Source organism: Trichosurus vulpecula, chromosome 7 (assembly GCF_011100635.1).
Source record: "Trichosurus vulpecula isolate mTriVul1 chromosome 7, mTriVul1.pri, whole genome shotgun sequence".
NCBI classification, from domain to species: Eukaryota; Metazoa; Chordata; class Mammalia; order Diprotodontia; family Phalangeridae; genus Trichosurus; species Trichosurus vulpecula.
In genome coordinates this window covers 246,062,277-246,134,022 of record NC_050579.1, presented here as the reverse complement: position 1 = coordinate 246,134,022, position 71,746 = coordinate 246,062,277, and the positions used below count along the sequence as shown (strand labels likewise).

General features: G+C 41.9%; 3 protein-coding genes across 3 annotated transcripts; all 3 read right to left on the bottom strand.

Annotated features, from left to right (window-relative positions):
• Positions 1–24,357: 24,357 nt before the first annotated feature.
• LOC118856623 (trem-like transcript 4 protein) lies at positions 24,358–40,275 on the bottom strand. Its single transcript, XM_036767024.1, has 6 exons — positions 40,127–40,275; positions 39,048–39,389; positions 37,905–38,028; positions 30,704–30,822; positions 28,836–28,894; positions 24,358–25,517 (listed from the first exon to the last, which is right to left on the bottom strand). The coding sequence occupies exons 1-6, from the start codon at positions 40,176–40,178 to the stop codon at positions 25,320–25,322; spliced, it is 894 nt and encodes a 297-aa protein (XP_036622919.1). The 5' UTR covers positions 40,179–40,275; the 3' UTR covers positions 24,358–25,319.
• Positions 40,276–43,741: 3,466 nt separating this feature from the next.
• Positions 43,742–49,045, bottom strand: LOC118858365 (trem-like transcript 4 protein). The gene is made up of 5 exons (XM_036768866.1): positions 48,967–49,045; positions 47,927–48,268; positions 46,818–46,902; positions 44,845–44,966; positions 43,742–44,320 (listed from the first exon to the last, which is right to left on the bottom strand). The coding sequence occupies exons 1-5, from the start codon at positions 49,016–49,018 to the stop codon at positions 44,268–44,270; spliced, it is 654 nt and encodes a 217-aa protein (XP_036624761.1). The 5' UTR covers positions 49,019–49,045; the 3' UTR covers positions 43,742–44,267.
• An 11,633-nt stretch (positions 49,046–60,678) lies between these two features.
• On the bottom strand, positions 60,679–67,780 carry LOC118857879 (trem-like transcript 4 protein). The gene is given in 3 exon segments (XM_036768357.1): positions 60,679–60,871; positions 66,886–67,223; positions 67,685–67,780. Coding segments are annotated over 3 exon segments (627 nt in total).
• Positions 67,781–71,746: the final 3,966 nt, after the last annotated feature.

The following is a 71,746-nucleotide window of genomic DNA, read 5'->3' as shown; positions in this document are numbered from 1 at the left end:
AAATGGGGTTGTGAAGAGTCAGACACAACTGAGAAAACTGAATAACAAAAATGGCCGGACTTTGGGGAAAAGCCACAAAAGAAGAAATAAGGGGCCAGGACCTTGGAGAATACCCACAGATGTGAAGTGGGTCATGAAGATAACCTAGCAAAGACAGTCTTGAAAAGGTAGCCAGATGAATAGGAGAACTAAGTGAGAAGTCCCATTAAAATAATAGTGGCAGTTAAAAATAATAGCTATAGTGTCTACATATATGTATATAAATATATATTACATAATTTATATAGTGCCTACTATGTGCAAGACAGTGTGCTAAGGGCCTTACTCTAGAAAGCAAGTACTGTTATTATGGTTGTCTTGCAGTTTAGGAAACTGAGACAAACAAACTTCAGAGAGAACAGAGTGTTCTGGAGAAGGAGGTGCTTATCAGAGTAAGATGTTGCTGATAGGTCAAGAAGGATGAAGATTGAGAAAATATCATGGATTTGGCAAGTTAAGAGAACATCGTTAACTGGAGGGAACAGTTGCAACGAGTGATGAGATAGCAGATAGTAAGGGGGTTGAAAATGAGTGATAGGATATAGTGCAAAAAGCACAAAGCTTTCTAGAGAAATTTTTTTCAGTAGCAAAGTTTCTCTGCTTCTCAGTTTTGCTTGGGACCTTGCAACCTCCAACTTCAAATTGGAGAGAAAAGGACATGTAGTCACTGGAGAGGCTGCTCAAACCAAGCAGAGAATGTATTTTGCCCCAGGAAACTCTTTGGAGACCAGTAGCCCAGACCCACAGACCAGGATTCATAATGTCTGGTCTGGAGATGAGAAAGTGGGATAATCATGAGCCAGAGGTTTCTCCAATTGTCAGAATATCTGTGTTTCAAAAGAGAAAAGTGAAAACAGGGCTTAGCATACGCCACAGGGGCATAGAGGGCTCAGGCTACGGCTAAAAGAAATCAGACTTCAAGCCATCATTAACCTGAAAATAGAGTAAGAAAGGCAAAAAGTGAAGTTTCCCCAGGTCCAAGGCACCCCTCAGGTCCCTGGTGCTCCTCTCTTCTCCTGTGCATGGTCACTGAGTCTGGGAAGAGGCCAGGTTAGAGTAACAGGCTGGGCTCAGCACAAATGAGACCCAAACTAACTAATGGGATGGTTTGGACATACTGGATTTCAAGGAAGGAATGATATCTGCTGGTGGCAACAGAGGTGACAGGTGTGACGGGAGGTGTCTCTGCAGTAGTTTGAGAATATTCAATGGGACTCCTTTCGGGGGGTGTAACCAGAATGGCCTTTGTTTTCTTTGCATGACTCAGCTTACCTCATTGAGCCTCTGGATGCTGTGGCTTGCTCTTCCGGGGCAGGAAGCCCAGAGAGCATGTCAGGAAGCAGAAAACTTCCTGTGTGATGAGTCATGGGGCTGGCTGAGGGGAGGTGTTAATGTCTACCCTAGGGGGAGGGACCAAGTCAAGAACTAATTGGCCCTGGTCATTCAGGCGGTGCTTGATGATGTCAAAAACTCTATAAGAGGGGAGAGGACAGCTTGAAGCTCTCTCTTTCCTCTTTCGGTTGGTGTGGGAGCAGCGGCAAGCAAGCGTGACCCTGGGCCAGCCCTTGCTCTTGGGCAGAGGGCAGACATTGGTAACTATGAATTGTATTGGGTCTGTCTGTTGATATTTGTAATTTGTTTGTATTTTGGTTTTGAGGTTCGGGATGCTGGTTTGCTTTTCCCCCGAACTAAATGAATGTTTTGAACCTCAGGGTGCTGGTTTTTTCCCCTGAAGTAAGTCAATGAATCTGTATTTGGTCTGTCTCTCGATGCTTGTCTGTATGCTCCCCTGAACTAACTGAATGCTAACTGAATGCCGGCGTTTTCCCCTGAACTAAATGAATGTTGTCTGTATGCTAACTGAATGCTGGATTAAAGTAAGCTGATCAACCCCTTCACCGTGCTTTCCTTGTTTAAGCAGATAAAAAGAACCTGTGCTGTCCCAGCAACCTCTTGGGTCCCAGCAACCTCTTGGGTCCTGGCAGCCTCCCGGGCACCTGCAGCCCCCTGGGTGCTGGCTGTGGGGGAGGGATCTTATGGCCCCACGGAAGCTGCTAGCTGGGTTGTTAAAACAGGGGGCTGTGAAAAGAACAGAGTAAGGAAACACTTGGGCCTTTATCTCATACCCTCCCATGACCCCTCTTCCCTGGAGCAGCCTAGGGCTGCTCCAACAAGGCTGCTGGCCCAAATGAGGTTATGGGCCCTCAAAAAGCATAAGCCATTATATTCATGTATGCTGTAGCCTAAACTATTATAGCATGTTATGTACCATTCATTTTCATTGTTTAGTACTCATTGTTCCTGCTTCTTACCAGGGGGCTCACTTCTGCTATCCCCAGCCACACCTATGATCTAGCCAAGCATATCCCTATGAAATACTTTTTCTATAGAGAGGTGGGTATAGCCAGTGTCCAGAATGAAGGCAATTCTAATAGTTCCCAGATGCAGTGCAATTTAGAGTCCACAAAGAATGTGTCCCACACTCATTGTTACAAATGTTTCCCCTTATTTTATAGATGGGGAAGTAATTCTTTTTTTTTTAATAGTTTATTTCTTTAACATATTTGGTTTTCAGCATTGATTTTCACAACAGTTTGAATTACAAATTTTCTCCCCATTTCTACCCTCCCCCCCACTCCAAGATGTCATATATTCTGGTTGCCCTGTTCCCCAGTCAGCCCTCCCCTCTATCACCACCCTCCCCTCTCATCCCCTTTTCCCTTCCTTTCTTGTAGGGCAAGATAAATTTCTACGCCCCATTGCCTGTGTATCTTATCTTTTAGTTGCATGCAAAAACTTTTTTTTTGTTTTTGAACATCTGTTTTTAAAACTTTGAGTTCCAAATTCTCTCCCCTCTTCCCTTCCCACCCACCCTCCATAAGAAGTCGAGCACTTCAACCTAGGCCACGCATGTATCATTATGTATAACCCTTCCACAATACTCATGTTGTGAAAGGCTAACTACATTTTGCTCCTTCCCAACCCATCCCGCTTTATTGAATTTTCTCCCTTGACCCTGTCCCCTTTCCAAAGTGTTTGTTTTGATTACCTCCACCCCCATCTGCCCTCCCCTCCATCATCCCCCCCTTTTATTTTTTTTTATCTTCCTCCCTCTTCTTTCCTGTGGGATAAGATACCCAACTGAGTATGTATGGTATTCCCTCCTCAGGCCGAATCGGATGAGAGCAAGGTTCACTCATTCCCCCCTCACCTGCCCTCTCCCCTCCTCCCACAGAACTGCTTCCTCTTCCACTATTATGCGAGATAATCCACCCCATTCTATCTCTCCCTATCTCCCTCTCTCAGTATGTTGCTCTCTCATCCCTTAATTTGATTTTATTTCTTTTAGATAAATTCCCTTCATCTTCAACTCACCTTGTGTCTGTTCTCTCTCTTTTACATATATATATATATATATATATATATATATATGTATATATGTATGTATGTATATACATATATAAAAGCACACACATATATATACCTACATACACATGCATACATATACACATAGATACATACATACATACACGTTCACTTATATATATATACATAAATATATATATATATATATATATATGCATATTCCCTTCAACTACCCTAATACTGAGGTCTCATGAATCATACACATCATCTTTCCATGTAGGAATGTAAACAAAACAGTTCAACTTTAGTAAGTCCCTTGCAATTTCCATTTCTTGATTACCTTTTCATGCTTCTCTTGATTCTTGTGTTTGAAAGTCAAATTTTCTATTCAGTTCTGGTCTTTTCACTGAGAAAGCCTGAAAGTCCTCTATTTTATTGAAAATCCATATTTTGCCTTGGAACATGATACTCAGTTTTGCTGGGTAGGTGATTCTAGGTTTTAATCCTAGCTCCATTGACCTCCGGAATATCGCATTCCAAGCCCTTCAATCTCTTAATGTAGAAGCTGCCAGATCTTGGGTTATTCTGATTGGGTTTCCACAGTACTCAAATTGTTTCTTTCTGGCTGCTTGCAGTATTTTCTCCTTGATCTGGGAGCTCTGGAATTTGGCGACAATATTCCTAGGAGATTTCTTTTTGGGATCTATTTGAGGAGGTGATCAATGGATTCTTTCAATTTCTATTTTGCCCTGTGGCTCTAGAATATCAGGGCAGTTCTCCTTGATAATTTCTTGAAAGATGATATCTAGGCTCTTTTTTTGATCATGGCTTTCAGGTAGTCCAATAATTTTAAAATTATCTCTCCTGGATCTATTTTCCAGGTCAGTGGTTTTTCCAAGGAGATATTTCACATTGTCTTCCATTTTTTCATTCCTTTGGTTCTGTTTTGTAATATCCTGATTTCTCATAAAGTCACTAGCTTCCAGTTGCTCCAATCTAATTTTTAAAGTAGTATTTTCTTCAGTGGTCTTTTGGACCTCCTTTTCCATTTGGCTAATTCTGCCTTTCAAGGCATTCTTCTCCTTATTGGCTTTTTGGAGCTCTTTTGCCATTTGAGTTAGTCTGTTTTTTAAGGTGTTGTTTTCTTCAGTGTATTTTTCAGTATTTTTTTGGGTCTCCTTCAGCAAGTCATTGACTTGTTTTTCATGGTTTTCTCGCATCCTTCTCATTTCTCTTCCCAATTTTTCCTCTACTTCTCTAACTTGCTTTTCCAACTCCTTTTTGAGCTCTTCCATGGCCTGGGACCAGTTCCTGTTTTTCCTGGAGGTTTCTGTTGTAGGCTCTTTGACTTTATTAATTTCTTCTGTCTGTATGTTTTGGTCTTCTTTGTCAGCAAAGAAAGAATGCAAAGTCTGAGACTGAATCTCGGTACGTTTTCGCTGCCTGGCCATATTCCCAGCCAACTAACTTGACCCTTGAGTTTTTCAGTGGGGTATGACTGCTTGTAGATTACAGAGTTCTGTGTTCCACGTTTGGGGGGGAGGTGCCAGCTCTGCCACACCAGCACTGCTCCTTCCTCAAGAACCACCAACCCAGACCTGACGTGAATCTTCAGCAGGCTCTTCACTCCTGCTCTGATCTGCCACTTAATTCCTCCCACCAGGTGGGCCTGGAGCCGGAAGTAACAACAGCTGTAGCTGTCCCACCTCCGCTGCCCCCGGGGCTGGAAGCCGAACCACGAACTCCTTCTACTCCTGCATCTTTTCCCACTAACCTTCTCCGAAGTCTTTGGTGTTTGTGGGTTGAGAAGTCTCGTAACTGCCGCAGCTCACTGAATCAGGGCGCTAGGGACCCTCCGCCCAGCTTCTGGTCTGGATGGTCCACGCTGCTCAGGCTGGGCTCTGCTCCACTCTGTTCCCAGCTCCCAGCTCCCCGCTCCCAGCTCCGTGCGGAACAGACCTCACCCAGAGACCATCCAGGCTGTCCTGGGCTGGAGCCCTACTTCCCTCTGCTGTTTTGTGGGTTCAGCCGTTCTATAATTGGTTCGGAACCATTTTTTATAAGTTTTTGGAAGGTCTCCGTACGGAGCTCACATTATTCCCTGCTTACCGGCCGCCATCTTGGCTCCCTGGGGAAGTAATTCTAAGACAGGTGACATAACCTCCCAGGATCACAACACAGGTGAATGTCAAATCTAAGACTTGATCCTATGTCCATGCTCTTTCTTAGAACTTGCCACTATCTCCAGCTCCCAAAACACCTATGGGGGACACACACCCCAAAACACACATACCTTGTCTCATGGGAACAAAGCTGCAGGTATAAATCAGTGAAGCACAATTTTATATGTCTATATGTGTTCGTGTAAGACCAGGAGACCCTCTGTGGGTCTGTGCCTGTATAAGCAACAAGCACATTTGGATGAATAAGTGAGAGTGCGTGGCACTGGACACCCAAGATTTAGAAGACCCAGGAAAAATGTCTGCTCTGCATGGGCATGAGACCAAAGAACAAAATGTCTCAACTTCCCCAGAGACCAGAAGAACTACTACCAAACCTGTGGTGTGCAAAGAAGTGAGAAAAGGATGGGAAAGGGAAGGGACGGGAAGCTGAAGACTGAAAGGGGATGAGCAACTTCTCCCTGGAGACCACAGGGAGGCCTAAGCTCACATCCTAGCCCTGGGTCATGTTCACACAAGGTATTTCCTAAACTCTGCTGGAACTGAAGGAGATTGGGTTGGCTCGGACTTACCTGGGGAAACCTCCAGACTGATTCTTGTGATACCATCAATATCATTGCTGACAGAGTCCTCTATTCCACACCAATAGATTCCTGAGTCCTCCACCCTCAACTCAGGCATGGTGATGGTGATGATACCAGTGTTGGTGTCATCTACCTGGGAAGCTGATGGGTCCCAATGTTTCCTTATAGAGCCTGAGTTCCAGGCAATTAGTCTCTCCCACAGCCTTCCATTCTCTTGCAATTTATACCAGGCTTTCCAGCTTTTCTCAGCTCTTTGGAGATTGTAGCTGCAACTCACTGTGGGTGCCTGCCCGTCCTCAGCTTCTTTGGTATCTGCTTATTCCTGGGAGTCTGCACAACGAAGGCCCTAGTCAAGGAAAGTTTGCACCATGGCTCACATAATGTCCCTTGTTTGGCTAAAGAATAGAAATGTGATGATGGGAAAGGTTACCCACATCCAGAGAAAGAACTATGGAGTCTGAATCAGGCCAAAGCATAATAGTTTTCCCTTTTTTTCTTGTGGTTTTTCCCTTTCGTTATATTTCTTCTTTCACAACATGGATAATGTAGAACTGTGTTTAATGTAATTGCTCATGTATCAGATTGCTTGCTGTCTTGAGGAGGGGGGAATGGAGGGAGGGAGGGAACTTAAAATCATATAAAAATGAATGCTAAAAATTTTCTTGACATGTAGCTGGCAAAAATTGAAATATTATAAAATGAATGTTGAAAACTATCTTCACGTGTAATTGGAAAAAATGAAATACTATTTACAAAAAAAGAATCTGAATACTAGAAAGAATGTGATCTCCTCAGAAAGTATCCTCTTCACAGAAAACATGCTTCAGACAGCCAACCCTCCAACCCAGGGAGCCTCCTTCCCTGTCCTTCAGCCCCATTTAACATTATGTACAGATGTACAATCTCCCTTTGTCCACTCTTCTCCTATTTCCCCACCTTCCCTCACCATCCTACCCTCCCACCTTCATTACCAATACACTGACTCATGCTTTTTTGTTTTGGAGGTAATAGGGTTGAGTGACTTGCTAGTAAGTGTCTGAGGCTGGATTTGCACTCAGGTCTTCCTGACATCAGGGCCAGTGCTCTACCACACTGTACCATTTAGCTGCCTCCAGAAACATACATTATTGCTGTATAAACCTGGGCAAATGATTTAACCTCTCAGTGTCCCAGTTAACTTTCTTTCTTGTATTTTATTTTTTTAATTTTATATTTTAGTTTTCAACATTGATTTCCACAAGATATTGAGTTGCAGATTTTCTCCCCATTTCTACCCTCCCCCCCCATTCCAAGATGGCATATATTCTGATTGCTTTGTTCCCCAGTCACCCCTCCCCTCTTTCACCCCATTACCCCCCCATTGCCTTTCCCCTTACTTTCTTGTAAGGCAGGATGAATTTCTATGCCCCATTGCCTATATATCTGGTATCCAAGCTGCACGCAAAAAAAATTTTTTTAAGCTTCTGCTTTTAAAACTTTGAGTTCCAAATTCTCTCCCCTCTTCCCTTCCCACCCACCCTCTCTAGGAAGGCAAACAATTCAACATAGATCACAAATGTATCATTACGCAAAACACTTCCATAATGCTCATGTTGTGAAAGGCTAACTATATTTCCTTCCATCCTATCCTGTCTCCCTTTATTGAAATTTCTCCCTTGACCCTGTCCCTTTTCAAAAGTGTTTACTTTTGATTACCTCCTCCCCCTATCTGTTCTCCCTTCTATCATCCCCCCTTTTTTATCCCCTAATCCTTACTTTTCTGTTGAGGAAGATGCCCAATTGAGTGTGTATTTTATTCCCTCCTCAAGATTTGCTCATTCCTCCTCACCTGCCCCCTCTTCCCTTCCAACAGAACTGCTTTTTCTTGCCACTTTTATGTGAGATAATTTACCCCATTCTATCTCTCCCTTTCTCCCTCTCTCAATATATACCTCTCTCACCCATTAAATTTATTTCATTTATTCAGATATCCTCCCTTCATATTCAACTTATCCTATGCCCTCTCTCTACATTACCTTCAACTCACCTAATACTGAGAAAGGTCTCATGAATTACACACATCATCTTCCCATGTAGGAATGTAAACATAACAATTCAATTTTAGTAAATCCCATATGAATCCTCTTTCTTGTTTATCTTTTCATGCTTTTCTTGATTCTTGTATTTGAAAGGCAAATTTTCTATTCAGCTCTGGTCTTTTCACTGTGAAAGCTTGAAAGTCCTCTATTTTATTGAAAATCTATATTTTGCCTTGGAGCATTATACTCAGTTTTTCTGGGTAGGTGATTCTTGGTTTTAATCCTAGCTCCATTGATCTCCGGAATATCATATCCAAGCCCTTCGGTCCCTTAATGTAGACACTGCTAGATCTTGTGTTATCCTGATTGTGTTTCCACAATATAAATTGCCCTCAGGCCTCAAGCCATGGAAGAGCTCAAAAAGCATTTGGAAAAGCAAGTAAGAGAAGTAGAGGAAAAATTGGGAAGAAAAATGAGAGAGATGCAAGAAAACTATGAAAAACAAGTCAATGACTTGCTAAAGGAGACCCAAAAAAATACTAAAGAAAATAACACCTTAAAGAATAGACTAACCCAAATGGCAAAAGAGCTCCAAAAAGCCAATGAGGAGAAGAATGCCTTGAAAGGCAGAATTAGTCAAGTGGAAAAGGAGGTCCAAAAGACCACTGAAGAAAATATCACCTTAACAATTAGATTGGAGGAAGTGGACACTAGTGGCTTTATGAGAAACCAAGATATTTGAAAAGAGAACCAAAGGAATGAAAAAATAGAAGACCGTGAAATATCTCATTGGAAAAGCCACTGACCTGGAGAATAGATCCAGGAGAGATAATTTAAAAATTGTTGGACTACCTGAAAGTCATGATCAAAAAAAGAGCCTAGACATCATCTTTCAAGAAATTATCAAGGAAAATGTCCTGATATTCTAGAGCCAGAGGGTAAAATAGAGCTTGAAAGGATCCACTGATGACCTCCTGAAAAGGATTCGAAAAAGAAAACTCCTAGGAATATTGTTGCCAAATTCCAGAGCTCCCAGATCAAGGAGGAAATACTGCAAGCAGCCAGAAGAAACAATTTGAGTATTGTGGAAATACAATCAGGATAACACAAGATCTAGCAGCTTCTACATTAAGGGATCAAAGATCTTGGAATATGATATTCCAGAGGTCAATGGAGCTAGGATTCAAACCAAGAATCACTTACCTAGCAAAACTGAGTGTAATGCTCCAAGGCAAAATATGGATTTTCAATAAAATAGAGGACTTTCAAGCTTTCTCAGTGAAAAGACCAGAACTGAATAGAAAATTTGACTTTCGCAACATGAAGCAAGAGAAGTATGAAAAGGTAAACAAGAAAGAGAGATCATAAGGGAATTAAAGTTGAATTGTTTTGTTGACATTCCTACATGGAAAGATGATGTGTGCAATTCATGAGACCTTTCTCTTTATTAGGGTAGTTGAAGGGAATATATATGCAAAGGGCACAGGATGAGTTGAATATGAAGGTATGATATCTAAAAAAGTAAAATAAAATTAAGGGGTAAGAGAGGAATATATTGAGAAGAGAAAGGGCGAGATAGAATGGGGTAAATTATCTCTCATAAAAGTGGCAGTTCTGTTGGAAAGAAAGAGGAGGCAGGGGAGGGAGTATGAGTGACCTTTCTCTCATCAGATCTGACTTGAGGAGGGAATAACATACACCCTCAATTAGGTATCTTAGCCCACAGGAAAGTAGGGGGAAGGGGATAAAAGGGGGGATGATAGAAGGGAGGGCAGATAGGGGGAGGAACTAATCAAAAGCCAACCCTTTTGAAAAGGGATAGGGTCAAGGGAGAAAAATGAATAAAGGGGGACAGGATAGGATGGAGGGAAATATTGTGGCAGTGTTTTGTATAATGATACATGTGTGGCCTATGTTTAATTGTTTGCTTTCTTAGGGAGTTTGGGTGGGAAGGCAAGAGGGGAGAGAATTTGGAACTCAAAGTTTTAAAAGCAGATGCTCAAAAAAAAAGTTGTTTTTGCATGCAACTGAGAAATAAGGTATATAGGAAATGGGTCATCTTGAAGTGGGGGGAGGGTAGAAATGGTGAGAAAATTTGTAATTGAAGATCTTTTGGAAATCAATGTTGAAAACCAAAATATTGAATAATAAAATATTTGTCGGGGATAAAATTTTGCATTGATATTCATTAGGGAAATTGTTCTATAGTTTTCTTTCTCTGTCTTGACTCTTCCTTGTTTGGGTATTGGAACCAGATTTGTGTCAGAAAAAGAATTTGGTAGGACTCCTTCTTTGCCTATTTTCCCATATGTCCAATTCATTGATCTCCTTTTTCTCTATTTTATTCATGTAAGCATTTAGAAATATAAAACTTCCTCTAAGAACTGCTTTTGCTGTATCCCATAGGTTTTGGTGTGTTGTTTCATTCAAGTCAATCTCTTGAATGAAGTTATTAATTTTTCTATGATTTGTTCTTTTGCCCACTCATTCTTTACAGTTAGACTATTTAGTTTCCAATTAATTTTTAGTTTATCTTTCCATATCCCTTTGTTACAAAAACATTTTATTGCATCATGACCTAAAATGGATGTGAGGTTTTTATGCCCCAGTACGTGATCATTTTTTGTGTATGTGCCATGTACCACTGAGAAAAATTATATCCCTTTTTATCCCCATTCACTTTCCTCTGGTGGTCTATCATATCTACCTTTTCTAAATTTCCATTCACCTGCTTAACTTCTTTCTTGTTTATTTTGAGGCTGGGTTTATCAAGTTCAGAGAGGGGGAAGTTGAGGTCCCCCACTAGTGCAGTTTTGCTATCTCTTTCTTCCTGTAATTCTTTTAACTTCTCCTCTAAGAATCTGCATAATATACCACTTGGTGCATATATGTTATGTAATGATATTGCTTCATGGTCTATGGTGCCTTTTTATCAGGATATAGTGTCATTCCTTATGTCTTTTAATTAGATCTATCTTTTATTTTACTTTGTCTGAGATTAAGTTTGCTACCCCTCTTTTTTTTACTTTAGCTGAAGCACAATATATTCTACTTGAGCGTTTTACCTTCAGCCTGTGTGTATCCTCTGTTTCAATTGTGTCTCTTGTAAACAACATATTGTAGGATTATGGTTTTCATCCATTCTGCTCTCTACCTCTGTTTTATGGGAGAGTTCATCCCATTCACATTTGCAGATATGATTACTATCTGTGTCTTTTTCTCTATCTAATTTGCCCCCCTTTTATGCTTTTGTTTCTCCCTTCTCCCTTCCATTCCTCAAAAGAGTTTTGCTTTTGACCACTGCCTTCCTCACTTTACCTTCCCTATTGATTAACCTCCCTTATCTTACCCTTTCCCCCTTGCTACTTCTTCTCTCCCTTCTGATGACCCCTCCCTTTTCTTTCCCTTTTCCCCTCCTACTTCCTGTAGGACATTTCTATACTTATCAGAGTATGTTATTCCCTTCTTAAAACAAATCCGATGAGAGTAAAGCTCAAATACTGCTCTTCTCCCTCCCTTCTTTCCCTCTACTATAACATGTTTCTGTGCCTCTTCATGTGATTTAATTTACCCTTTTCTACTACCTCTTCTCCCAGAACCATCCCTTTACATCTCTTAATTATGTGTTTTATCATTATATCAATTATTTTATACTGACATCCTCGGCCTATGTATATCCCTTTCAATTATCATAATAACTGTACTATTCTCAAGATTGACATAGATATATAATGTGTATAAAACAATATAATTCTACATGAGGATGTAAACAATTTGCCCTTATTGATTAATGAGGTTTTTTTCTCCCTGTTTACCTTTTTATGTCTCTGTTGAGTTTTGTATTTAAAGATCAATATCCATTATGCTCTGGCCTTTTCATCAGGAGGGTCTGGAATTCCCTTATTTCATTGAATGTCCATCTCCTTGCCTGAAAAATTATGCTCAGTTTTGCTGGCTAGTCGATCCTTAGTTGTAGTCCAAGCTGCTTTGCCTTCCAGAATATCATATTTCAATTTCTCCTGTCTTTTAAGGTGGAAGCTGCAAGATCCTGTGTGATCCTGACTGTAATTTGGCTATATTTGAATTTTTCTTTCTGGCTGCTTGAAGCCCTTCCTCCTTGACATGATAATTCTGGAATTTGGAATTTGGCTATAATATTCCTTGGAGTTTTCAATATGAGAATTCTTTCAGGGGGTGATTGGTGGCTTTTTTCGATGACAATTTTACCCTCTGGTTCTAGGACCTCAAGGTAGTTATCCTTGATGGTTTCTTGGAAGATACTGTCCAGGCTCTTTTTTTTCATCATGGCTTTCTGGAAGACCAATAATTCTTAGACTGTCTCTCCTGGATCTGTTTTCCAGGTCAGTTGTTTTCCCAATCAGATATTTCATGTTTTCTTCTATCTTTTCATTCTTTAGATTTTGGTTGACTGATTTTCAAAGCCTCACAGAGTCATTAGTTTCTACTTGTTCATTTCTAATTTTTAATTTCTAATTTTAATTTTTCATTTTGCTTCTGAGCCTCCTTTCCCATTTGGTTAATTTTACTTTTCAGGGCTTCATTCTCTCTAATCGGATTCTGAATCTCTTTAACCATTTTGCAAATTTAACTTTTTAAAGGTTTTTTTCTCATCAATCAAGTTCATTTTTCCATTTTCTCTTTTACCTCTCTAATTTGGTTTTCAAAATCCTCCTTGAGCTCTTCCAGGAATGCTTTTTGCACTTGACACCAGTTCACATTCCCTTTTGAGGTTTCTGATGTGTGTATAATATCAATGCTGTCCTCTTCTGAATTGGTATTTTGATCTTCCCTGTCTCCATAAAAAGAATCAATAAGCCTCAGTTTTCTGGAGTGCTTCTTCATGTTGGTTAACTTTTTCCTGGATTTAAAGTGTATTTCTGCTTCTGGGGCTCAGGTGGTCCTGTCCAATGCATCTTGTGCTTGGAATTGTGCACCTATTTACTGGCTTTGTGTGCTGCGGCCTTGGTTTTGTGAGGTGCAGGAGAGGGATGGTCAGGATGCTGGAAATCTCTTTCCCTAGGCCTGTGCTACAGCCTGGGGGTCTCAGCCATTTTCTGTGCTTGTATCTGCCACTTCACCTGGCTATGCAAAGGCACCTCTGGGTTCCTAGTGTTAACTCTTGCTTGCTCCACCCCCCTGGGGCTCAGGAGCTCCCACTGTTTGCTTACTGAAGCCCCACTTCTGGCTCCTCTATTTCAGAGTTTCTCTCAAGGGAGTATTGTCTGGGTGGGGAAGGGAGGCATGAGAGACATTTTACCTGGTCATCATGGCTCTCTGAAGTTCAAGAAGGTGAGTTTCAAACCTTTAGACTGTGGACTGCAAGCTTCAGGAGTAGTTACTCTCATGGCTGCAGGTGCTATGCTGCTGCCTCCCATAGCTCCAACTGAGTCCCATACTGGGCTGGGAGGCCCAGGGATCGCCACCAGTTTCACACACCCAGCATCCTCCCAGATGGATCATTGACTGAGTTCCTTAGCTGCTAGTGGTTTATTGTTGTCTGGTGCAGTTTCACGTGCCAGGAGCTCTCCTGGCCTATAGATCTGTCCTGTCCACCCTGACGACTCTCCTGGCTTAGAAGTTTTCCCCACTCAGTGGCTTCTAACTCTCAAATATGCTCAGATTCACTTTTTTAGAGGTATCTGACAGATTTTGTGAGAGAACTCCAATGAGATGCTGTTTTCAAGTGGCCATCTTGGTTCTGCCCCCCCAAGAAAAGATAATCTTAAGTCTGATTCTAAGTCTTTACAAAAAAAAACAGGGGTAAAGCAAAGATATGTATTATCACAACTACTATTTAACATAGTTCTAAAAACACTAGGTATAATTATAAAACAATAAAGAGAAACTGAGGGAATAAGCATAGAAAACAGGAAAAGAAAAACATAAAGTTTACAAATGTCATTGTTTACCTAAAGAACCCCAAGAAATTGACTAAAAAGTAATTGAAATAATAAATTCAGCAATTTTGCAGGATATATAATTTATTTTTTGTTTCATCAGCATTTCTATTGCCAACAAAACACAAGAGAGCTAGCAGAGACATTAAATGTGACATGAAAAATAAATTAGAGGAGCAAGGAGGACATTACCTCTAGAATAGATTGATAGCTTCTTATTAGTTTGTGACCAAACAAGTGATAGGGAAAATAACAGAAGAAAATTTGGACAATTTTGATTCTGTAATTTAAAAGTCTTTTCACTTGCAAAAATGATACTATTAAAATTAGAAGGAAAAGAGGAAATTAGAAAAAAATTTGCTGCAAGTTTCTGTGATAAAATCTTACTCCTAAGATGTATATGGAACTGATTCAAATTATAAGAGCAAAAATTATTTCCCAGTAGATAAATGGTCAAAAGATATGAACAATTTCAAATGAAGAAATTCAAACTATTAATGATCATATGAAAACAACAACTCTCCAAATCACTAATAGGGAAATGCAAATTAAAGCAACTCTGAGGTGCCATTTATGACTTAACAGATTGGCAAAGAAGATAAAAATGAAAAATAACAATTTTTGGAGGGGATGTGGGAGACAGGTACAAATACATTGATGGCCAAGCTATGAATTGCTCCAGCTGTTTTGGATAGGAATTTCAAACTATGCCCCCCAGCAAAGCCACAAAACTATGCATACTCTTTGACCCATCAAAACTACTACTAGGCTTGTTACACCCCAAGGAGATCAAAGAAAGGAAAAGGACCTATATATGCAAAAATAGTCCTCTTTTTGTAATAGGAAAAACTGGAAACTGAAGAGATAATCATTTATTGGAGAATAAGTAAACAAATTATGGAATACGAATGTAATAGAATATTGGTGTACCATAAAAGATGGTGAAATGGATGGTTTCAGAGAAACCTTGGAAGATTTGCATAAAACAATACAGAGTGAAGTGAGCAGAAGCAGGAGAAGTTCATATAGCAACAACAAGAATACAAAGGAGAGTAACTGAAAGACTTGAGAACTCTGATCAATGTAATGATAAACTATGATTTCAGAGAGCTGATAATGAGGTATACTACTCACCTGTTAATGAACCTATGGTGAATTTTAAAGTGCAGTATAACACATAAATTTTTCAGTTATAGACTATTCAGGAACTTTATTTTTGCTGAACTATTCATACTTTCTATAAGGCCTCTACCTCCCCCGATGGGTAGGGAGTGGCAGTGAGATGGTGCCAGGGATAATTGTAGGGTAACGGGAGAGAGAGAGAGAGAGAGAGAGAGAGAGAGAGAGAGAGAGAGAGAAGAAAGACTGAATGAAAGAAAGAAAGAAAAAAGATGGAAGGAAGGAAGAAAGAAGGAAAGAAACAAAGAAAGAAGGAAAGAAAGAAAAGAAGGAAGGAAGGAAGGAAGAAAGAAAATGGAGAAGAAAGGAAAAAGACATCTTTTTAAAAAATAAATACAGAGAAGAGAATAGAGGCAAAGCCAAAAGAAGCACAGATAAGGAAGACAACTTTGAAAGCTTGATTAACAGTGACTAGGACTATCTTCAAGATACTTAGTGACTCAGAAGCAAGGAGACTAAATGCATCTTGGAAGAGCTGACCATTCCCTAGGAAAAGGAGCTAGTCAAATTCTCCCTCTCTTTGTCTCTGTCACTGATGCTAATGTTGCTGTGTCTGTCTGTCGATCTCTGCTTCTCTGTGTCCCTGTCTCTATCTATCTCATTTCCTCCCTCTCTCTGTCTCTCTCTTTCTATTTCTATGTCTCTCCCTGTATTTGTTTCTCTGCCTGTCTCTCATTTCTAGAAAGCAACATAACATAGGGAGCCATCCCTGGCCAGAATTTCATTCTGTTCCTACTACAAATGATTATTAGAAGTTTGGGAGGGAAGCAAATAGTGTGTAAGTCCTGGTGACCTGATAGGAGAGTTCTTGGACCTTTCGTTCCTGATTCCCTCTTCCATTTCTGCTTTGTTTTCTCACCACAGGTCAGAGACTAGCATGATAAGGAAGCCATTGGAACATTGAATCTGTGGCAGGGATGATCATGTGCTTGATGAACACTAAGAGAGCAGTTGAAGGACACTACTTAATTTCAGACTCTTATATAAGGGAGGGAGAATTTTGTATTTGCTAGTCAGCATGATCTTGACTCTATCCTTATAGCAAGAAAAGAGGCTTCCTGCAAAGTGTCTGTTTTGGGAATTGCCTTCTGGATAGCTTCAGGTTTGAGAGTTCCCAAGAGCAAATGTTCAGGCACTGATGTCCTAGAGAGAGAATGGATAGTGTGGTCCTTGGAAAAGAAATCACCAACAGACAAATGATGTGAAGCTGAAGACCTGGAGCCATTTGATGGAAGGGCTGGGAAGAGTTCTGGACCTTGCCAACCCTCTCTGTTATTGACATAGGTTGTTCAGACAGTAAAGATCTGAAATAAAGAGAGTGTAGTGGCCCCCAGATCATAATTACTCTCCAGTCTAATAAGCATTGAGCTATTTATTTCCATTCATCTTTTCATAGGCTCCTGTGAGTCTTGTGAACTATATTGGTTTTCTTTGGGGATGAAATAAAGACTATCCCATACCCAAAAACCATATTTTCCATTGAATCACTGTATTGGACATAAACATCCTGTTATTCACATTTAGGGAAATCCAGGCACGAAGTATATGATTAATGCTTTTACAAAATTTCTGGAGGACCTCACATGGTAGCAATGATTCAAAAGGAAAAAAGTCCTGCATTAGCTCAAGTCCCCAGAGATCTTACTGAAGTACACAAACCCAGAGTTATTAACAGTACCTGAGCCATAGTGTATTAGCAAGGCAATAATCACAATATGCATGATAATTGTCAACATGCCTGTGTGGTTCTGTATCGCAAAATACAAGAGAGTCCCCATATAGAAAGTAAAAGAAGTAAACCATTTATTCAGACACCAAAGAACCAGGTCCCAAAACCAACAAGCCCAGTCCATCATAGCAGCAAAGAATTCAATACATGATATCACAGCAAAGAACCATGCCATCCCATAACCTTCTGTCCCCTGCTGGGGCCCAGCCACCAACAATCACTCTCACAGCACAGCTACCACATGTCTGCTCTTTCTGTCAGCTCTAACTGCTCTCTCTCTCAGTACTTCCTATGACACACTCTCCTTTCCTTCTCAGCAAGCTCCTCCCACCACATGTGACTTAGGCTTCCCATGATGTAAGCAGGTCATATGGCCTATTAATGGATGGGAAAGATCTTCAAATCTAAATTGTTATTACAGAGTTTACGGGAAAAGATGAAAAAAGATGAAATGGGCATTGTTGGAGGGACTCTTGGGAGAAATGGCGTTATATAACAAAAATTGCAAAGTTCTTCATACCCTTTGACCTAGTGAGTTCAGTACTGAGCATATACTCCAAAGATGTGGACATCTATAGAATATCCTTTGGAGAAGCTCAGCTTTGTTTATACAATAAGTTGGTATCAATTTGATATAAGTACAGACTGAGTTGACACAACTGTAAGTTACTCCAAAGAAATTCTGTAGAGTGAGAAAGTAGGTGTAAGAGTTGTTAGCTATCAATGGACACTTTTTCTATAAGTCACTTCTGGTCATTTTTAAAAATCATTCAGTAACTTCCTCTCTTTTAGGTACCTTGTAATTCTATTCTCCAGTATCCTCAAAATTGTGTTACCTACACAGGAGATTCCTCAGTTATATTTGACTTGTGTTAGTGCTACTTCCACTTTCTCATTTAGCACAGTGGGAATAAAAGGATTAGAGTCCGAAAGTTGTGGTTCCACAGTTGCCTAAGAAAATGTTATATCATGGAAATGCTGACAGATCTGTTCCCTCATCTCTCACCTTTCATCTCTCTTTCTAGTTTCATCTTTAAATGTTCTTGGAATGATCTAGCTTACCTTGTGGTGAATAAATGCAATAAAGTTAAACTGAGGTACAGGCTCTAAAGCATAATTAGTTTATTAACAATGACAAATATAACTGTTAGCAAAGTGGCCAGACTAGCCACATCAGTAAGAACAGTGACCTTGATGAGAAGAGGTAGATCTTTATTGACATGCAAGAAAGGAGGAGGTCTGGGTAGTTGGGGAACATTACAATTGGCTATACTGGGGAAAGTGGGTTGGCATTCAGGCATTGCTAATCATGCCCCTCTCTAATAATTAAGGAATGTTGCTGCCTGTTATAATCTGGTTAGGAGCCCAGAACCACTAGATTAGTCGACACCTTGGGGGAGAGTAAACATCCCCTAATTATACAGGGACAGACAACTTGTCTTTTCATAGGATGGCACGAGGTTAAGATAGTTGGGGATTACAGAAAACAAGAGATAGCCCAGGGACTAACTGCAGAAATTGTAACAACATTCCCTTTCAACATCACCTTTAAACTAATTGATAAAGAATCAATCAATACAGAGCAAATCTGAGGAAATATTAATTTTCGTATCTTTTTGCAACATGATTCTTTCACTATACTTTTGGCAAATTCAGTTCTTTTTCCTGCTGCTCATTTTTTGAGTCAGTTCTGTCCCTTTTAATAATAATAATAACATACAGCTCCTTAAGGTTTGCCAAGTGCATAATATAAATTTTCTTTCCACTATCCTCCTTGTAAGATTTTGAAAATGAACCTTCCTCCTGGTTCACATGGTTCTTTTCCTGGCAAAAGACTCAAATGCTTGTTGGCTGGGACAATTTCTGGGCACATACAGGGGATTGCTTTGAACTTCTGTAACGAATGGTGTTAGTTCATGTCAATGCCTTTTCTTTGTTCCATTTCCCATTTTTCAGCATCATTGGCTTTTTTGAATGAGCCAAGATGGAGCTATGGATATTAGAAAGGGAAAAGGACCAAGCACTTATTAAGCACCTACTATGTGCCAGGCACTATGTTAAATACTTTACCAACATTTCTCATTTGATCCTCACAACAGCATTGGGAGTTATGTGCTATAATTATTCACATTTTACAGTTAAGGAAATTGAGGCAGAGAGAGGTTTATTATTTGTCCAGGGTCACATAGTTAGACAATGTCTGAGGTTGTATTTGAACTCAAGTCTCCCAAACTCCAGGCCCAGCACTTTATACATGGTACCACCTTGCTTCCATAACTTCTAGCATGGCAAATCTTCTCCTCTTTACCTTTCTAGATTAATGTTCATTTTTACTTTTGGTTAGATTGCACACAAATAGCTGATTAAGAAATGATTCATATCAGTAACCAGTTGTTTTTTGTCTAAGTCCATTTTTTCCCGATATTGTTTCATACTGAGGCACATACACATTGACTTAAGTTTAGAAGATCTTACTGAATTCTTCAGAGAAAGGTCAACATCTCTTTAATCTCTGAAACAGATATTGGCCCATAAGCTTCAATGATCTTTGTGGTGCTTTTTGTTCTTTCCTTTAGCAAATACTCATAATCATATGAGAAAGCAAGGTGATGCAGTGGACAGAACACTAGGCGTGGAATCAGCAAAACTCATCTTTATGAGTCTAAATCCATTCTCAGACACTTAGCAGGTCTGTGACTTGGTTAAATCACTTAACCCTATTTGCCTCAGTTTCCTCATTTGTAATATGAACTAGAGAAGGAAATGGCAAACCACACCAGTACCTTTGCAAAAGAAAACCCCAAAATGGGGTCACAAAGAGTCAAACATGACTGAACAACAACATAATTATACTTCACCATCACATCACATCCAGCTGTTCATCCTGGCCATTTTGGTATCTTGCCATCTATAGTATTAATCTGATCAAAGATCTTCCCCAACCATTCAATAGGGTTCAGGTGGGCCTAGGTGGGAAGGCCTGATTGTATATCTTTGTTCCTAAGTAGGCACCAAACCCCTACTTATTAGGTGCTAAACTGACATGGGTGTGAAGCCCTCAGGACCCTAAGGAGAGTTGCTAAGACCAGAGCCAATGGTATGTGCCCTGAGTTCTAGCCAATCAGATGATGGCTAGGATTGTATAAAAAGAGAGCCCAGAACTGGAAGCAACAGAACAGGACTGGGAGCAGTGGAGAGTGTCAAGATTCAGAAGCAGAGAGGTTGCAGAGAGAGAGTGCTGAACAAGAGGAAGTAGTGGAAATCAAGGAACTTGGAGTCAGCAGAGCTGTAGGAGAGAGTGCTGAGCTTGGTAAGTTAGAATTCATAAGTGATCTTGTTATTAGGAGGCCCTAGCATTGAGGGGAAGTTACAGTATGTCTTGGCTCCTCGCTATAATATTTTGTTATAATTTCCTTGTTACTACAGTGAGGTGGGCTTATTAGTTTTGAAATATTATTGCCACAATATCAAATTGGGGGCATTGGTCCTTGAGTCTGATCCTCTAGAGTCTAAATAAATGTTATACTTTCTCTGCCTTCTACCTAGAGAATTCCTTATACTTCATGATTCTGAACCATTCAGGCATGGCCCATGGTCCTCTCTGAGGTCATGAATTTTGCCTTACTCCTATACTATCCTGATATGTTTACATGGGCATAGCACTGACCCCCCCAAAAAATACAGCAATTTTCTACTCCATGCTCTGGGCACAATCATTAAATAAATGGTACCAGTAATTTTGGAATGCTCCTGTCATTTGACAGGCACATATATATCAACTCATCACCCTAGTAACTCTTCAGATCAAATCTCCTTTTTTTTGCTACTGTTCTATAGGTGTACTCTTCCCAATTCGAATACTAGCTGTCTCTCTTTTTGTGTATGTATCCATAGCACTTAGCACAGTGCATGGCACATAGCAAGTGCTTAATAATTGCTTTCTCATTCTTTCCATTCATTCATTTATACATGCATGCATACATACATGCATTTTTTCCATCATGAACACTACAAGGAAAACAGAATAAATATCCTATGAAAAAAATGTTTCCATTGCCTTTGGGTATGTGATGAAGTCAACTCCATAATCTCTAACAACTGATTTATCTTTCCAAGACAACTTAAGAGCCTCCTACTTACCATCAAATCTCCTAGTTATTCCAGTTTTAAAAGTGCAATACTATCTTCACCATGCCTACTATAGGCAATTCCAAAGAGATCAGGATGCTAGAGGTGGATGTCTGCTGATTTGGGGCAGAAGTCTCCCAGATTCTCTTCCTTGATTCCCTGAGACTTTTGCCTTGACCTGAGAACTGTTTGGGAACCTGATTTGATTGAGAAGCATGCTCAAACTCATCTAGAAGATTTATGAGAAAGAGAAGCTTTAGATAGATGAGTTGTCAAAAGATATAAATGAATATTTTCATTTTCTTAAATGAATAGCAAGTTGTACTTAATAAATTTGTAGTTTCATGTGCATTTTTTATTATACTATGTTGTGAAAATGTTTGCTTTATTCCATAAATTAGAAAAAATTTGAAGTTTAAATAAAATGTATTAAATTTTATTTTTTATCAACTCTCTCTCCTTCTCCCCAACTAAGGATGAAAGGAAAACAAAGTCCCTGTTACAAACATGTATATGCGCGCACACACACACACACACACACACACACATACACACACACATGTATTCAAGCAAAACAAATCTCTGCACTATCCATGTTCAGAAGGAAATACATATATACACATGTATATATGTAATACCCTAACCCCAATTCTAAGCCTGATTTCTTCCTGAGAGTTTCCAATTCCCCTCTCTGTTGGAATCTACATACTTATTACCTCTAGAAATTAAGTAGTTCTTTCATTTCTTTTCTATATCATTAATCCATCTTTTAACCTCTTGATGCAAGTCGAGATTTCCTTCTTCCTCTTCAGATTGGTCTTCTACTCTTTCTAATTTTATTCTGAAAGAATTATTCTGTGCTTTCAGGAAATATTTCATCCTCCCTAATGATCAGGAGAATGGATAAGTATTTTAGCATGTACACATTTTCCTATAGAATGGAATTCAGTCTACATTTATTCTATCCCTAACATTTTCTTGCCCGTGGCAGACACAACCAGCACATTCTCCTCAGTTCACTGTTGCTGTTCAGTCATTCCCAGTCATGATTGACTCTTCATGATCCCATTTGGGATTTTCTTGGCAAAGGTACTGGAGTGATTTGCCATTTTCTTCTCCAGCTCATCTTACAGATGTAGTTAGGTGCAAAATTCCTCTAGTCCTCCATATTTTCTTGAAGTGAGACCTTCAATGGCAGTTTTCTGTAGCCAGCTGTGATAGTGACCTGACATGGAAGAATACTTGTGGCCATGTTTATTTGACCCTCTGACTTGTTTCTGAGAGATCCATGCTGGTTCTTACTGATGACCACTTCCCTTTCCAGACAGCCAGTAATAACCTCTTGAACAATAATTTGCAGAATCTACCCGTTTCATTGTTTTAAAAACTGGGTAATGTTTCTTCTTTTCCATTTCTGCTACACTTCATGTATTCACTATGAGCTTTCTAACATCCCTCACACAATGGCTCAATAATCAAATCTATTAGCTCTTTAGGTATCATTGGATATCAGATTCATCCAGACCCAGTGAATTGAACTCATTGAGGACAGGTAGGTGTTCTCTTATCATATCCTGACTTGGGTTGGAAGTGAAAAACAAGAATCACCACCCTTGTGTTTCCTACATTTGGCAGACATCTTCCAGTACCTCTGTGCCAAAGGAGAGAAAACAGGGCCAGCTCCAAGCAAAAATGGGAAATAGGAAAATTTTTATTTGGGGTCCCTCAGACTCCTTACTTCTCCTCACACAGGAAACCCTTGGCTCTGTGTTTTCACTAGCTGTCCCCCATGCCTGGAATTCTCTCCCTCCTGAGGTTTCCCTGATTTCTTTCAGGTCCCATTTGGAGGGAAAACACCTTTCTCGACCCCTGTATCTTCTAGAAATATCTATATCTTCTTTGTATATAGTTGTTTGCATGTTTTCTCTTCCATTAGATTGGAGGTTCCTTCAGTAAAGTGAATGTTTTTTTCGTTTCTGTGTATCCCCAGTGCTTAGCATAGTGCCTGGCCCATAGTAGGGGCTGAATAAATGCTATTTGAGTTGAGATTTTCTGCCCTTCCCCTTTGGCAAGGTCTCCACATGGGCTATGTGTTCTTGGACAAGTAAATTACCATCCTGGATCTTAGCTGCTCTCTCAATAAAATAGGGATGGGCAGACGAGTTGTATAGGGACTACAGCTTCTGAAGGTCCATAGAGCTGTATCATTTTATGGGAGTATGACATAAGGTGGTTATTAGGACTACTTCGGGTTTAATTTGCATAATATTACTAGAACCTCAAGAGAATGAACTGAGGAGCAAATGAGGTGCCTGGAATTGTGTTTCTCCCAGTATCCAGACATGTAGGAGATGCTTAATAAATATTTATTGACTGACTGGAAGATGCTGGAAATATAGAGTCTAGTCTCTTGAACAATATTTCATCTTCTTCCCAGCAGGCCTGGAAGGATGTGCTTAAAGCTAGGATGTAGCTCAGGTGATCTTAACTAAATAAATGTTCAGAGTGTGTGGTATGATAAGTGGAGGCATGATTAATCTTAGGAAGAGAAGATGCTCTAGAGATGTAAATCTAAAGAGAGTGAGGTATGTCATTCTATGGCAGTGGCATAAAAGCCTCATTCCTGGATGAGTTGTGAGAATGTGGAAGAAGGTCTTAGAGGAAGACATCACCTTCTTTTTCTGGTGACCTTGAGAGGCACCTAGAAGGAGCAAACCAGGAGGGAGGTGAAGAAACTGGGTGCTAGAACTATAAGTGGCAATGGAAATGCTTATTGGGAAACCTTTGGAATTTGGAGTTATAAGGTTTTTTTACTGTATGCTACATAATTCTTTAAACAAAAAATAAAACCTAGTTCTGATATCTCTTATCCAATGTGCTTGCAAGTGATTTCACATCACTCTCCTGATTCCTATAGTCCTAGGGACCTCAGGCATCATAATGAGAGGATACCTACCATGGGGATATGAAGAGATTGGTTGTTCAAACTGTCAGTGACACAGGGAAATAATCACTGTGAAATATTTGAATTGGAGGTTATTTTTAATTATTTCAGATTACGTGAAGCTTAATGTTCCCTTTTTAATGTAATGAACTCAATCATGGATAGTTATTAGCCAGTGTGATTGCCCATAAGGTATTCATACCACCATTTTGTCTTCTCCAGGGAAGAGATTTCCCTGGGGCTTTGGGTAGGAAATGAAACAGAAGGAAGGATAACATCATCCCAAACTTTACTTGGTTCTGGTATAACAAATATTTCTGACACAAGGGATACAGAAAATTCTCATTTATAATATGTTTCTCCTCCAGATTAGCTCAAGAACACTTTGACATAAGTTGTTTTCTGAGCTATGTTGACTTAGTTCTTGCCAAAGAAATGTTTCAAGGAGATTCTTGGTAAAGTTATCCAGTTTGATGCCACAGACAGCTGTCTAGGTCTGGAATCTGAAACCCTCCCTATCTGAACCTATATCATCCCATTCAATTTCTTCACTTCCTCTGACTCTTCTTCCATTTCACTAAGTGCTGGGAAGAACATCTCTTGTTACTTGTCTCTGCCATTCTCTTCCCCTCTGCTCTAAGGCTCTCAGATATTGGAAAAAAGACTGTCTTCTTCTCAGTGCCTTGTCCCTTCCTCTGTACCAACACCCTCATCATTCTCTCCTCCATATACAGTAACTCTGCTTCACAGAGTGTCCTTGTTCTCACTGGGATTAAAGCTTTTCACATGGGACTGATTAATCCTTCGGAGTGGTAGGGGTAAGGAAGGGGTAAGTGGGTTTACTGAGTCAGAATCCCTCATATAGGGAGGGATAGATGGAGGAAGGAAGAATTGATGGAGCAGCAGAGAAGACCCAACTGTGGTTATGCACCATCAATTTGTGGAGGGTAAATTAGCCCATTAATATGTTAATATGGGGAAATCAGTCCATAATGTATAAGATAGTCGGTCCATTAATATATTAATGTATTGAATTTTCAGTTATCTTCAAATCATTTCTTGCCTTAGTGACCCCAGTGAAACTATTAGAACCTCAATGGCAGGGACTAAGTCTCCTCATGCTTTCCCTCCTATGCCTCCCAAGTCCCCTATCCCCTAAAAAACCTGAGGTTCTATACTATGTAGGTCCTTCAATGACCACCCAGTCCCTCACCACTGCCTCCTGAGGGGAAACTTAAATGGGAAGCCGACGTCCAGTTCTTGCAATGCTGGCATATTCCACGGGCTCACTTGGGATAGGAGTTGGACCAGGGTTGTGCCCCATCTGTGTGTTGGCATAGATTGAATCTCCAAGGCTGAGCTGGGTTCCATGAATCACCGAGGCATATTGGATGACTTCAGAACCCTCTTCTTGCATTTCTATGGTGCTGTCCTAAGAGCCAGAGAGAGAGGGAGACCATCAACCAGAAAGGAGAGATCAAGGTGGGGGAAGCTGCTGGTGCCAACTTTGGTGTCCTGATGGCGATGGGGCAAGGTAGAGGAGAGGGAAGTGAGACACTACAATGGGGGAGGGGAAACATGCCTAGGAAACATACCTGGGAATGTCATAGAATTACATATGAAATATTGGAGCTATCTAGTGCCTTTCCCACAATTTATGCAAGAGAATACTGAGGTCAAGTGAGGGGAGATGCCTTTCCTATCCATGGAGTTAGTGGTATGGCCAGAACTAGATCCAAGATGTCCAGTCATATTCATTTAACAAGCATTTATTAAGTGACTATTGTGAGTCTGGCACCATGCTAGTTGCTTTCTTAGTCAGTCAATAAACATTCACCAAGTAGCTCCCATGTGCTAGGTACTGTGCTAAGTTCAGTTGTCTTAATTGGATGTTGGGGAATTACATGGCATAGCTTATGATGCATTAGGAATCATACAAGGGAATTCAGATCAAGTCCAAACTAAGTGATCCACAGTGAATTCTGTAGCTGTCAGACACAATGGAAGTAGCTTGTAAGGTTCAATCATGCAGCACGCTGTTTACAATGAGCATTTGGTCCTCTGCTTCAGTTCTAGACCTCTCAGGAACCTTTGACACAATCGATCACTCCATATCCTGATATTCTCTTTTCTCTAGGTTCCTATGACATTATCTTATTCTCCTCCTTCCTGTCAAACCATTCCTTCTCACTCACTTCTGCTGGATCTTCATCCAGGTTATATTCACTTGTGGTGAACATTCCCTAGGGCTTTATCCCAGACTCTCTTCATTTCTTCTTTTCTACTATGTCACTTGATCTCATCAGCTCCCATGGATTTGTCATCTCTATGCTAATGACTCTGAGATCGACTTATCCAACCTTTACTTCTCTCCCAGCCTCCAGACTCAAATCTCCAACTCCCTACTGGACTTTTCAAATTGGATATCCATAGATACTGTATTTCACCACATAATCCTTACATCCTCTTGTTTTCCAGTCCAGAAACTGGTTTATGCCTTTTCATTGTGTAATCGTCACATGGTATAATTCTGGGGGTCATGTCACTTAAAAGGTGAACAGAGCAGCACAGTATTCACTAGTGGCATATGGATACACATCTATCTCTTGCACATTGCCAGCCTAGAATTCTCAGTGCATGTACATTGTCAGTTTACTTCTGAAAGTCAACTTGCATGGCTTGTTCACAGTGTTGCAGTACTAACGGTATTGTCACTCAACCCAATGAAGAGCCATAGGCACAAGGGTAGTAGGTGGGCAGACAAAGCTACCATGAATAAGTCACACGATATGGTAAGACTTGCATCTTCCGTCTTTAGATAAACGGTACAGTTTGTCAGTCTGTCTCTCTGTCTCTGTCTCTCTGTTCCTCTCTCTCCCCCCCCCCCTCTCTCTCTCTCTCTCTCTCTCTCTCCCCCCCCCTTCTCTCTCCCTCCTCTCTCTCTCTCCACCCCCCCCCACACACAGACACCTTCTATACCCAATCCATTACCAAGGCTCCTGTTACTTTGACCTTCTAACAACTCTCTCATACACCCCTTTCTCTCTTTTCACACTGCTACCATTCTAATGTAGTCCCTGATCAACCAGTTGTTGCTGTTCAGTTGGTTTTCAGTCATGTCCGACTCTTCATGTCCCACTTTGGGTTTTCCTGGCAAAGACACTGGAATGGTTTGCTATTTCCTTCTCCAGCTCACTTGACAGATGCGGAAACTGAGGCAAGCAGGACTAGGTGACTTGCCCAGGGTCTCACAGCTAGTAGGTATCTGAGGCTGGATTTGGACTCATGGAGATGAGTCCTCTGATTCCAATCCTAGTGCTCTATCCACTGTGCCAACTAGCTGCCTGAACTCCTGGGCTATTACAATGACCTGCTGGTTGGTCTTCCTGCCTGAAGACTTTCTCCATTCTGGTTCATCCTTCACTCAGTTGCCAGTGATCTTACTAAATCTCAAGCCTGATTATATCACCCACCCCCACCCTCTTCCAAATTCAATCAATTCCAGAGGTTCCTTATCAGCTCCAGTACAAAATATACCATCCTTTGCCATTGAAAGCCCTTCACAACCTGGTCCCTCTACCTTTTTCATCTTTACTCTTTACTCCCCCCACCCCTGAAGTACTCTGTGATCCAATGACATTGGCTTACTTGAACAAAACAGTCTATCTCTTGCTTGGGTGCATTATTGCTGGCTCTCTTCCATGCCTGAAATTCTCTCCCTCCTCATCCCCAACTTTTGGCTTTCTTGTCTTCCTTCAAGTCTGAGCCAAAATCTCATCTTCTATATGAAGTCTTCCCCAATCTCCCTGTATTATAGTGCCTTCCTATGTTGATTATCTCTAGAGAGCCATTCAAGAAGTGTTTATGAAGCACCAACTATGTGCTAGGCATGGAGGACACAAAGGAAAACAAAAGACTGACTGTCCTTCCTCTCAAGGAATTCAGAGTCTAATGCAGGAAACAATATACAAATAACTGAGTACAAGCAAACTATAGAGAAGTTAAATTGGAAAGAATCAACAGAGGGAAGGCACTGAACTCTAATTTATCCTGTCTAGATTTAGAGCCAGAAGGAACCACGGAGGTCACTGAGTCCAACCCTCCCCAACCCCATTTTACACATGAAGAACTTGGCAAAGGGAGTGACCTTGTGACTTACTCAAGACCACACAGCCAGAACATATTTGTAGTGAGGTTCAAACCTACATCTTTCTCACTCCAAGTCTAGTCATCTAATAGTCATCATTCTAACTTGCTGTGTGACTGGAAAAGTCAATTAACCTCTGTAAATCTCTGGTTCCTTATTTCTAATATGAGAGGGTCAGACTAGATAATCCCTAAATTCTTTTCCCTTTCTAGTCCCTCTCATCCTGTGATTTGCTTGGAGGTGGGTTTTTTTTTTCCTTTCTGGTCCAGAATGATGATTTCACTGGGGAACTCCAAAGAAGGAAACTCCCTTTGCCAGTGCAGATCAGCCACTGTTTTGTAACTTACTGTGTTAAGAGCATTACTTGCCTTGGGCAATCACCCACCCAGTGTGTGTCAGAGGAAGGACTTGAAACTAGGTCTTCTCTCCCCAATGGCCAGTTCTCTATCCACTGGGTCATGTTGTTCTATGCCATGGAGAGAACACTCTCTCAGTCCAGGTCATAGGACTGTTGTCAGGGACAAATGAGATAAGGTATATGAAGTTGTACTGAAATGTACAATGTTCTGCAGATATACGTAAAGGATGATTAGTATTACTTACCCTGGCCTTTTTCTTCTGTTCCTCAAGGTCATCATAGACATGGTGGCGGTCATCATCACCTGTCAGAGCACATGCCTTTAGAGGACCTACCCTTTAGGAGGGAGCTGACATCTACTCCATTACCCTCCCCTCCCCAACACTGGGACGTATCCACTGAAAGAGGTATTGGCTCTGTTTCATGATACTTTTCACCATTCCCCCAATCAAAACTTACTTGGTTTGTTTTCTACTTCTACTTAGTGACCAAAAGACTCTGTGTGTATGCTTGAGTGTAAAAGAGACAGACCGAGATGAAGACAAAGAGTGACAGAGCCAAAGAAAGACAGAAAGAGACAGAAACAGAGAAAAAGAGATAGAAACAGAGAGACAGAGATGGACAGAAAGAAGAAAGAAAAAGAAAGAAAGAAAGAAAGAAAGAAAGAAAGAAAGAAAGAAAGAAAGAAAGAAAGAAAGAAAGAAAGGAAGGAAGGAAGGAAGGAAGAAAGAAAAGAAGGAAGGAAGGAAGGAAGGAAGGAAGGAAGGAAGGAAGGAAGGAAGGAAGAAACGAAGGAAGGAAGGAAGAAACAAAGAAAGAGACAGACTTACAAAGTCAAAGACAAAAGTGAGAGACAGTGATAAAGGTAAAAAGAGGTAGAGATAGAGAAAAGGAAAGACATAGAAAGAGAGAAAGGGGGCAGGAAGAGGCTGACAGAGACAGAAAGGGAAAGAGACAGAGGTAGAGAAAGTGAAAATCAGAGAGGGAGAAATCAAGTTTCTTCTCTATTCAAAAGCCCTCAGTGGCTCCCCATTGCCTCTTGAATAGCTTATAAACTTCTAGCTTGGCATCAAGGCATTCTACATTCTAATTTTCAGCTGTCTTTTCCATCCTTATTTCATATTACTCATCATTGACTCTACTCCACCTTTCTCATCTTGACTGGGGCTGGAATCAGACTTCTCATCCCTTACACTCATCTTACCGAGTTGAAGTTCGTTTATTCCTCCAAGGCTTAGGCCAGGTGCCATCTGCCCTATGAAGTCTTTCTTGATCCCCTCACACTCAGGCCCCTAATGTGGTGCAAAGCGATCTTTTCCTTTTCAAAGTTCCATTTTTGCTAGACCGTGGCCATGATTATCTTTTACTTTCTCCATTTGATCTTATTTATAAGCAAGTCTTTCCTTCTATTACAAGAATTCGAATGTAAGCTCCTGGAAGGTAGGTTTTGGGTCATGTCTTTCTTTGTATCCCTCATACCTGCCATAGTGCCTTGTAAATTGGAAGTCCTTAATAAATGCTTTTGGCTTTGAAATGAATTGTGAAGGATGAGATAGAAAGAAAAAGAAAAGGGTAAAATTGTTTTCATAGAAAACTTTTATTTCCTTGAGATTTCGAGCTATTCATTCATTCATTTTATATACAGTGGTTGATTACCTTTTGTGTGCAAAGCACTTGGCTAGGCTCTGAGGATAAGGGGGAGGAAAGGGGAAAGGAATAAGCATGAGATAGTGCCTACTATGTGCCAGGCTTTGTGCTAAGAGCTTTACAAATATTACCTCACTTGATGCTTACAACAAACCTGTGAGATAGGTGCCTGAATGGAAGAAAGATGAAAAGAAGACAAGACAGTGACAAGCCCTAGGAAGCTCCCAGTGTGTCAGGGGGCAGATAAGAAAAGTACACACCAACCAGAATAAAAATTAAAATGACTTGATCATCATAGAGGAGAAGCAAAGAGGATCAGCAGAGTAGTGTCCACAGGCTATGTGGAGCCCTGGGCACATCTTCCCTCAACCCCTAAGTCAGCAATGCTAGACGGGCATGAGAGGGCAGGAAAGGAGAGAGGGTAGGAGGGAGCTGGGAAGAGGCCAGGTGACCACCTGTGTCTTACCTGTCCCTGGTTTTCTGGAGATTTTCACCATGTACACGATGCCCACACTGAGGAGCCCGACAAGAAGCAAAGAGGCCAGCACAGAGCCCCAAATGATGAATTTCTCTTTGTCTCTTGGACTAATGGGGAGGGAGACCAGTCAGGTGAGACAATATCAAACAAAACAAGATCACTCTGGTTTAGGCAGTTGGCCCTGTGCCTGAGGTAATAGAAGAACTGAGTTTTGTCTTTGGCCCTTTTTACCACCCTTCTCTACAGGTGCACACAGGAAACATCAAGATCCTTCTACCTACTCAGCACCCTGATACAGGGCCTGACTTCAGATAAATCCAAGCAGGGCCCCATATTCCATATCTTTCCCAGAATTCTCCTATATCAGACAGATGATATTTGTAAAGTACTTAGCCCAGTGCCTGGTACATTGTAGGTGGGCTCTTAAAGAAAATACATGTTCCCTGCCTCCTTCCCTCACTGAAAGGTAACTCTCCTTATTATTATGTCTCACTCCCATTCTGGAATATTTCAAACTGGATGTCCTGTGCTTTTAATCTCAAATCTGACGTGTCCAAAACAAATTCATCGTCTTCTTCCAAACTCCCATAAATCTCAGCATTATACTTCAACATACATTGTACTCCTCATATTCTCCCCCCACCCACATCCAATCAGCTGTCAAATCTTTCCATTTCTATGTCATATCAAACAATATATATCATTTACCTTATATCAATAAATCAACAAGCATTTATTAAACACCTACTATGTGCCACATGCTGTAAGGATACAAAGTACTGAGGTACAAATGATGAGATAATCCTTACTCTCAAGAAGCTTATATTCTATTGAGGTGAGAACACATTCATGTCTAAGTTTATTCAGAAGAAATACAAAATAAATGCAAAATATTTAAATGCGGGGTTGTTAGAGAGAGAAGGCACTAGTATTTGGGGGGATGAGGAGGGACTTCTCATAGAAGATGGCTCTTCAGCTTTGTCTTGAGGGAAGAGAAAGCATTCCTGTGAGACAGAGATGAGGAGGGGATGCGCTCTAGGCACTGGGGATAACTCATGCAAATGCATGGAACTGGAAGATGGGCTACTGTGTGCGAGAAACAGAGAAAAGACTAATTTGGTTGGCCTGTAAAGAAAGAGAAGATGTTTAATATGTAATTAGGCCAAAAAGATAGAATGAGCCCAAGTTGGGAAGAGGTTTAAACTACAAGGAGAAGAGATTACCATATTTCATTCCAGAGTTAATAAGGAGGCAGTGGAGTTTACTGAGTCAGGGTGTGATATGGCCAGACCTGCACTAATGGAATATTTCTTTGGCAGCCTCATGGAAGGGAGAGACTTAGGGGAGACAAAAATGAAAGTACTGCTGTCCAGGAAGCTTGCATTTTATTGAAGAAAATCAACCTGTACAAAGACAAGTAAATACAAAATGCATTCAAGGCAATATATGTGGGGAAGGCATTAAATACTGAAGGGAAAAGGGAAGGCAAGGCCTCTTCAGAGGGTGGTATGTGAGCTAAAAAGGCACCTAGGTGGTTAGGGACAGCACAGCAGCTCAGTAGATAGAGAGCCAGGCTTGGAGTCAGGAATATCTGAGCTCCAATCCAGCTTTAGGTACACACTCGCACACACACACACACACACACACGCATGTGCACACACACACAGGTTATCTCAAAAGTCCTAGTGAAATTTTAAGCTTCAGTACCTTCAGAAGAATACATGCTATAAACTTATTTTTTAAAATCTGAAAGTTACCTATTTAAATTTTAATGTATTATATGTTTAGTAGATTTTAGAACGTTTAATAAACTTTCATCACCCGCTGCTCAGCAGCTGAAATTATTGTAATACCTAGCCTCGAAATCATCCAAAAGAATCAAATTTCAATGCGTGCCTGACAGTTGGATGTGACCCCACAAGAAAAACTCTGATGGCGATAGATTAGGTAACTGAAGCTGTCAAGCAAGAATTCTTCTACCATCTACTAGTCTGAGAAGTGACTTCAAGAAACTTTTGCACATGAAATGCACAATGCAAAGTCTTATTTAAATTAAAATTATTTTATTTAAAATTCACAAAATGAATTAACTGTAAAACAAATTAAAATAATTAAGCTGTCAAAAAACTATTGGCAATTTAGTAGCATATAAACTTCTGAAGTTACTTAGGCGTAAAACAACCAGACTTTTGGGGTCATGGTAGATTTACACATGCATAGGTGTACACACACACACATACACAAACATATATATCTTTACATGTCTACATATATGCATAAATACAGAGACATACATGGTTTTCTCCTCTGAGAGAGCACAAGCTCCTTGAAAGCAAGAATTATTTCATTTTTCTCTTTGTATCCCTGGGGCATAGCATAATGTCTAGCATATAGTAGGGGCTTGCTGAATGTTTATTGAATGATGAAATTGTAGAATCACAATTTTAGAGCTAGGGACCCTAGAGGCCATGGGTATTGAGTGCATCCTCATTCTAAAGAGGACAAAACTGACATTCAGAGAGGTTGAGTCACTTGCCCAGGGTTGCAGAACCAATTAAAGTCAAAGGCAGGATTTGAACCTATTGGGCACATAGGTGACATAGTGGATAGGGTGCTGGGCTTGGAGACTGGAAGACCTCCTGAGTTCAAATCTGACATCAGACACTTAGTAGCTGTGTGACCGTGGGCAAGTCACTTAAGCCTGTTTCCTTCAGTTTCCTCATTTTTAAAATGATCTGGAGAAGGAAATGACAAACCATGCCATTCTCTTTGCCAAGAAAACTCCAAATAGGGTTGTGAAGAGTCGGACACAGCTGAAAATAACAGAACAGCACCAAGTAGCTGTAGCCAGAATGGATTTTGTTTTCTTTGAATGACTCAACTTGCCTCGTTGAGCTTCCCTGGACGCTGGGGCTTGCTCTTCCGGGGCAGGACCAGAGCTTCCTGTGTGATGAGTCGTGGGGCTGGCTGAGGGGAAGTGTGTTAACGTGGTCTACGCTAGGGGGAAGGGCCAAGTCAAGAACCAATCGGCCCTGGTCGTTCAGGCGGCGCTTGATGATGTCAAAAACTCTATAAGAGGGGAGAAGACGCCTTGAAGATCCTCCTTTCCTTTTCCGGTTGGAGCCAGAGACACCTACAGCCGAAGCTGAGCTGCTGGTAGCAGAGCTGACTAGAGGCTAGTGGGTAATCTTCTTACCGTAGAGGGGAAGCATGTATACGATTTTGCCTTATACCATCTCGCTTCTCTGTGGCCTCCTGGTTACTCTTATAAGGCAGACTTATTGGGCCTGGAAGCTTTTGATGAAAATATCAAAATAGGGATGCTGGTTTGTGGGCTTGTTATTGTGGAGTGTAAATACATGCTTTAGTTCTCCTGCCTTCTGCCTAGAGAATTCCTTATATCCTGCGGTTCCGGACCTTTTAGGCACATATGAGATTCTCTTTGAAATCATAAATTCTGCCTTCCTAATATAGTAGCACAAAGGATAGAAGGCTGGGCTGAGCTTGAGGAAGACTTGAGTTCTAATCCATCCTCAGGTACTCAGTAGCTGTGTGACTCTGGTCAGTCATTAACCTTTGTTTGCCTCAGTTTCTTCACCTGTGAAATGGAGATACTAGCCCCTCCCTCCCAGGGTTATTGTGCCAATCAAAGAGGTAATAATTGTAAAGCCCTTAGCACAGTTCTTGGCACATAGGAGGCAATATAGGAATGTTAGCTGGTATTGTTACTATTTCAAATCCAGAATTCTGCTCGCTTCTCTGAATCCATCACCAAAGATTTATTAAGGGCCTGCTGGGGAGGACAAGCTCCATGCTAGGCTCCAGCATGAGAAAGGCAAAAAGGAAAGTATTGGTGTCCTCAAGAAGTTTACCTTTTATTGAAGGAAATCGACCTACACACAGCCAAGTAAATACAAAGTGTGTTCAAAGGAATATATGAGGGAAAGGCACTAAAAACTGAAGGGAATAGGGAAGGAGCACTCTCCTTTAGAGGGTCATATGTGAGCTAAAATGGGCAGCTAGGGGGCTCAGTGGATAGAGAGCCAGGCCTGGAGTCAGGAAGATTTGAGTTCCCATCCAGCTTTAGACACTTACTAGCTGTGTGACCCTGGGCAAGTCACTTAACCCCTTTTTGCCTCAGTTCCTCATCTGAGGACACTCTTGAGAAAGAAATGGCAAACCACTCCAGTATCTTTGCCAAGAAAACCCCAAATGGGTCATAAAGAGTCAGACACAACTCAACAGCTGAACAACAACAACTAAAGCCAAGCCCAGAAAGAAAATATTGATTCTTAGAGATATAGGTGATGAGGAAGGGCATTTCAGGCATGAAAAATAGCAAATGGAAAGGCAGGTGACCGAATGCCATAGAAGAAGAATCGTTAAGTAGGTCTGTTTTGCCAGCGGAATATACAGAGCATGAAGGGGAACAATGTACAATTAACGTAGAAAGGTAGGTGTGACCCACATTCTGAAGACCTTTAGATGCCAACATCGGAGCCTGTGTTATATCCTGAAGGCAATAGGGCCCCACTGGATTTTCCTGAGGGACATGGTCAAGCCTATGCCACTGGAGTACCAACTGGTAGGTCCATGGAAGATGGATTAGAAAAGAGAGGCTGGAATCAGGGAGAGCAATTAGGAAGCTTTTGTAACAGTCCCACAAGGGATGACAAGGGTTTGAACCTCAAACTCATCTGCAGAAAGCCTTTCCTTGTCCTGTTACACACACATACACATATGCACGCGCACGTGCACGCACACACACACACACACACACACACACACACTGTTAATACTTTCACCCTGTGAATACCTTCCATTTGTATTTTATGTTAATATATTTTATATAATTTTTTTATTATGTTGTCTCTCCCCATTAGAGAGCCTCTTGGGGGCAAGGACCAGTGTTTTTGCTTTCTCTTGTATGCTCAGGGCTTAGCATGGTGTCCCCCACACCATCCTCCCATAATCAGTGCTTAATAAATTCTTATTGACTATGTCAAAATATTTTGAAGACAGCCTGTTTTCTAGAGCTAAGGAGACTAACAAATAGGTTGTGCTCTGAGCTTGGCATAACAATATTCCTTTGTGCTCCTGATGATATCACCCTCTGGCAAAGTCTATTGTTTGGACCAGCACCAGGTGTTCACTGAGGGATTTAGCTCCTTCTGTTTCCCAGGGCCATCCATCACATGTTCACAGTCCCTATTCCTTGTCACTGACAGGTACTGCATTTCTGTTCCTATCACAGAACTCTGGTTTTATACCTGGAAGGGTGGCCATGACCTGTAAGACTTGAGACAATGACTATTCCCTTAGGATGCAAGATTGCCTCTATCATCCCAAGAAATGCCAACCCTGAGAACTATCTTAAGACTTTAGAATGATTGCATTGTGGGCCAACCCCTTAGCAGCTTTAAGCCCTCCTTCTTAGGAGAGGAGGCTTCCATGTGCATACATCATTTTCCTCACTCTGAATTAATTAAACTTTTCTTTGTATCCTGGCTCTCCTGGCTCTAGCCTGCTTTGTTTTTCTGGCTCCAGTCACCCACAGGTTAGAGGCCAGTTCTAGTCCAGTTGACAACTAACTAGCTGCATCAGAGTGGTGGCTATTTGGATGGAAAAGAGAAGACAGACAAAAGAAAGATTGTGGAGGTAAAAGGAGTAAATTGGGTATCTGATGGATCAGGAGAATGAGGGAGAGTGAAGAATCGAGGCAGACTCTGAGGTTGCCAACCTGGCTGAATAGAAGGATTGGAAGCCTTTAATAGAAATGGAAAAGTTGGAGAAGGATTGGTTTGGAATCAGAGGGGCTAAGAGGGAAGACGGTAAGTTTCATTTTGGGCCTGTTGAGTTGGAATTGCCTACATGAAATCCAATTTAGATATATAATAGCTATTTAGTGATGTGTGATAAGGGCTCAGGAGAGACTATGGCAGAATATATATGTATATATATACACATGTAGATGCATATATATGTGAATATATGTATATATATGTACATATATATATATATATACATGGCATCTGAACAAACAACATAATTCAATCACTAAAACTATCCATTGCATCTCCTAGATAAAGGGTTCTGAACACTTTTTTGTGTCCTGGAGTCCTTTGTTAGTCTGGTAAAGCCTTTGGACCCTTTCTCAAAACATAATGCATAGTGTAAAATACTGGGGATTAGAAAGAAAGCCATTGGTATAGCAATAGAGTTAATAAAAAATTATACCAAATTCATGGATCACATGTTTAGGATCTTTGACCTAGAGACAGTATAGTGGGAGGAAAAGCAGGATCAGATTAGATCAGAAACATTCCCACAGAAGGGACAGAACGAATGAGAACTGAGAAGAGGAATCTGAGAAGTTGCTGAGAGGGGCTGAGAGACTTGAGAAAGTAGTTGCATGAAAACCCAAGAGAAAGGGAGGTGGGGGATGGGGCAGGGGTTATCAACATGGTCAGATACTACAGAGATTTCCAGAAGGATGTGTGTTAAGTAAGGGCCAGTTAAGACAACCTTGACAAACTTGAAGAGAATAGTTTCAGTTGAGTGAAGACATGAGAAGTAAAGAGTTGAGAAATGAATGAGAGCGGAAGTGGCAGCAACAAGAATATTTCTTTGTCAGGCATGCTCTAAGCGATCTTTTTTGGAAGGTAAATTTTCCTTGGTTCACAATTTTACCTGGTTCATTCATCTCTAAGAGGAGAGGGAGGGAAGGGCCATCAGCCATGAAGGAATGATGCCTAGTTCTTCAAGAAGAGAGACTTGTTTAAGAAAGAAGAATTTGGGGATCTGTTGGGTTTATATGGAGATGAGGAAGTGTGATAAATGATACCCACTGTCAAAAATGTAGTGGTACAGGATGGGAAGGGCTTAGCCTATGACACAAGGGAGTATGGATTCAGGACTGAAAAATGCCAGGCTAGGCAGAAAAGAAATCAGATTTCAAGCCATCTTAAACTTGGAAATGAACAAAAAGGGGGAAGCTAGTAAGTACAGTTTCACTAGGCCCAGGAGGGGACCTTCATCTCCCATATTGCCCGTTTGTTCTCACTTCCAGAATGGAATGCTGAAAAGAGGTGACCTTAGACTGAAAGTCTAGGCCAGCACAAGTGAAACACATTAACTGCTGAAGTTTGGAGCTCTTGGAACACAATGAATTTGCAGAAAAGAGTTGTACCTGCTGGTGGCCAAGGGGGTGGCAGAGGTGGTGAAAGTTATCTCAGTGGTAGTTTGAGGGTGTTTGGTGCTGAGAGGTATCTCAGTGGTAGGCTGAGAATGCTTGGTGGTCCTCAATATTGGGGCTGAAAAAAGAACAGAGGAATGAAACATTTGGCCCTGCCCTTCTCTACAGTGTCTAGAACACTAGACTGCTGGCCCCAGTGATGTGTTGGGCCTTGAAACAGCACTAGGGACCATATGTACGCATGCTGCGGGCCAATGTATTATAATAAATCACATCTCATTATTTATGTATTGTCAAGTACTCTAGCCTATAGTTTCTACTGCTAATGTCACCATCAGACTCCTCTGCCACCCCTAGGGCCTCTGACAGCCTGACCCAGGATATTCCTAAGGGATGCTTCCTCGATCCCCAGGAGCGGGGTGTGGTTCTTGTCCAGAATGAAGGCAATGTTAATAATTCTCAGATGCAGAGCATTTGTAATTCACAAAGAGTATTTCCCCCACATCACACCCTTCCTTCCCCTCCTCCCATTTTATAAATGAGGAACTAAGCCTAAGAGAGGTGGAATGACCTCTCAGGGAAACAATATAAGGCAATTTGATAGCTTAGATGACTTTGTATCTATGCTCTTTCATTAGACCCTGCCAGGATCTGCTTCAACAATACCTCTGGTGGACCTGCTCCCCTTTGGCTCCTGGGGCCAGAGCTTCAGGCATCCTCAATCAATGAGACACAATTCTGTGTCTGTGTGTATGTTGGGAGAAACCTGTGTGTGTCTGTGCCTGTGTAAGCCAGAAGTGCATTTCTATGAATGACTGTGAGTGTGACTCAGGACACCCAAGAAGTAGAAGCTCCAGGACAAACATCTGCCCTGCATGGAAATGAGACCAAAGAAGAAAATGCCTCACCTTCCCCAGGGATGAAAAGAACTAACATCAAAACCATGGTGTGGAAAGAAGTGAAGAGGGGGTGGGAAAGGGGAGGGGCAGGAAGCTGGAGGACTGAAAGAGGCTGAGCAGTGTCTCCCTAGAGACCCCGGGGAGGCTTAAGGTCACATCCTAGCCCTGGGTCATGTCCACACTAGGTACCTAATAATCTCTGCTCGAAAGGAAGGGGATTGGGTTGGCAGGGACTTACCTGGAGAAACCTCTAAGCTGATTGTCTCGATAACATAAATAACCTGGTTGACAGAGTCATAGAATCCACACAGGTAGATTCCTGAGTCCTTCACCTCGAGGTTAGACATGGAGATGGTGATGGTACCAGTGTGGGTATCATCCTTCAGGGACACTCGTCGGTCACTAAGTTGCCAAGTGTAGAATGAGTTCACGGTAATTAACTTATCACACCCTTTTCCATTCTCTCTCACTTTACACCAGGTTTTCCACCTCCCCTCGCCTCTCTGGGGATCATAGCTATAACTCACTCTGAGTGTCTGCCCCTCCTGGTACTTCACTTGGGTCACTTGTCCCTGTGAACCTGAAAAAGAGATTATCAGGTCAGGGGGAGCCCAGCTGGGTCTCTCTTGACTCCCCTCCCTTTCTTGACTGAAGAATATGAAAGAGGTAAGGGCGCTGGTCTCCTCAAGTAGCCTCTTCTTCTAAGAAAATATGCCTCAAAGAGCCAGCCGCTCACACAGGGGAGCCTCCTGATCAGTGGTGTGCTAGTAAACAATGAACAAGCAGTTCTCTCGATCTTTCTCTTTCCCTCCCTCTGTCCCTCTTCCTCTTCTTCCCTCCCCCTCCTCTGTCTTTCCTTATCTCACTATATATGTACACACCTACACACACACACACACACGTACACACCTACACACCCACACACATACACACATGCACACACACACACACACACACACACATACCTGTGTGTGTATATATATGGGTTTGATATATTTTAAAATTTAATATGCATTATTAATATCCTCACCATCACTTTTTTTAAGCCAAGTCAATATAAAACAATAAATCAACTCTTCATTTGTATGCAGTCTTTGCCAATTTTCAAGGTGGAAATGCTTTCACTGAAATTTTAACAGCCAGCTCTTCCAAGCCAGTGTGAGCTGGCTCCAGCACACCACTACTCCCAGCCCTCCTCATGCCCTCCTAGCCACACAACATTGTACTCCCTCCCTTCTGTCACTCTCCTCTCTCTTCTCTGCTCCCTGTCAGTCACCAACTCCAACCTTCCCTAACCTCCACCGCTCCCCCAAATACCCATTAATAGAAAAGGCAGCAGCAGTAGTAGTGGGGCTGCTTGGGCCATCATGCATCCATGGGTCCAGAAACACGGGACATTGGAGGTGATCTCTTCATGCTGAACCTGGGCTCATGGATGGCAGGAGGGTGCTGGTCCTGATTCTCCACTGCCTGATTCTGAGCCTCTGAGAGGAAAGAAGAAGCAAGAGAGAGGAGGGGAAACTATGGTTGGGGAAGTGGGAGGAGTGGAAGGAGCAGAAGTGCTGACCTCATACAAGGGAGGTGAGAGCACTTATGTCTGAGGGATTCCATTGGTCAGGGCTCTGACCCCCAGGAGGACCTAGGGAGCCTCCTCAAGAAGAGTTTTGGTCCTTAAAACCATGAATGGAGCTTATGTTACACCATAGGCTTCCTGATATCAAATACAGCTGTCCCATGTTTAGGGATCCAAAGAGCCTGGGCATGGGGGAGAGGGTGAAGGTAAGGAGAACTGGGCCTAGCACTTCATCAGGATTCAGGCAAATGGAAATGGAGGTGTCTAATCTGAGAGGATAACTTCAGATGGATGGTGGCTGCTGGGGACATGGGAGTCTGTTTAGGCAGAACATCCGGGAGAGGAGAATGTCATCTTCTCACTGCCACTTCCCTTGTCCTTTCCCTATGGCCAAGAGGAATCAGTGGTTCACAAAGAGAATCTTCCTCCTCTTCCTCATCACACTAAGTCCATGCCACCCAGCTTTCTCTGTCCTTTGTCCTTCCCAGGGAAGTTATTTGGGTTAAGGGAGCTGGGAGAATGGGGAGCAGAGACTGCTAGACAGAGACTTCTGTGGTCTAATCAGAAATTATTGTCCATTATTCTGCTGGGGGAGAGGGAGGGGTATATCTAGGATTGCCATCCATGTAAGTGATCTCAAGGCCTATAGAGCAGAAATCCATAGCCTAGGGAAACCTTAGACACCATTTAATCCAAGGGTTCTCACTAGTCCAAGGACTTGTTGAAGAGGGTACAGAGGAAATAGCATTAAATGATGCCTACTATGTGCCAGGCACTATGTTAAGTGAGATTTGCAAATATTATCTCATTGATCCGCACAATAACTCAGGTTATTGTACCTCAATTTTCTGTTGAGGAAACAGGCGAAAAGAGGGGAAGTGACTTCCCCAGGGTCACACAATTAAGTATCTAAGGCTGGATTTGAAGCCAGCTCTGACTCCTTCCCCAGAACTCTCTTCACTACACCACCAGATACCTCTCAGTCTCCAGTCCTCATTTAGGGGTCCTTCATAGGTCATAACTTTTTGCATAGTTGTAATGAGTCCCATCCTATTTATTTTTTATCTCCATTAACTTACAGTGGGATAGTCTCTTCTTTATCATCTCTTATGTTAACCCCCAAATGCCCTCAAAAATCTGTATAATATAGACACTTCTCCTTTGGGAGAAAAAGGGAAAAAACCTTGAGGAAATACCCCAAAGATGGGACATTTTCTCAGTCGGGATTCAATGGAAGATATCTTGTGAATGCCCTTGTACCACAGACCTCAGTGCTCAGGAACTACCAGTCTGGTTACCCTGAGGGAGCATTTCTGCTGCGTAGCAAGAGACTGAAGAAATAAATGAATCCATAAGTATGTACGTGCATGCATGTGTGCATGTGTGTGTGTGTGTGTGTGCGCGCACCTGGGTGCTAAGACTACTACTGTTTTCTAAGTTAATAGATTCTGCTTACTCAACAGATGTAAGAGATCCACAATTCTGTGTTTATTTGTGACTTGTCTTAAATCTTCCCCAATTTTTATCAAAAGACAAGTTTCATAACATTACCCAATTCAGGCATGATAACTTGACCAAATAGGAGATCACTAAGTCATGCCGAGATTCCTAAATCCTCAAAGCCCCTCTCTAGGTACATGAGGAGCACCTGTTCCCTGGTTAGATATCTCTTTCTTAGAAGTCCTTATTCTGTTTATTTTATTCAAATTTTAAAAATTCCAGGGAAGGACATACGTTTTAAAAAATATATATTCATTTATTTTTAGTTTATAACATTCAGTTCCACAAGCTTTTGAGTTTTAAATTTTCTCTCTCTCCCTCCCCTCCCCAAGAATGCATGCAGTCTGATAAAGGCTCTACATATACATTCATATTAAACATATTTTCACGTTAGTCATGATGTAAAGAAGAATTAGAACCAATGGAATGAACCATGAGAAAGAAGAAACAAGACAAAACAAAAGAGAGAGAGCAAATAGTATGCTTTGATCTGCATTGAGACTCTGTATTTCCTTCTCTAGTTGTGGATAGCACTTTCCATCATAATTTTTTTAAGTAACCAAAATCTGTGCCCTCTTCCTCCTGTCTGCTTTCTACTGTCTCCCCACACCTGACCTCACTCTCTTGGTAAGAAGAAGAAATAAACCACTGGAAGAAATAGTGTGCAGTTGTTCTTCAGTCATATCCTACTCTTTGTGACCCCATTTGGGGTTTTCTTGGTAAAGACACATTAGTGGTCTACCATTTACTACATCACCTCATTTTACATATAAAGAAACTGATAAGTGACTTGCCCAGGGTCACAAAGCTATTAAGTGTCTGAAGCCAGATTTGAAATCAGGCAGATGATTCTTCCTTACTCCAGGCCCAGTGCTCTATCCACCTAGCTGCCTGAAAAACAATTATATTGGAACTCTTTCCCAAAACATTTGTAGAAAAATGTCACATACTCAGGTTGAAATGCCCCACTCTAGAAGAACCCACCTCAGGAAAGTACAAGTCAGAAAGGAAAGGAAAAATACATTGTTGTAGGTTTCCAAGAACACGGGGGAGAGGGCTCAAATCCGGTTGGGGGATCACACAGGTCTTCAAGGACTTAGGATTTCTAAAACGTTCTAATGGATAAATAGGACCTACATAGGAGCTCAGTGAGCAGGACCTTAGAAACAGGGAGAATAGGAAGGAGTAAGGCAGGCAGGTGAACATGACCCTGTGTAACGGCAACCACACTGGCACACCCAGGATGGCTGCTGACACAGGTTCTTAGATCTGCTAGGAAAGACAGCTGTTTCAGTGGTCAACAATCCTTTTAATCACATAAAATACAGAGAGAGGAAATACAGAGAAGAGAAGTAAAGACCAACAGACAGGGCACCACAACCTGAATCAAAGCTTTACATCCATTACTGAATCGAGAGAGCCTTTACCTCTGAGCAGTCAGTAAGTTCTGAACATATGTCCACCAGAGTCTTAACCAGGGAATCACATCTTTCTCATGAGCCATCTCCCAAAGCAAAAGCTAACCTCTCAGAATATATACTATTTTAGCTAATAGGCTCAGAGCCAGAAGGCATCACACTCCTCCTGAATCAGTGCCTAACTAGGAAAAAGTGTGTAAGCCTTCCTACAAACAAGCAAGTTTCCCTTAATGGAATCCACATATGTCCTACTGACAGGCAGGGAAGATCTTATTCCCCATTAACCTTACACCCTGTTCCAGAGCAGATGTGTCCAAACACAACATGTGGGCTGCACAATGCACACAATGTTACCAAGGGCAGCCTGAACCAGATTGAGACATAATTGGGAAATAGGTAAGAAAATGAATAAATATATAATATAATGCAGATGATATTAATAAGTGTTTTTTATAAGTCAAATGTAACATACAGGGATCCTTATGTACAGGTTACTGGCCCCCATTTATACTTGAGTTTTATATGATGTTCCAGAGAATGTGAAGAACCCAAAGTGGCCATAGGGGAGAGTCTCTGCAAGGAAATCATGAGAAAGGATCAATAATTGAGGGCCACAATATGAAAGCTCTTGAGGACCAGGAATTTGAATTTCATATCAAATGCAATGAGGAGCCATTTGATGGCCTCAAGGGAAAGAGATTGACACATATACAGAACAAAAAGAATGTCAGGAAGAAACATGGGGTGCTTATCATCACAAGAGAAAAAAAGAGGGGAGCTCTGAGGTCTGCTCAGAGTAGAAAGGGCAGGCAAAGAGTTTCAAGAATCTGGGCAGGGAATCAACATGGGGGTGGCAGCTGGATTCCCTGTCCTGATATGGAAATCCCCATAGTGTCTGTAGCCTGGGTCAGGTTCAGCATGGCAGGAACAAGCATCAGGTTGGGATGTACATTGAAATGAATTCATTTCATTTTAGGTCATTTTGATCCTGAGAAAGTTCAGATTGGCTCCTTCCTTTCCCTGAAGAAAAAAGAGAAAGTTCAGTTAACAAATCTTTCCCCTTCTCCTTTAGTCTGAAATTCTTACTTTTTTTCCTCTAAGTCTGACTCAAATCCACCCAAGCCTGAGGTCTTGATAGAGACCCAGCCCTAGGAGCAGAATCAATGGCAGAAAAAAAAAACCAAACAAGCCACCATTGTCACTTTCTCCTTACCCCACATCCTTCCCTCTCATTTGGAACACAAGCAGTGTGGCTCTCTTACTAGACATCCCCATGACCTCCAGTTGACCACCTCCAGGCCAATGCCAGAAACAGCCACTTCTATTCAGGTTGACATTTCCTCCCCTTTGTTTTTCACTGTTGGCTTTTTCAAGGAATTCTCAACCATACCACCTCCGGGTCTAGCCCTAAGAATGAGACTCTTAGAAATGTCCAGGCATCTTTCCTTCAGAGCTTGGGGCTTAGGGAGCTGCTTCTGTCTGGGGTACGAAAAGGCCCATGCTTCCAGAATTGAAATGAAGTCAGATCCAGGGTCTCCACTTACCTGGGCCCCTGCACCTGCCCAGCAGAATAACCAGAGCTGTGAAGACTAGGCCTTTGGTCACAATGAGCCCACATAACACTTGGATAACTGGGGAACTGGAGAAAATGGAAGAGTGTGGTGGGCTATGGGAGAAAGGAAAAGAAGAAAAGTGAGATACAGCCACAGGGAAAGTGGTGTGGTGGTGGGGTGAGTGACCCTTAGGTCTGGGCCTCAGCCTCACTTTTGGAGGTTGCCTATACTCTCTCTCTGCTGATTACCTCCTGTGTGTGTTATCTCCTGTATACTTTATCCTCCACGTAGATTGTTCTACAGAATTGTTTGCATATTGTCTCCCCCATTTTTCTGTGAGCTCCTTGAGACCAGAGATTGTCTTCTTTTCCTTCCTCTTTATCCTCAGATCTTAGCAGAGTACTCAGAGTACTCACTTAATAAATTCTAGCTAACTTATTGGCTGACTTACTGATGGAATCCTCTTCATTTACTGTTTACATTTGGTACACAGTGTGTCCATTGTAAAGGATTAATGGCTTGAGGGTGAAGAAGAGGAGGCTTCACTGGCTCTCCAAGGGAACACCAACAGGCTGGAGGCTTCAGAGAATAAAAGAATAAGGAGGGCATTTGATGTGAGACACCAAGTAGGGGGAAGGGAAGAGATAGTAAAAACCAAACATTCTTCAGTAGGAATCCTGCTCATCACTTCTCTTCACTTTGTGACTTCAGGATGTAGGAAGATTTGATTTTTGTTTCTTTTTCTCTTGTCCAGGGGCTCAAAGCAGGACTGAGCTCTCTGAATGAATCCAGGAGCATTTGTGAATTAAGAGCCTGCCCAGAGCCAGGAACTGCCCTAGATGGGGGGAGAGAGGACAGAAAGGAAGTGATCTCATCATGCAAGTAGCTTCTGGTGTTCTGGGTGAATGACAACACCAGCAGTGGATACAACATTCTAACCAGATAAATACAAAGGAATATTTTGGGAAGTCACTGGTAATTAAGGGGAATGAAGAAAGTCTCTTGTATAAAGAGGTGCTTGAGTTGAGCCTTGAAGGAAACTGCAGACAACTAAAGGTGGAGGTGAGGAGGGATTGCATTGGAGGCAGGGGACAGAGTCATGGAGATGAGAGCTGGCATGTGGTGTGTGAAGAAAAGCAAGGAAGAATGGCTGGAACATGGAGGGTATGGAACATAGGAAGGTTCTAGAAATCTAGAAAAGTTGGCTGGAGCCAGAGTCTGAAGAATTTCAGATGGAAGCCAGGAGTTTGCATTATAACCTGAAAGCAATAGGGAGTCACTAGAGGTTCTGGGGTGACATAGCCAGACCTCTGCCCATCAGCCATGAGGGAATACTGCCCAGCTTACCAAGAAGAGAGAGTTGTCTAACAGGGAAGAATTTTGGGATTTGTCTGGTTTATCTGGAGATGAAGAATTAAGATAAAAGTAGCCACTGTCCAAAATGTAGTGGTGCAGGAGGGGAAGGGCTCAGTGCAGGGATGAGGAACCTGTGACCTTCTAGGTCTGTAACAGCAACCCTTTGACTAATTATGAATTTTGCAGCAGAAATCTTTTTATTTTCATAATTGCATTTTTGTTCCTCTGATATTTCTTTTATTATACCAAAATATTAATGCGACCTTCCCAAGTGAAAATGTTCTCCAAGCCTGGTTTAGCATATGACACAAGTCAGCGTGGGTTCAGAACTGAAAAATGCTGGGCTAGGCAGAAAAGAAATCAGATTTCAAGCCATCTTCAACTTGGAAATGAACAAAAAGGGGGAAGCTTGTAAGAACAATCCCACTAGGCCCAAGGAAACCATCATCTTTGCCCACCATGTTTGCCCTTTTATTCTTCCATCCAGAAGGGAAGGTTGGAAAGAGGTCACTTTGGACTAAGAGTCTGGAGAACACAAGTGAGCCCCACATTAAGTGCTGAGACTGGGAGCTCTTGGAACACACTGGATTTCCATGAAGGAGTTTTACCTGCTGGTGGCCAAGGGGGTGGCAGAGGTGCTGAGAGGTGTCTCAGTGGTAGGTCGAGAAAGCTTGGTGGTCTTCAATGTTGTGGCTGAAAAAAGAACAGAGGAATGAAACGTTTGGTCCTTGACCCAACAAACACACCTGCTTGCTCTTCCCTGGAGGGGCCAGAACACTAGGCTGCTGGTCCCAAGTGAGGTGCTGGGCCTTGAAACTACATTAGGCATCATATGCAGGCATGCTGAGGGCTAATATATTATAATAAATGATATCTCATTACTTATGTATTGTCAAGTACTCCAGCCTATAGTTTCTACTGCTAATGTCACCATCAGACTCCTCTGCCACCCCTAGGCCCTCTGACAGCCTGACCCAGGATATTCCTAAGGGATGCTTCCTCTATCCCCAGGGGTGGGGTGTGGTTCTTGTCAGAAATGAAGGCAATCTTAATAATTCTCAGATGCAGAGCATCATTGCTACCATTGTACCCTTCCCTCCCCACCTCCATTTTACAAATGAGGAAATAAGCCTAAGAGAGGTGAAATGACCTCTCAGGGTCACAATATAAGACAGTTTGATAGCTAAGATGACTCTGTGTCTATGCTCTTTCATTAGAACCTGCCAGGACCTGCTTCAACAATACCACTGGCGGAAACTCCCCCACCCCCTCTCCTGGGGCCAGAGATTCAGGCATCCCAAATCAGTGAGGCACAATTCTGTGTCTGTGTGTATGTTGGGAGGACCCTGTGTGTGTCTATGCTTGTGTAAGCTGCAGGTGCATTGGTTTGAATGAGTCTGCGTGTGACTCATGATACTCAAGAAGTAGAAGCTCCAGGACAAACATCTGCCCTGCATGGAAATGAGACCAGAGAAGAAAATGCCTCACCTTCCCCAGGGATGAAAAGAACTAACATCAAAACCATGGTGTGGAAAGAAGTGAAGAGGGGGTGGGAAAGGGGAGGGGCAGGAAGCTGGAGGACTGAAAGAGGCTGAGCAGTGTCTCCCTAGAGACCCCGGGGAGGCCTAAGGTCACATCCTAGCCCTGGGTCATGTCCACACTAGGTACCTAATAATCTCTGCTTGAAAGGAAGGGGATTGGGTTGGCAGGGACTTACCTGGAGAAACCTCTAAGCTGATTGTCTCGATAACATAAATTACCTGGTTGACAGAGTCATAGAATCCACACAGGTAGATTCCTGAGTCCTTCACCTCAAGGTTAGACATGGAGATGGTGATGGTACCAGTGTGGGTGTCATCCTTCAGGGAGACTCGTCGGTCACTAAGTTGCCCAGTGTAGACTGAGTTCACGGTAATTAATCTATCACACCCTTTTCCATTCTCTCTCACTTTACACCAGGTTTTCCACCTCCCCTCGCCTCTCTGGGGATCATAGCTATAACTCACTCTGAGTGTCTGCCCCTCCTGGTACTTCACTTGGGTCACTTGTCCCTGTGAACCTGAAAAAGAGATTATCAGGTCAGGGGGAGCCCAGCTGGGCCTCCCTTGACTCCCCTCCCTCCATTGACTGAAGAATATGAACAAGGTAAGGGTGCTGGTGTCCTCAAGCAGCCTCTTCTTCTAAGAAAATATGCCTCATAGAGCCAGCTCCTCACACAGGGGAGCCACCTAATCAGTGGTGTGCTAGTAAACAATGAACAAGCAGTTCTCTCAATCTTTCTCTTTCTCTCCCTCTGTCCCTCTTCCTCTTCTTCCCTCCCCCTCCTCTGTCTTTCCTTCTCTCACTATATATGTACATACATACATACACACACACACACATACATGCGTGCACACACACACACACACACCCATGTACATACATGGGTATGATATGTTTTAAAATTTAATATGCATTATTAACATCCTCACCATTACTTTTTTAAGCCAAGTCAATATAAAACAATAAATCAACTCTTCATTTGTATGCAGTCTTTGCCAATTTTCAAGGTGGAAATGCTCTCGCTGAAAATTTGACAGCCGGCTCTTCCAAGCCAGAGTGAGCTGGCTCCAGCACACCACTACTCCTATCCCTCCTCAGGCCCTCCTAGCCACACAACATTGTACTCCCTCCCTTCTGTCACTCTCCTCTCTCTTCTCTGCTCCCTGTCAGTCACCAACTCCAACCTTCCCTAACCTCCACCGCTCCCCCAAATACCCATTAATAGAAAAGGCAGCAGCAATAGTAGTGGGGCTGCTTGGGCCATCATGCATCCATGGGTCCAGAAACACGGGACATTGGAGGTGATCTCTTCATGCTGAACCTGGGCTCATGGATGGCAGGAAGGTGTTGGGGCTGATTCTCCACTGCCTGATTCTGAGCCTCTGAGAGGAAAGAAGAAGCTAGAGAGAGGAGGGGAAACTATGGTTGGGGAAGTGGGAGGAGTGGAAGGAGCAGAAGTGCTGACCTCATACAAGGGAGGTGAGAGCACTTATGTCTGAGGGATTCCATTGGTCAGGGCTCTGACCCCCAGGAGGACCTAGGGAGCCTCCTCAAGAAGAGTTTTGGTCCTTAAAACCACGAATGGAGCTTATGTTACACCATAGGCTTCCTGATATCAAATACAGCTGTCCCATGTTTAGGGATCCAAAGAGCCTGGGCATGGGGGAGAGGGTGAAGGTAAGGAGAACTGGGCCTAGCACTTCATCAGGATTCAGGCAAATGGAAATGGAGGTGTCTAATCTGAGAGGATAACTTCAGATGGATGGTGGCTGCTGGGGACATGGGAGTCTGTTTAGGCAGAACATCCGGGAGAGGAGAATGTCATCTTCTCACTGCCACTTCCCTTGTCCTTTCCCTATGGCCAAGAGGAATCAGTGGTTCACAAAGAGAATCTTCCTCCTCTTCCTCATCACACTAAGTCCATGCCACCCAGCATTCTCTGTCCTTTCTCCTTCCCCAGGAAAGTGATTAGGGTTAAAGGAGTGTGTTGGCCATCAAAATGGGCTCTTAGCACTCAGTTCAACCAAGTGCCCTTAAAGAGTTTGGCCTTTGTTTCCTTGATTTGATTGGGACACCTTGGTGACCTCCTTGCCGCAGGGTAGAGCCTAGTTTACATGGGTTTGAGTGGTATGTTTGGGACATCAGAGGCTTTTACACCACATGGGTTTAAGTCCGCTCTTTATGATGATTTCAGGTCACGTGGGTGAGTCGCATGTGTGATTCACCCTTGACCCTGAAAAAGATATACAACCAGGGGTTGCCTTTCTCTTTTTTGTAGCTCTTACCCATAGCCATGGTGTGGTGCATGACTCTGGGCCAGTCCTTGTTAGGAGTTCCCAGGCTGAACCTAGATGTTGGTAACTATGAATCTGTATTGGGTCTGTCTGTCGATGTTTGTAATTTGTTTGTATTTGCTCTGAAGTTCAGGGAGCTGGCTTTTTCCCCTGAACTAACTGAGTGGTATTTGTATGCTGAATTAAAGTAAACTTGTTAACCCCATTACATTCCTTTCCTTACTGAAGCAGATCAAAAGAAGCTGGGCTTTGGTAGCATTCTTGTTGTTGGGCTTGTGTTGGTCTTTCACCCCCACAACAGCTGCTAGCCAGATTGTTAAAACAGGGAGTTAGGAGAATGGAGGGCAGGCACTGTTGGACAGAGAGTTCTGTGGTCTAATCAGAAATTATTGTCCATTATTCTGCTGGTGGAGAGGGAGGGATATATCTAGGATTGCCATCCATGTAAGCTATGTCAAGACCTATAGAGCATAAATCCATAAATCCATTAGACACCATTTAATCCAAGGGTTCTCACTAGTCTAATAACCTCTTGAAGAGGGTACAGAGGAAATAGCATTATATGGTGCCTACTATGTGCCAGGCAATATGCTAAGTGGTTTTTGCAAATATTATCTCATTGATCCACACAATAACTCAGGTTGTTGTTCCTCATTTTACTGTTGAGAAAACTGAAGCAAAAAGAGGGGAAGTGACTTTCCCAGGGTTACACAACTAAGTATTTGAGGCTGGATTTGAAGCCAGCTCTGACTCTTTCTCCTGAACACTCTTCACTGCACCACCAGGTACCTCTCAGTCTCCAATCCTCATTTAGGGGTTCTTCATAGGTCATGACTATTTGCATAATTGTAATGAGTCTCTCTTTGGCTCTTTAAAAATACCTCTCTTTTCCAACTACCTAGCAGTGTGAGTCCAGATTTTTTATATATACTTCAGCTAAAACAACAGATTGCAACAGATCAAATGGGAGCAGATATGAGAATCTGGCTTTGTCCTATTAAGCCAGAGAGTGAAGAGGTTTCCACAGTTACATAAAACAAGAACTCTTCTCACTGATATTTTTAAAAAATAACTTTTTAACTTTGAACATTTTATAAATATGTAACAGGTTCATTGTTATTTTAATTGACAATGAATAGTTGATTCAATTAATTTTTCATATGGTATCAATAGATACACATCATATACAAAAGCATATTGGCATTCTCAGTGATTTTTAAGACTATTTGAATCCTGAAACCAAACATTTCAAGAACAACTGGTTTAAGAGTTCAGTTGGGAGAATATTCTCAGTATGATCCCATTTGATAACCCATACATTTTTAGAGCTTTTCCTGAATAAATTCCTGACAAAATGTTGAGAGCTACCCCTCTGCATGTGCAGTCTCCTGACCTTTGGAATCTGACCTGCTCACAGAGATCTCTAGGTTTGAGAGTGAGCTCAGGGAGCAGAACATCCATTGCTCTTAAAGATGATAAAAATCTAAGGGAAGGAGAGGTAGTATGATCCTTAGCCATGTTCTGTCCTATGTCAGAGAAGAAAGAAAGTCCAGTCCTGGCCATGTGATCTTCGTGAGACAAGAGAGACCAGGGACCTGAATAGCTGCAGATACGAGTGTCCACGAATACCAGAGCTAGCCTAACTTCACAACGCTGTCGTTGGGTTAATACATCCTGTGGTCTTGTGGATTAATTTAAAGGAACATAAAGTAATTGATTGTGTCAAGGGTGACTTATTCTGTATCTCAGATCTGACCACTACCAGAAATGGGAGAAGTCTATGGTGAGATTACCTTCTGAGAAGAGTGAGGAAGGAATCACTTGACTTTCTTTTCAAAGTTTTGAGCTAACCTAACATAAATGCTTATAACAGGAGTTAATAGCTACATTGGGAAGAATTCCTGATACTACTTCCAGCGTCAATCATTTCTTAGTGGAGGAGGGGAGGGAGTACAATTAGCCACAAAAGGCAAAGTTGCCCAAAATGCTATCCTGACCTCACTCCTATTAGCAGGCCATGTCTGATACAAGAGCTATATGTGTTGGAGACATAGTACTGATTCAATCTAAGAGGTTTCTGTATTTTATTTTTTTCTCTGAATTCTTTATTGAGATGGATCTATTGCAATAATTGCTTGGTTCTACATACAGCCTACGAACGGAAAGTGACTAATCTAGTTCAGCTCCCTCATTTGAAAGATAAGGAACAAAGGTTCAGAGGAGCCAAGCAACATTTCCAATCCAATTAGAAGCACATCTGGGGCTAAAACTAATGTCTCTCATCTCCCAGGACAATGATCTTTCTAAAACACCATAGTTCCCAGATTCAAAAGCAATGCAACAGGAGGCTGCTCCTGGCACACTTTTCATGGCAGGATTATTGTCTTTAAGAAAAGACCAAGGTAACTTTTGTTAAACCTGAAAATTTGGTTGAAGGAAACAACAGAGTAGGTGATAGAAAAATCCATGTTGTTTATTATTTTCCCTTAAAGCATAGCAAAGCTAGCTTACTTGTACGTACAAGGAGTCAGAGCGTAAACTCTGACTGCCTGAACAAAGCAATGAGAAAACTTATATACGTTATTTTAGCAGAGCTAGCAAGTCTGTATTACCTCATCTTTTATGACCCCCATGTATGTTTAACCATGATACAAGAAGAGGATTTTCCTTAATTGAATAGAGTTGTAAAGGATGTTGACAAAAGTCAACTACAGCCCAGCATCTCTGTGTCTCATTACATTCCATAACATAGTATATACCTGTAGAATATTAAGCAAGGCAATCTCTCTTGGGGTTATCTAAGGGTCTCATCCCTTAATGGCTAACAGGTATCTGGCCTTGTTGACAGTGGTAAGGGTATTTCCTGAGCAAACTTTGAGAGAGAACAAAGAAGCCCAGGTCCTGGATCTTCACTTGTTAATTCAGGCTCTGAGTCTAGTTGGAATTAGAAATGATATAAAATAGTATAATATTTTCCACATTTCCTCCTTTTGGTCAAAGGCAAACTGAAAGTTTCGCCTGAAGACCAATTAAGGTATGGAAAAACCTCTATCTTCCTCAGGGGTAAAGTTTCTAAAAATCCTTATCTGGGTGGATTCAGGTTTTTTTTTTCTTTCTGTGGTTGGATGTCCCCAGAGATGCACAGTAATTATAAACTACTTGTAAACAAGCAGGGGGAGCAAGTTGCAAGGGGTATCAGTAGGGAGCACCATGGGGAAACTAGAGCACCTAAGTAAAATAAGCTAAAGACACTAAAGGTACAAGTAAACAGTCTTGGGAACGCAACGGACTCAGAAAGGGAAAGAGCAGTTCTTCGTTCAGGTCCTGGTCTGGGCTCTTGGGGAGGTTGCCTGCGTCTGATGCTGTCCCCTTCAGGCTCCTTTGAAACTGGAGGGCAAGGTGTCCTATGGGCTCAGGTGTCCACTTGGGATCAGGGGCAGATGTGACAGAAGGATCAAGGAGTCCATATCCACAAGTTGGCAGCTGTAGAAGTAGTCAGATCTGACAGGAGCTCCCAGAACACATATGATTTGATAATTGAGAGGAAAACAGCACAACATAGGTCACAGCCACACAGGGCTAAGTTCAAACAAATACAATAAATGGTTCAGTATCCCAGTAACACAGGGCTGAGTTTAAACAATTACAATAAAACTACAATAAAGTTTTTCTCATAATTCACGAACTGCACAATTACATTAAGTACAGACCAAACCACTTAGATGGTTCACAATAGAGGGGGAAACTTGCATGTCACATGTTTTGCATTTACACATTAGATAACCAAGAAAACTTAAACATGAACCATACAGAGTAATGCAATCATTATTAACAATGTTGATTAACATTAAATTCCTTGTATCCCAGTACATATACCATCATAAACTTTTAGTCATGCCATGTCTCTTTGATGGCATTAACAAAATAATCCACGAACCATTCTTAACAAAACTTACAATGTTTCTGATTTAATTCCAGCAATTAATTGCACAATTTTTATACAAAGTAGCTTTAAATTCCAGTTACATATTTCCAATGTCCATTTAAAGCAACATTTTTTTTTTCAGATGCTTGATTGTAGTTAACTGGTTCCTAGATTGTAAAAGAGAGTTCTGGGCAGAACCCACAGAACAGCAGAGGGAAGCAGGGCTCCAGCCCAGGACAGCCCGGATGGTCTCTGGGTGAGGTCTATTCCACACGGAGCTGGGAGCTGGGAGCTGGGAGCTGGGAACGAAGTGGAGCAGAGCCCAGCCTGAGCGGCGTGGACCATCCAGACCAGAAGCTGGGCGGAGGGGGCCCTAGCACCCTGAATATGTGAGCTGCGGCAGTTACCAGACCCCTCGACCCACAAACACCAAAGACTGCGGAGAAGGTTAGTGGGAAAAGCTGCGGGAGTGGAAGGAGTTCACGGTTCGGCTTCCAGCCCCGGGGGCAGCGGAGGTGGGGCAGCTACAGCTGTTGTTACTTACGGCTCCAGGCCCACCTGGTGGGAGGAATTAAGTGGCGGATCAGAGCAGGGGTGCACAGCCTGCTGAAGATCTAAGCCCAGTCTGGACTGGGGGTTCTTGGGGAAGGAGTAGTGCAGGTCTGACAGAGCTGGCACCTCCCCCCCAAACGTGGAACATAGAACTCGTTAGTCTACAAGCAGTCATACCCCACTGAAAAATTCAAGGGTCAAGTTAGTGGGTTGGGAATATGGCCAGGCAGTGAAAACGCACCCAGATTCAGTCTCAGACTTTGGATTCTTTCTTTGGTGACAAAGAAGACCAAAACATACAGCCTAAAGAAGACAACAAAGTAATAGAGCCTACAACAAAAGCCTCCAAGAAAAACATGAACTGGCCCTAGGCCATAGAAGAACTCAAAAAGGATTTGGAAAAGCAAGTTAGAGAAGTAGAGGAAAAATTGGGAAGAGAAATGAGAAGGATGCGAGAAAACCATGAAAAGCAAATCAATGACTTGCTAAAGGAGGCCCCAAAAAATACTGAAAAATACACTGAAGAAAACAACACCTTAAAAACAGACTAACTCAAATGGCAAAAGAGCTCCAAAAAGCCAATGAGGAGAAGAATGCCTTGAAAGGCAGAATTAGCCAAATGGAAAAGGAGGTCCAAAAGACCACTGAAGACAATACTACTTTAAAAATTAGATTGGAACAAGTGGAAGCTAGTGACTTGATGAGAAATCAAGATATTATAAAACAGAACCAAAGGAATGAAAAAATAGAAGACAATGTGAAATATCTCCTTGGAAAAACCACTGACCTGGAAAATAGATCCAGGAGAGATAATTTAAAAATTATTGGACTACCTGAAAGCCATGATCAAAAAAAGAGCCTAGATACCATCTTTCAAGAAATTATCAAGGAGAACTGCCCTGATATTCTAGAGCCACAGAGCAAAATAGAAATTGAAAGAATCCATAGATCGCCTCCTCAAATAGATCCCAAAAAGAAATCTCCCAGGAATATTGTCGCCAAATTCCAGAGCTCCCAGACCAAGGAGAAAATACTGCAAGCAGCCAGAAAGAAACAATTTGAGTACTGTGGAAACCCAATCAGAATAACCCAAAATCTGGCAGCCTCTACATTAAGAGATCGAAGGGCTTGGAATACGATATTCCGGAGGTCAATGGAGCTAGGATTAAAACCTAGAATCACCTACCCAGCAAAACTGAGTATCATGCTCCAAGGCAAAATATGGATTTTCAATAAAATAGAGGACTTTCAAGCTTTCTCAGTGAAAAGACCAGAACTGAATAGAAAATTTGACTTTCAAACACAAGACTCAAGAGAAGCACGAAAAGGTGATCAAGAAAAAGAACAAGAAAAAGAAATTGCAAGGGATTTACTAAAGGTGAACTGTTTTGTTGACACTCCTACACGGAAAGATGACAAGTATGATTCACGAGTTTATGTGTATGTATATATGTGTGTGCATATATATATGTGTGTGTATATGTATATATATACATATATATATATACATATATATATATGGAGAGAGAGAGAGCAGACACAGGGTGAGTTGAAGATGAAGGGAAGATATCTAAAAGAAATAAAATCAAATTAAGGGATGAGAGAGGAACATACTTAGAGAGGGAGATAAGGAAAGATAGAATGGGGTGGATTATCTCACATAAAGGTGGTAAAAGGAAGCAGTTCTGTGGGAGGAGGGGAGAGGGCAGGTGAGGGGGGAATGAGTGAACATTACTCTCATCAGATTTGGCCTAAGGAGGGAATACCATACATACCCAATTGGGAATCTTACCCCACAGGAAAGAAGAGGGAAGAAGATTAAAAAAAATGGGGGGGATGATGGAGGGGAGGGCTGATGGGGGTGGAGGTAGTCAAAAACAAACACTTTTGAAAGGGGACAGGGTCAAGGGAGAAATTTTAATAAAGGGGAATGGGTTGGAAAGGAGCAAAATGTAGTTCGTCTTTCACAACATGAGTATTGTGGAAGGGTTATACATAATGATACACATGTGGCCTATGTTGAATTGCTTGACTTCTTAGGGAGGGTGGGTGGGAAGGGAAGAGGGGAGAGAATTTGGAATTCAAAGTTTTAAAAACAGATGTTCAAAAACAAAAAAAAAATGTTTTTACATGCAACTAGAAAATAAGATACACAGGCAATGGGGTGTAGAAATTTATCTTGCCCTACAAGAAAGGAAGGGAAAAGGGGATGGGAGGGGAGTGGGGTGACAGAGGGGAGGGCTGACTGGGGAACAGGGCAACCAGAATATATGCCATCTTGGAGTGGGGGGAGGGTAGAAATGGGAAGAAAATTTGTAATTCAAAGTCTTGTGAAAATCAATGCTGAAAACTAAATATGTTAAATAAATTAAAAAAAAGAAAAAAAAAATATCCTGGGTCTGATTCAAGGGTCCTGGATCTGGTTCAAGCATGTGTGGGACAGTTGTCCAATTAAAGTCAGAGGCATCTCAGGTAGAAAGTAGAAAGGATTTTATTAACCTTCCCACCATTCTTACATCTGTAATGGATGATGAGCCTATTCTCCCACCATTCTTACATCTTCATGGTCTTTCCCAAACATTTCTCACATCTGGCCTTTTGGCCAGATGTTTGCATCTATCCTTTTTTCTTCAGGGCCCCTCACCCTTAGGTAAATAAGCATCCTGTATCCTATTCTTATTCTTAGAGGATCTCATGGTTACTGACTTGTCTTCCCATGGTCACTTACTTGTCTTGAGGAAAACACTTAAGTAGAAAGCTGAATTTTAAACTTCATGAGAGGCCTTACTATCCCACTTATTTCCCACTTATTTAATTTGTCTCTTTTTCTTATGAGAGGTCTTCACTTATCCCACTCAAAGCACAATCCCCTGGTTACAAAACCATATACAAAGGCAAAGTAGAATTGCACATGAGGCTACCCTTAGTACATACAGAAAGGGCCACTGGGGGACATTAACGTATGATAATGATATTATAATCAGCCTCTCTACATCATAAGTTCACCTAAAGGACAGTCTGTGCTATTACTGCGCAGGCATCCACTTAGGGAAAGTCCCTTCTGTGATTTAGTGGCCAACATCCAGTCTGGGTAATGCATTCATTGACTAAAATTTATTTATCTTGGGCATGATGGGTTCCTCATTGTCTAGTAACTTGCTGACACAAGTGTTGCTAACAATACAATTGTTTTAACATTGCTGCCTCCATCAACTCCCCCCTCATGCAATATGGGACCCATATTGCATGTTTCTGTTCCTGACTCAATGGGTCCCGGAGGGAAGGTTGATTAGAACTGAGAACAGGCCACATCCATGGAATGATTGGTGGATATGGGCTGGTATCCACTATTCACTACCAATTATAGGTGAATGACCTATAGTCTGAAAAACAGTCACACCCTCCATTGCCCTTAATGGTGATAAAAACTCATATTGGGACAAGGTGTTAGGATCTTTAGTCTTCTTAAGCCCCACCAAGTGGGAACCCAGTGCCTCTGGGCCCTAGTCATGTTCATCTATATGGGACAAGAGATACTAGGCAGGTGAATAGCAGACACTGAGAGGCACCATGGATGCTTCTTCTGGCTTAACTCCTTAGTGATATCATTGACTCAATACAGCCTGCTGTGAGAGATTAGTAAAAGATAGAAAAAATTTGGTTTCCACAGAATAATTGTGTCAGCTTGAACAAAGAGGTAGTAAAAATTAACTATGGCAGGTGGGCCCAGCCAATCAGAAAATAAGTGTTGGTTTTATGAAAACTACAAATCCAGGATATGGGGAAACTGGTTTAAACCAGCCAGATAACAGGGTTGAAGAGAGAACTGGGTCAAATTGCTATTACACGTGCTTAATTGGCTAACTGAATATTACCTTACACACTTATAGGGAGGAGTTTTCCACCATTTTTGAGCATGGGACGCATGAAGAAGGAGGAAGGACATGCTAACACATATCAAGGGGGAACATACAAGGAGGTATACCAGGAAGAGTGTACTCAGGAAGGGTGTGGGCTAATCCATTCTCTGAAAGGTGGTACTGTGCTGATGCTGCAGAATAAAGCTGATCTTGCTTCTGTATTCCTAATTTCCTCTTCCCAAAGAAGAGCAAAGCCAGCTCCCAGTGGGGAGCATAAGCCCAACTCCTTTGGATTCCTCAATAATAATAAATTGCCCTTGAAACCTAAATCTCTGTGCCAATCGTGTTTCTAACACTGCTGTCCTGTAGGTTGAATTTCCATGACCCAAACTAACCAATTGTGCACAGGGTCACTTGTTCAGTGTCTCAAATCTGCATACTGCCTGAAATGGGAGCAATTTGTGGTAAGATTGTCCCTCAGAGACGTAGAACAAATGTTCAGTCATTTTCAGTCACATTTCCAACTCTTTGTTACCCCATTTGGTAAATATACAGGTAAAGATAAACTAAAGATACAGAGTGGGTTGCCATTTACTTCACCAGTTTATTTTCCAGGAGAGGAACTGAGGCAAACAGGGTTAAGTGATTTGCCCAGGGTCCCACAAGTAGTAAGTGCCTGAGGGTAGATTTGAAGTCAGGAAGAGGAATCTCCTGATTCCAAGTCCAGTGCTTTCTCAACTGTGTCACCTAGCTGCCTCAAAAACAACTATATTAGAACTACTTTTCAAAATATTTATAGAAAAATCACATACCCCAGGTTGAGATCCCCTGGCCTATAAGAGCCCACACGAGGAGAGGACAAGTGGGGAAGTGATAATATTGTGAAAAAAGAAATAGAATGTCATGGGTTTCCAAGAAGAAGGGCCTCAAATCTTGTTGGGGGATCACATAAGTCTTCAAGGAGTTAGGATTTCTAAAAGGTTCTAAAGGAAAAATAGAACCTACATAGGAGCCCAGGCAACAGGAGATTAAAAATAGGCAGAATAAGAAGGAGCAAGGCGGAGAGGGGAAAGTGACCCTTTTCTGGAACAGATGTGTCTAAACACCACCCACAATATTACCGAGTGCAGCCTGAACCAGATTAAGACATAAGTGGGAAATAGGTACAAAATAAATAAATATACAGTATAACGCATATAATATTAATAAATGGTTTTTATAAATCAAACATAGCTCGGGGGACCCTAATGTACAAGTTAGTGGCCCCCATTTATACTCAAGTTTCGTATGGCATTCTAGAAAGGGTGAAAAGCGCAACCTGGCCATAGGGGAGAGTCTCTGCAGGGAAATAGTGAGAAAGAAGAATGGACTACACTATGAAAGGTCTTGAGGATCAGGAGTTTGAACTTCATTTCAAATGCAATGAGGAGCCACTCTAAGGCCTCAGAGAAACAGACTGACCCATCTACAGAGCAACAAGAATGCCAGGAATAGACATGGGGTGGTTCTCATTATAAGAGAAAAAAAGAGGTAAGCTCTGAGGTCCACTCAGAGCTAAAAAAGCAGGCAAAGGGCTTCAAGAATCTGGGCAGGGAATCAGTATGGGGATGGTGGCTGGATTCCCTGTCCTTATAGGGTAATCCCCATATTGCTTCTGGCCTGGACCAGGTTCAGTACGGCAGGAACATGCATCAAGTTGAGATGTACAATGCAACTAATTCATTTCATTTCAGGTTATTTTGATCCTGAGAAAGCTCAGATTGGCTCCTCCCTTTCCCTGAGGAAAGAAGTGAAATCTTTCCCCATTGTCCTTCAGGCTGCAATTATTCCTTTTTTTTCTCCAAGCCTGACCCAAATCCAGCCAGGACTGAGGTTTGGGGAGATACTCCAGCCAAACCAATGGCAGAACAAAACAAAACAAAAGTGAACAAGTCACCATTTTCACTTTCCCATTACCCTATATCCTTCCCTCTCATGTGCAAGGCAAGCTCAGTGTGTCTGTAGCAAGACTTCCCCATGGCCTGGAGCTCATGGGCTCCAGGCCAATGTCAGAGACAATTATTTATATTCAGGATGATATTTCCTCCCTTTTGTTTATCACTACTGGTTTTTCAAGGAATTCTCAACCGCATCACCTCAGGGTCTGGCACTAGGAGTGAGACTTTTAGAAAAGCTAGGGTACCTTTCCTTCAGAGCTTGGGACTCTGGGAGCTGCTTTTTCAGAAGTAATGAAAAGGCCCATGCTTCCAAAATTGAAATGAAGTCTGATGGAGGATCCCTACTTACCTGGACCCTTTCACCTGTCCAGCAGAACAACCAGAGCTGTTAAGACTAGGCCTTTGGTCACAATGAGCCCACATAGCACTTGGATAACTGGGGAACTGAAGAAAATGAAAGAGTGTGGTAGGCTATGGGACAGAGGAAAAGAAGAAAAGTGAGACATAGCCACAGGGAAAGTGGTGTGGTGGTGGGGTGAGTGACCCTTAGGTCTATGCCTCAGCCCCACCTGTGCAGATTCCCTACATTCCCTCTGCTGATTTTCTCCTGTGTGTTATCTCCTGTATAATTTATGCTGCACACAGATTTTTCTACAGAATTGTTTGCATATTGTCTCCCCCATTTTTCTGTGAGCTCCTTGAGACCAGAGATTGTCTTCTTTTCCTTCCTCTTTATCCTCAGATCTTAGCAGAGTACTCAGAGTACTCACTTAATAAATTCTAGCTAACTTATTGGCTGACTTACTGATGAAATCCTCTTCAGGTACTGTTTACATTTGGTACACAGTGTGTCCATTGTAAAGGGTTAATGGATTGAGGGTGAAGAAGAGGAGGCTTCCCTGGCTCCCCAAGGGAATACCAACAGGCTGGGGGCTTAAGAGAATAAAAGAACAAGGAGGGCATATGAGGTGAGGCACCAAGGAGGGGGAAGAGAAGAGAGAGGAAAATCAGACATCTTTCTGTAGGAATCCTGGTCATCACTTCTCTTCACTTTGTGACTTCAGGATGTAGGAAGATTTGATTTGTTTTTGTTTAGTTTTCTTTTGTCCCAGGGGCCCAAAGCAGGACTGAGGTCTCTGAATGAATCCAGGAGCATTTATGAATTAAGAGCCTGCCCAAAGCCAGGAGCTGCATTAGAGGGTGGTGGGGGATAGGAGAGAAGGACAGAAAGGAAGCTCCTGCAAGGAGCTTCTGGTGTTCTGGGGGAATGACAACACATCCACCAACAGGTAGATATAACATTCTAACCACATAAATACAAAGAAATATTTAGGGAAGTCACTGGCAATTGGGGAAAGGAAGAAAGTCTCCTGTAGAGGGAGGTGCTTGAATTGAGCCTTGAAGGAAGCTCCAGGTAATTAAAGGCGGAGGTGAGGAGTGATTGCATTGGAGGCATGAGATAGAGCCAGTGTGGGCATGGAAATGAGAGATGGCATGTGGTATGTGAGGAAAAGCAAGGAAGAGTGTATGGCTGGAGCAGGGATGGTGTGGAACACAGAAAGGTTCTAGAAATCTAAAAAAGTTGGCTGGAGCCAGAGTCTGAAGAGTGTCAGATGGAAGCCAGGACTTTGAATTACATCCTCCAAGAAATAGGTAGCAACCAGACCTTTTAGAGTGAGGTAGCCAGACTTGTCCCATGAGATGATCAGTTTTGGCAGCTGTGGAGGGTATGACAGAAAAGGGAATGACTTGAATAAAGGTGACCCAGAGGTCCTATTTAGGAAGCTCTACAAACAGTCCACGTATCAGTGGATGCAGGCCTGGCTTAACTTAGTCCTATGAATGTGGAAAACTGGACTGTTGCTCAGATGTTATGGAATGGAGGCAGAAAGGATAAGAACTGGCAAGAGATTAGATCTAATGGAGGGAATAAAGAGTCAAGGATGGTGCTGAGGATGAAAGTCCATGTGATTAGCAGGACTGTGAGGCATCAGACAGAAATAATTTGGGAATTTGGGAAGATGATTGGGTTTGGGGGAAATAGTGATGAAATCCATTTCTGACATGTTGAGTTTGAGGTCTCTCAAGGACATCCAGTTGAAAATGGCCAATGGGCACTTTTTGCTGTGATTCTTTAGTTCAAGATGGGCTAGGACTGGATATTTAGCTCTGGATCAATGAGAGCTAATGAGATGATTCAGAGAGAATGGAGAAGGTCATTGAGGTTGGGAAGAAGCCACTTGGACTGATAAACTGGTGCAGAACACCTAAGGGCCACACAGAATTTTGGGACTTATGACACAGTGCCTTGTATTGAAGGTAAAGAGGGAAATCCTTAGAGCCCAAGCAAGACTCTGGGGGCAAGCCACCACAGAAGAAGCCTTAGGCAAGGACTTTGGAAGAATAGCCACTGGTAGTAAGAGGGGCTTGAATGATAACCCAGCAAATTAGATTGAGAAAGAGTTGTCTTGGCAGCTCCCAGAAAAGAATAGTGATAGCTAGCATCAATTTGGCACCTACTGTTGTGCTAAGCACTTACAAGTATTATCTGATTTAATCCTGCCAACAGCTCTGAGAGGTAAGTGCTATTATGATGCCCATTTTATAATTGAGAAAGTGAGGTAAGCAGAGGTTAAGTAACTTCCCCAGTGTTAACACACTAAGCAAGTGTCTAAGCCTGATTCAGTACTCAGATCTTCCTGTTCTGGGTCACTGCTCTAACCATTGCACCAGTTTTGTTGTTGTTGTTCAGTTGTTTCAGTTATGTCCAACTCTTCATGGTCCATTTTGAGTTTTCTTGGCAAAGATACTGGAGTGGTTCGCCATTTCCAGATTATTTTACAGATAAGGAATCTGAGGCAAACAAGGTGAAGTGACTTACCCAGGGTCACACAACTAGCAAGTGTCTGAGGCTAGATTTGAATTTAGGAAGATGAGTCTTCCTGACTCCAGGCCCTGGCACTTTATCCACTTTGTCACCTAGCTGCCCATTACACCAATTAAATGCCTCCAGAATTCAGGGAGGAGACAGTAGAAGTGCTTAATGGTATCAGAAACTATGGAGAGATCAAGAAGCATGAAAACTAAGAAAAGGCCATAGGATTCAGCCAATTCAGAGATCACTGGTTGCCTCAGAGAGAATGGTGTCAGTTGGGTGATGAAGTAGATAGCCACATGGTTCTTGAGAAATTAAAGACAGCATTAAATGTTAGACTAGGAAGCAGAGTGAAGATGGCAGAGTGAGAGGTGACCACTTTGTTCCATTTTCTCCCAATCCTCTCCCACAACAACTACAGAAAGCATGCAAAACTGAATAGTGAATGGGAAAGGCAAGAAAAGGTACAGTGAATCATTTCCCCTGTTCTAGGCAGCTTAGGAAGAGAGACAGAGAGGTCCATAGACATTGAGAAAAGCAGAAGCAGAATCATTTGGTATTGGATAAGAAAGGGAGTGGTTGATCAATGGAACAGATTAACTACATAGTATACAGAAGCAAATGAATACTGTTATCTAGTATTTGATAAACCCTAAGATTGCATCTATTGTTATTTGACAGAAAACTGGAAGGTAGTTTGTCAAAAACTGGCATAGACTAACATCTCACACAGTATGCCAAGCTAAGCCCCAAATATAAAGGATGATATCATAAGGTAATTAGGGGAACACAGAAAAAAAACAAACTTCTCAAATCTATGGCTAAGGGAAGGGTTTATGACCAAATAAATAGAAGACAGAAAATGCCACAGGAGGCAAAATGGATAAGCTTGATTATATAAAATTAAATTTTTTTTTGCACAAAAAAATCGAAGTAGCAAAAATGAGAAGAAAAACAGGAAACTGGAAGTGGTGGAGAATTTACAAGAACTTTCTCTGACCAAGGTATCCTTTTTCAACTATACAGGGAACTAAGCCAAATTTTTATTTATAAAAATTAGAGTCATTTCCCAATTGATAAATGGTCAAAGAAGATGAATGGTGAATTTTCAGAAATCAAAGCTATCAATAGTCATATAAAAATGCTTTAAATCACTAGTAATTAGATAAGTGCAAACTAAAATGACTCTGAGGAACCACCTCACACCCATCAAATTGGCTAAGATGACAGAAAGGGAAAATGGTGGAGGAGATGCGGGGAGAAAACTGCATTGTTGGTGGAATTGTGAGCTGGTCCAATCATTCTGGAGAAGAATTTGGAACTATGTGCAAAGAGATCTAAAACTGTGCATACCATTTGTCCCACCAATACCACCACTGGGTCTAAACGCAAAGAGATCAAAAGAAAAGGAACCATATATACAAAAATAACTATAGGAGCTCTTTTTGTGATGGCAGAGAAATGGAAACTAAGGGGATCAATTGAGAAATGGGTGAATAACTTATGGGTTATGAATGTGATGGAATACTATTGTATGGAAAAATAGTGAAGGGGATGGTTGCAGAAAAAACTATTAAGACATATGAACTGATGCAAAGTGAAGTGAGCAGAGAGAATAATTTACATAGTAAAAGCAATATTGTAAAGACAATACTGTGAAGGACTTAGTAACTCTGATGAATACAATGATCCACAAGAATCCTAAAGGACTCATGATGAAAAATGTTATCCACCTCCAGATAAAGAACCAATGGAGTCAAGATGCCAACTGAAGAATTTTTTTTTTTGGAACAGATTTTGCGTGACTTCATTTCTATAATACGTTTTGGGAAAGGAGAGAATTTGGAGCCAAAGAAAAAGAAAAAAAAATAAAAAACAAAAAAAAGTGTAAGCAAGACTTTTAGGCAAGCTTTGGCTAAGCAAACTTTTTCTGTATAAAAGGTTTCTCTACTTCACAATTTTGCTTGGGGCTATACACTCTGGAACAAATTGGAAAGAAAGGGACAGACCGCCATTCACTGGGGAGTCTGCCCAATTTAGGAGGAAGAAAAAGTCCTTTGCTACTAAGAACTCTTCGGGGAACCAGTGCCCCAAGTCCATTGACCCAGAGTTCTCTGGTTGATTTGGAGGTAAGAAAGCATAAGCATGAGTCAGAGGTTTCTTCATTGTCATAGTTGTTGATACAAGAAAGGAAGGATGGAAATAGGACTTGGCACATAACACAGATCATCGTGTAACACAATGTCAGGGCTAATGCTAAAAGAAATCAGACTTCAAGTCATCCTAAACTTAAAATCAGGAGGAATCAGGAAAAGACACTAAGTACAGTTTCTCCAAGGCCAAAGTACCCTCCATTCCTGGTGCCCCTTTGTGTGTTTTTTTAAATCAGAATGAGGAGGGTCACTGAGGCTGGGGAGTGGTCCATTTAGATGGATATGCTGGGGCAGCACAAGTAAGACCATACTGATCACTGGGGCCTAGGCTCTTGGGAAAATGTATTGCAAGGGAGGAATTATACCTGCTGATGGTCACAGGGGTGCCAAGGTTGGTGGTAGGCATCTACGCAGTAGTTTGAGAATATTTGGGAGGGACTCACTTTTTGTTCTACAGAAAGAACAGAGTAAGGAACAGATGGCCCCCTGAGCCCACATTCTCATGTGACTCCTCTTCCCTGGAATTTCCCAGGGCTAGTCCAACAAATTTGCTGGCCCATAGGCTTGAGGAACCATATGCATGCATTCTGTGGGCTAACACTATTGCACATTTTTATATCATTCATTATATATAATTTAGTATTCTGGCCTATTTTTCCTGCTCCTTTTTTCATAAGAAGGTACCTTTGCCACATCCAGATTGACTGATGGTCTGGCCAGGCATATTCCTATAGGATACTTTTTCTGTTAGTATGAGCTGAGTATCCAGAATGAAGGCAATACTAAGAAGTCCCAGGTATAGAGCAATTTACACTTCACAGAGTGTTTCCCTCACTCATTGTTATAACCCCCTCTCCTCCCCCCAACCTCAATATTTGAAAATGAAAAATTAATTTGGAAAGAGCTGAAGTAACCTTCCAATGTCACAACCCAGGTCAATTTCACAACTAAGACTTGACCTATGTCTGTGCTCTTTATATTAGAGGCTGTTAGAACCAATATCTATTCCACCTTTGGTGGACCCTACAACAGCCTGCTCCTTGTGTTATGGGCCAGAGCTGCTGGCATCATAATCAATAAAGCATAAGTCTCTGTGTATATTTGAGTGTGTTGGTGTGAAAGCAGGGGACTCTGTGTGTGTTTGTACCTGTATACAATGGACATATTTGTATGAATGAGTGTGAGTGTGCTACACTAAAGACCCAAAAGGTAGAAGCTCCAGAAGAAGCATCTGTTCTACGTTGGAATGAGCACAGAGAAGAAAATGACTCACCATGACCAGGGACAGGAGAGCAAACCTCCTGTTCCTTGCTCCCCCGCTCTTACCCCACCCCTCTGTCCAAATCATGGTATGGAAAGAAGTGAGGACAGGATGGCGAAGGGGAGGGGCAGGAAGCTGAAAGACCAAAAGAGGCTGAGCAGCTTCTCCCTGGAAACCCCTAGAAGGGGCCTAAGGTCACATCCTTGCTCAGGGTTATGTTCACACCAGGTATTTCCTAAGCTCTGCTTGAACTGAAGGGGATTGAGTTGGCAGGGACTTACCTGGAGAAATCTCCAGCCAGATTCTCCTGATAATATCAATGGTGCTGTTGGCAGAATCATAGATTCCACACCAAGACATGCCTGAGTCCTTCACCCTGAGGTTATACATGGTGATGATGATGATACCAGTGTAGGTGTCATCCTCCAGGGATACTTGTGGGTCCCTAACTTGCCAAGTTAAGACTGACTTCCTGGTAATTAGTCTTCCACACACCTTTGCATCCTCTTGCAATTTACACCAGGTTTTCCACCACTCCTCAGCTCTCTGGGGATTGTAGCTACAACTCACTCTGAGTGTCTGCCCCTCCTGCTACTTCATTTTCAAGACTCATCCCTGTGAATCTGAAAAGGAGATCATCAGGTCAGGGGGGGCCCAGCTGGGTCTCCATTGAGTCCCCTATCTTCCTTGACTGAAGAATATGAACAAGGTAAAGGGGCTAAACTCCTTAAATAACATCTTCTTCTAAGAAAATATGCCTCAAAGAATTAGCCCCTCACCCAAGAGAGAGTCCTAATCAGTGGTGTGCTAGTACACAATTAACAGTCAGTTCTCCCAATTCTCTTTTTTCCTCCCTCTGTCCCTCTTCTTCTTCTTCCTTCCCCCTCCTCTGTCTTTCCTTCTCTCTCCTCTCTCACTTTATATCTATACACATATCCATGTACATATACATACTCCTGACAATTATTAACATTTTCTCCATCACTTTTTTAAGTCTTAGCCTAATAACTAAACAATAAATCAGCTCTTCAATTGTATGCACTCTTTACCAATTTTGGAACTATATATGTTCTCACTTGAAGTTGAACAATCAGCCTTTCCAAGTCAATGAGAGCTGGCTCCAGCACACCACTGCTCCTATCCCTCCCCAGGGCCTCATATCCACACAACATTGCACTCCCTCCCTTTTTTCTCTCTCCTCTGTCTTCTCTAACCTTATCATCACCTCTACTCATCCCTAAGCTCTACCCTCCCTGAGATAACCATTAACAGCAAATGTAGCAGCAGTAGCAGTGGACCTGCCTGGGTCATCATGCCTCCATGAGTCCAGATGCAGGAGACATGGGAGGTGGTCACCTTATGCTGTCCTTGGTTGCCTGATTCTGAGCCTTTGAAAGGAAAGAAGTAAGAGAGAATGGGGAAAGCTATGGTTGGGAAAGTGAGGTGAAATGGAAAGAGCAAAAAGGCTGATCTCATAGAAGAAAGATGAGGTCACTTATATGTAGGGGATTCTAATTGTCAGGGCTCTGACCCCCAGAATGACCTAGGGAGCCTCCTCAAGAAAAAACCTTGTCCCATAGAACCACCAATAGAACTTGTGTTATACCATAGGCTTCCTGATCTCATATACTTCTATCCCATGTTTAGGTATCCAAAGAGACTGGGCAAAGGGGAGAGGGTAAGTGAATGAAATAGGTGTGAGAACTGGGCCTAGCATTTAATCAAGAGTCAGGCAAATGAAATGGAGTTGTCTGGTCTAAGAGGATAACTTCAGATGGATGGCAGCTGCTGGGGGCTCCATTTTGGGGAGTCTATTTAGGAATAATATCCAGGAGAGACAGATGCCATCTCCTCACTGCCTCTTCCCATGTTTTCTCCTTGTGGCAAAGAGAAACCAGTGGTACCCTGAGAGACACTTCCTCTTCTTCCTAGTCACAATAAGTCCTTCCCACCCATCATTCTCTGTCCTATCTCCATCCCCAGGGAAGGGTGTTGGCTAAAGGGAGTTGGGAGAATGATGAGGGGTGACTGCTAGACACAAAGTCCTGTGGTCTAATCAGAAATTATTGTTTGTCATTCCCCTGGGGGAGAGAGAGGGGTATATCTAGGATTCCTATCCATGTAAGCTATGTCATGGGGCCATAGAGCATAAATCCACAGGCAAGAGAAACCTCAGAAACCATTTAACCCAGAAATTCTCAATGGTCCAAGGACCTCTGGAAGAGGGCAGGGAAGGAAAAGCATTATATGGTCCCTATTATGTGCCAGGCACTGTGCTAAGTGCTTTTTGCAAATATTGTCTCATTGATCCTCATAATAACTTAGGGAAGTAGGTACTATTGTTGCCCTTCACTTTACAATTGGGGAAACTGAGGCAAAAAGAGGGTAAATGACTTTCCCATGGTCACGCAACTAATATAAGTATCTGAGACTGTATTTGTCCCCAGCTTTAACTGACTTCATCCCCAACACTCTGTTCACTGTACATCCAGGAACCTCTCACTCCCAAACCCTTTTTTAAGGGTTCTTAATAGGTCACAGCTATTTACATAATTGTACTAAGACACTATTTACCTCTTTAAAAATATCTCCCATTTCTAACTATCTAACAGTTTGAGTCCAGATTTTTTTATGGCAGCTTGAAAACAGGGCTTAAGCTCTCCCTCAAATCCCTCCAAACACATGTAAAAACCTTCTCTAAATAAATTCTAGAACTACAGAACCCGTGAAATAACAGAGTGAAATGAATCTCCAACCCAAGACAGCCTGGATAGTAACTGGGAAGGGTCTATCACACTGTGCTGGGAATGGAGTGCAGTATAGCGTGGGCCATACCAGGACAGACCAGGCAGGAGCAGAAAGGGCAGAGCAGGCCTCAGGGCACTGAATCACCTGCAGCTGTGGTGGTTTCCCGACTTCTCAACCCACAAAAACCAAAGATAATGGAGCAGGTCAATGGAAAAACTATTGGACCTGGGTGAGAGAAGTACATGGTCCAGCTGTAGCCCCAGGGCAGGGGAGGTAACTGTAGTGGTGGCAGCAGCAGCAGCAACAACAGCAGCAGCAGCAGTGGCTGCTTACAGAGCCCCAGACCCACATAGTGGGAGGACTCAAGAGGCTGATCAGAGTGGGAGTACAGGGACAGCTTTGCTGGCACTGAGGCAAGGTTCTCTTGCTTTGCCCTGCTCGGATCTGGGTTGCAGTTCTGGTTGGCAGTTCTTGGGGGAAGAGGAGCACTGGTGTGGCAGAGCTTTGTGGATCTGTGGAGAGGGAGTTCTCCTGGTTATTACATGACAGAAAGGAGTACTTGCACTCACAGACCAGAGCACAGGCCAAGAAAGAAGTAGCATACCACCTCAGAATAGAAGTAGCTCTGAAAATAGTAGTGCAAAACCCCTGAAGCTTGGGACAGAGCACTCTTCACTCTGAAAGCAGTCATACCCTGACAAAGAGCTCAAAAGTCATGTAATTGGCTGGGGAAATGAGCAGGCCATGTAAAAGGACTCAGACAAGAGAATCTTTCTTTGGTGACAAAGAAGATCAAAACATACAGCCAGAAGAAGTCAACAAAGTCAAAGAGCCTACATCAAAAGTCTCCAAGAAAAGTATGAATTGTTCTCAGGCCATGGAAGAGCTCAAAAAGGATTTGGAAAAGCAAGTTAGAGAAGTAGAGGAAAAATTGGGAAGAGAAATGAGAGTGATGCAAGAAAATCATGAAAAACAAGTCAACAACTTGCTAAAGGAGACCCCCCCAAAATGCTGAAGAAAATAATACCCTAAAAATAGACTAACCCAAATGGCAAAAGAGCTCCAAAAAGCCAATGAGGAGAACAATGCCTTAAAAGGCAAAATTAACCAAATGGAAAAGGAGGTCCAAAAGACCACTGAAGAATATACTGCCTTAAAAATTAGAATGGAGCAAGTGGAAGCTATGAGAAATCAAGAAATATTGATGATTAATCAAGAAATTACGAAACAGAACCAAAAGAATGAAAAAACAGAAGACAATGTGAAATATCTCACTGGAAAAACCCCTGACCTGGAGAAAAGATCCTGGAGAGATAATTTAAAAATTATTGGACTACCCGAAAGCCATGATCAAAAAAAGAGCCTAGACATCATCCTTCAAGAAATTATGAAGGAAAACTTCCCTGATATTCTAGAACCAGAGGGGAAAATAGAAATTGAAAGAATCCACTGATTGACCCTTGAAAAAGATCCCCAAAAGAAATCTCCTAGGAATATTGTAGCCAAATTTTAGAGTTCCCAGGTCACAAAGAAAATATTGCAAGCAGCCAGAAAGAAACAATTCAAGTATTGTGGAAACACAATCAGGATAACACAAGATCTAGCAGCTTCTACATTAAGGGATCAAAGGGCTTGGAATATGATATTCCGTAAGTCAAAGGAGCTATGATTAAAACCAAGACTCACCTACCCAGCAAAACTGAGTATCATGCTCCAAGGCAAAATATGGATTTTCAATAAAATAAAGGACTTTCAAGAATTCTTGATGAAAAGACCAGGGCTGAATAAAAAAATGTGACTTTCAAATACAAGAATCAAGAGAAGCATGAAAAGGTAAACAAGAAAAAGAAATCATAAGGGACTTACTAAAGTTACACTGTTTTGCTTACATTCCTACATGGAAAAGTTGTATTTGTAACTCATGAGACCTTTTTCAATATTAGGGTAGCTGAAGGGAATATACATATATATAGACAAAGGGCACAGGGTGAGTTGAATATGAAGGGATGATATCTAAAAAATAAAATAAAATTAAGGGGTGAGAGAGGAATATATTGAGAGAAGGAGAAAGGGAGGGATAAAATGGGGTAAATTATCTCACATAAAAGTGGCAAGAAAAAGCAGTTCTTTCGGGAGGGAAGAGGGGGCAGGTGAGGGGGAATGAGTGAATCTTGCTCTCATCAGATTTGACTTAAGGAGGGAATAAAATACACACTCAATTGGGTATCTTACCCTACAGGAAAGTGAGGGGGATAAGAGGAGGGATGATAGAAGGGAGGGCAGATATGGGGAGGAGGTAGTCAAAAGCAAACACTTTTGAAAAGGGACAGTGTCAAGGGAAAAAATTGAATAAAGGGTAACAAGATCAGATGGAGGGAAACATAGTCTTT

What these genes read in the sequence shown, in the direction of transcription:
- LOC118856623 (XM_036767024.1), bottom strand. Translation starts at nt 40,178, where the DNA reads ATGATGGCCCAAGCAGCCCCACTACTACTGCTGCTGCCTTTTCTATTA. An exon ending in CAGCTTAGAGGTTTCTCCAG is followed by an intron (nt 38,029 to 39,047) that starts GTAAGTCCCTGC and finishes TTCTTTTTTCAG; the next exon opens with CCCCAATATTGAGGACCACC. An exon ending in CTCCAGAAAACCAGGGACAG is followed by an intron (nt 28,895 to 30,703) that starts GTAAGACACAGG and finishes GTGCTCTGACAG; the next exon opens with GTGATGATGACCGCCACCAT.
- LOC118858365 (XM_036768866.1), bottom strand. Translation starts at nt 49,018, where the DNA reads ATGATGGCCCAAGCAGCCCCACTACTATTGCTGCTGCCTTTTCTATTA. An exon ending in CAGCTTAGAGGTTTCTCCAG is followed by an intron (nt 46,903 to 47,926) that starts GTAAGTCCCTGC and finishes TTCTTTTTTCAG; the next exon opens with CCACAACATTGAAGACCACC. An exon ending in ACCCCCTTGGCCACCAGCAG is followed by an intron (nt 44,967 to 46,817) that starts GTAAAACTCCTT and finishes TTTCTCCCATAG; the next exon opens with CCCACCACACTCTTCCATTT.